The sequence below is a fragment of the Bufo bufo genome, chromosome 5 (genome assembly GCF_905171765.1).
Source record: "Bufo bufo chromosome 5, aBufBuf1.1, whole genome shotgun sequence".
NCBI classification, from domain to species: domain Eukaryota; kingdom Metazoa; phylum Chordata; class Amphibia; order Anura; family Bufonidae; genus Bufo; species Bufo bufo.
Window position 1 is genome coordinate 531,124,235 of NC_053393.1, and position 72,089 is coordinate 531,196,323.

Sequence of the window (72,089 nt, forward strand, 5' to 3'; positions counted from 1 at the left end):
CTGAATGCGGCGCATTGCGCTTTCCCCGGGACCGATGTAGCTCCTCCCGCTGTTCAGCCATTGGTTGTTCCTGTACCGAGCCTCCTGGCCAGATTGGCTGTCACGCGGGGGGCATGTCTAGCGGGTCGGGATTTCACCCTTTGAATCTCGGCGTTCTGTGAGCCGCTTCGCGGCCATTACAGCGCCGATTTGTTTTCACACCAGCATGCTGCCCCTCAATCTAGAGGTGGTCGGCTTAGGCAGGAGTGTAGGTCACAGTGACAAAACCGCACCTCCTACTAGAGGAACTCGGTGATCACTAGTGTTGAGCGGCATGTCCCATATTCGAATTCGCGATATTTCGCGAATATTCGAAATAATATTCGAAAAATATTCGCGAATATTCGAATTCGTTATTATTTCGCATATGCGATAATTCGATAATACATATTATGCGATACATTTAACTAATCCTACAGGCGTCACTTCACTGTGTTGTTAGAATATACCATCGGATCTAATTTTTCCATACGTTCGTGAAAACTCAGTTCCGATGGTATATTTTAACTAATGCGGCAAGGTTAATAGCATTTTTCAAAAATTCGCCTATTAGCTGGCTGGATAATTCGCTTATTCGCTATATTCTTTTATTCGCTACCTAACCACTTAAAATAATGTGATGCTATTGTTCGCGCGCACGTGCGCGCATTATAGGCGTGGTTTATCGTAAGTACGTCAGGGTCAATAGCATTTTTCAAATATTCTAATATTCGCCTAACCGCTGCCTGTTAGATAATTTGCCTATTCGATATAGTCGCTTATTCGCTACATACACCACCTGTTAGTGTGTTGTGATTGTGCTTGCGCACATGCGCACGTGCGTGCGCACATGCGCACGTGCGCGCGCGCGCTCATTATAGGCGTGGTTTATCGCAAGTACGTCAGCTCCATTTTAAGAGTGATTCTTCCTGAGAAGAGATAATGGTGGGCACAAAATTTCATGACGAAGAGGATGAACTCCTGCTAACCGTAAGTACAAAACTTCATGTCATAACATTTTGAACGCATGTTCGCACCATATTTGTATAGTATTGTAATTATTAAGTAATAAGCAATAGTATGTTTATTATATCCGTTTATTATATCCGCATAAATGCGCATGCGCGAATATAGTATTAAACATGCGGCTATATATGCGCACTAAATCTAACTTTATTTTTAATCATGTCTGATTAGATAATCATCATTGTTGTAATAAGTATTGTTTTGACATCACAGCACTTTGTAAGATGTATGTATGTATGTATGTATGTATGTATGGACAGCAAAAATGATGTTTTATTGTTTCCATGTTCTAAGAGCTATATATTTTTTTTTTTGAGAGAGATTTTCTTATGTAGGGGCTCATTTTTTGCGGGATGAGGTGACGGTTTTATTGGTACCATTTTTTGGGACATACGCGTTTTTGATCACTTGGTGTTGCACCTTTTGTGATGCAAATTATTTTTTTTTGACACATTTTTTTTTTTTTACGGTGTTCATCTGAGGGGTTAGCTCATGTGATATTTTTATAGAGCTGGTTTTTACGGACGCGGCAATACCTAATATGTATACTTTTTTTTTATTTGTTTCACTTTAACACAATAATAGCATTTTTGAAACCCTAAAAATTATGTTTTAGTGTCTCCATGTTCTAAGAGCTATAGTTTTTTTATTTTTTGAGAGATTTTCTTATGTAGGGGCTCATTTTTTGCGGTATAAGGTGACTGTTTTATTGGTACCATTTTGTGGGACATACGCGTTTTTGATCACTTGGTGTTGCACCTTTTGTGATGCAAGTTGACAAATATATTTATTTTTGACACAGTTTTTTTTTATTTTTTCACTGTGTTCACCCGAGGGGTTAGGTCATGTGATATTTTTATAGAGCTGGTTTTTACGGACGCGGCAATACCAAATATGTCTATTTTATTTTATTTTTTCTATTTTTAGAAAAAAAAATGTATTCCTTATTTGGGGCCTTTTTTTTTTTTTTTTTTTACATGTGAAACTTTTTTTTATTTTATTTTTTCAACCCTTTATTTATTTATTTTTAATTTTACACTTTTCGTCCCCCATAAGGTCATACAAGAGCTCTGGGGGACATTTACTTAACTTTTTTTTCACTGTTGATTTCTCCTGTAACTGGGGCTGACATAGTAGCCCCAGTTACAGTGGAAATGCACCCCTATAGAGGCTGTACAGCAGCAATCCTGCGCTGTACAGCCTCACAGCAGGGCTGACCTCACACAGCTCCTGCACTCTCCGGTCACGGCGGTCACATGACCGCTGGGCCGGAACAGGAAGCGCACAGCGCTTTCTTCTCTGCAGACACAGCGCTTAGTGATCGCTGTGTCTGCAGCGATCTGGAAGGCAAGGACACCTGGGCACTGTCCCTGCCTTATCTCTGGGTTGCCCTGCTGTCACTGACAGCGGGCAACCCGATCAGCAGCTGCACTTTCTGAACGGACGTTTTAAAACGTGGTTTCAGAAATAGAGGTCCACCTATAGGACGTTTATATCCTATGGGCGGACGGAAAGTGGTTAAAGACTCTCATAAGATAAGCATGGTCCTCACTGAAGTGAACTAGCGCATTTTTTTAGCAACTTTTTTAATAGTCCCAATAGTAAATCTGTCTAGAGATTTATCTACATAAGAAAACATGCCCACTGCGCAGTTTTAGCGTTTGCGCATTTTCTTGCAACTTTTTCACTCCATTATTCTGACTTGAGCTAATGATAAATCTGGCCCCATGTCTTATTGGTCTGGAGAAGAATTGAAAATTTCTTCCTGCCATTATTTGCTGGTTCATTTAGCGTTACCCAGGGTGCACCACGGGGAGGCGAACCAGCTGTACACCCCATATCGTACCGTCACTTATTAGACAGGTACATATCAGCTCAGCCGGCCAATATCCGATTGCTCAGACCCCACCCACATACAATCGCAATACAATCAGATCTTATAACGTTAACATTAAATATAATATTTCCACCTTCTAACAAATACTTTTTGCTGTGTTTTGGATGATATTTATTAATAATCCTTGTATTTCATAAATTTTGTAATACATGTTTGCATCTTTATCCTGCAGCGCATGTTGAAGAAGGGATATGACAGGACCCGGAAGCAGGCGGAGAAGAGGGCAATCGTCGAGGGGGTCGTCAAGGATTTGAAAAAAAAATTTGGACGGACCCACGACGAGTTGCAAATTGTTAAAAAGTGGTCGGATCTGAAGAGGAGGCACCCGGACTGGGTCAAAGAGCTCAGTGAGAGAGTCTGCCCTGGTACTTATTTTTTAATCACCCGTTACAAATTATTACTTCTTTTTACCTGTTGTGAAACATAGCAAATCATCCCTTTACCTCATACATCTCTCCCTCGCTGTGAGTGTATATATATATTTATCCACACAGCGCGGTAGTGATGTATGATGTAACCGGCTGATTTTGTACTTTGCACACACACATAATAATAAATATATGTGTGTGTGTATATCTAGATAAACAGCAATCATCAATCTGTATTAGGGCTGTTTCACACGAGCAGATTCCGTGCGTGACATCCGCTCCGTGAATGACAGCCAAGACCCGATGCAGACTGCAGAGGCACGGAGCATTAACATGACTGATAATGCTCCGTGCCTCTCTGTGATCTCTATACTACAAAATCACAGTGACAACTTTATCTCACTGTGATTTCGTAGTAAAGAGGTCACAGAGAGGCACGGAGCATTATCAGTCATGTTACTGCTCCGTGCTTCTGCTGTCCGCATCGGGTCTTGGCTGTCATTCACGCAGCGGATGTCACGCACGTCATCCGCTCGTGTGAAACAGCCCTTAGGCCCCTTTCACACGGACGGATTAGGTCCAGATACGTCCAGGGTGTGTTCAGTGAAACTCGCACTATTTTGCAATAAAGTTGACTCAGTTTAATCTGCGATTGCATTCAGTTTTTTTACACGCGGGTGCAATGTGTTTTGATGCGTTTTTCATGCGCGTGATAAAAAACTGCAGGTTTAGACACAACATCTCTTAGCAACCATCACTGAAAAACGGATCACACCCCCACTTGCTTGCGGATGCAATGCGTTTTTCACGCAGCCCCATTCACTTCTATGGGGCCAGGGCTGCTTGAAAAACGCAGAATATAGAAAATGCTGGGATTTTCATGCAACGCAGAACTGATACGTCAAAAACAACGCTCATGTACACAGATCCATTGAAATGAATGGGTCAGGATACAGTGTGGGTGCTATTCTTTCACGTAACGCATTGCACCCGCGCGGAAAACTTGCTCATGTGAAAGGAGCCTTACAATAAAAGTCCCCATCCATCATTACATTACATACATCCCCCACTTAGGTTAGTTTCACAATAGCGGCATGGACGTCGCCAGGCTGTTCCCTCATGTGAACAGCTTGTCGGATCCGTCCTGCCGCTAGTGTACGTGTGGCCCCATACTACAGCTCCATCACCATTGACTTTCAAGGGATTGTGGCGTTATTCCTGGGCATGAACATCTGCAAACCATGCCGACATGTTCTAGTTTTATTCTGTGCACCTCTCAGCATGGTTTATCGTTGTATCCTTGGTATGACGCCCCGTTCCCACTACAGTCAATGGGTCCGGAGCGGTATTCCTGAGCCACACGTAAACTAGCGGCAGGACGGATCCGAGGTTCCAGAGCTCTCTGCTGCTATTGTGAAAATAGCCTTACTTAGCATTTCTTATTAGTTCTGAGTTGTTTCTCTAAGGGCCCATTCACAAGTGCTCAATTTCATAATTTATTTTTCTGAACTGACTTGAGGACCCATTCATCTCTAAGGGTGCCGCACGATGTGCGTCCCGTCTCCAGAAAAGCGGACCCGCACTTCTGGGTCCACATTTCAGTTCTTTAAAAAAAATGAACGAATATATTTTTGCACTAAATATAACTTCATCTTTTATGATGTCTGATTAGATATTCATCATTGTTGTAATAAGTAATGTTTTGCCATCACAGCACTTTTTATTTAGCAAGTATGTATGTATGTATGGGCAGCAAAGAAATATCAAGCACATGCACATTGCATATACATTTTCCTACCACACACTGTATACCACATACAAACACATAGTCTATTTATTCGAGTTTATGTCTTATTGGTCTGGAGAAAAACTAAAAAGTTCTTCCTGCCATTATTTGCTGGTTCATTTAGCGTTACCCAGGGTGCACCACGGGGAGGCGAACCAGCTGTACACCCCATACCGTACCGTCACTTCACTAGACAGGTACATATCAGCTCAACTGGCCAATGTGCGATTGATCAGACCCACCCACAATCGCAATACAATCCGATCTTATAACGTGAACATTAAATATAATATTTACACCTTTTAACAAATACTTTTTCCTGTATTTTGGATGATATATATTAATAATCCTTGTATTATTGTCCTAAATTGAGGCCAAGAATAGTCATATTATATTATTGCCATTGACGTGCGGTCTTCAAAATGCGTCACGCACATTGCCGGTTTTCTTTTTTTTTTTTTTTGTGTGGGTGGATAAGAAAAACACATTACGGACGTTTAAATTGAGCCTAAATCCAAATGTTGTGTGATTACAGGTCTTCCAGTTCCAAAGGCCCGCCGCCGTGTAACCACGGCGGATTTACATCTGGTGGAGGTCTCCGCAGGGGAGGAGGAGGAGGAGGATGAGCAGGCTGGCCCCTCCCACAGTTTTAGAGGTGGTGCCACCAACCCACCTGATGTGGGGAATGTTGTGGAGGTGGCATCTGCCGAACCCACCCCAGCTCCTGAGGAAGACGACCAGGCGTTGGTCACCACCCCGCACCAGGAGGGTAAATATGTGCACACATCATTGTAATTATGTATACATCACATATTTAGAAACATTAACCCTCAGTACCCCATGCCCATTTTTACTTTAACGCTAATTAAAAAATTTTCTTAAATATTAAAAGGTATCTATTTTTGTGCTAATAACTTTAAAAAGAGTTTACTTTTCACGGGCATAGTTCTATCTTATCATTACACATTTTACTTCATGACAGTGGTAAAATTTAGTCCAAATTTTAATGGCATCTTTGTTCAAAAAGTAACTAATCTAAAAAAATATTAGAAATAAAATTATATAATCAAAATAAAAATATCACTTGATGCTACAATATAGATTAATAGAGATTAAATAAATGTATAAGTTTACAATCGCCATATGCATATATCATGTTTAGATAATTTATTAACTGAAATATAATTCAATAACAGTTTGGTTATGCAGTCACTTTTTGTCGCCTACATAGTGTCAGCGACAAATAAATAACCCCATTTCAGAAACCACACACCCTCTATTTAATCAAAATTTATTCTATAAAGTCTGTTAACGATTTAATGGTCCAACGCTAATCTATTAAAATGTTAAAAAAATCAAAATAATTTGAACAAATTATAAATTACAAACTATTTTATTTGAAAACATTGTAGTGTTTAAATCTTAAAAAAATCTTAAACCTATTACACAGAATATGTATATTTACAAACAGTTGTGCACAAAACCCTTAACTTTGGTCGCACAGCAGGCTGATATGCATGGGGTGATGTGACAGACTGATGGGCTTGGTTTTCATGCGCCATCTGTGCGCTTTCTGCAGAAGACTGGGTGGGAGATAATGTGAACGTGCTGGATCCACTGTCGGCCACCCAATTGACTAATGCCTGTACCTGCTCAGGCCTTACCATCCTTAGAACGGCATTGGGCCCCACCAAATATCCCTGTAAATTCTGCTGGCTACTGGGACCTGAGGTAGTTGGTACACTAGGACGTGTGGCTGTGGCAGAACGGCCACGTCCTCTCCCAGCACCAGAGGGTCCACTAACACCACCACGACCATGTCCACGTCCGCGTCCCTTACTAGATGTTTTCCTCATTGTTACCGTTCACCACAATAAGAAAAATATTATTCGGGCCAATGTATTGAATTCAAATTCAGGCCTTTTTTTACAGACACCTAACACTATCTGGCTATCTATTTAGGTACCGTATTACACTAATACAGGCACAGCAGTAATGACATATTTAGCAGAATATAGTTTTTAGGCGCTGTGTGACAGGTATACCCTTAAGTTTTTCAGAATGACCCTATCAGCACCTTGAATCTAATATACCCTTTTAGGGATATATTTAAAGTAGGCCTGATACAGCAGAAACCACTAATTTTGATAATTGCAAATTTGGGAATTGTTTTTCAACCCAGAACAAAAACTGTGCTTTTACGGTCAATAAAAATAACTTGACCAGCTAAAGTAGTACAGATTTTGATTAATATAAATGTGAGGCCTATTTTTTAAAGCGCTGGGTGACAGGCTCAACTTGCCCCTGATGTAGTATATGGCCAAAAAATAACCACACTATTGATGGTTAAATGCACTTGGTGACAGCTTTACCCTGATGTAGGATATAGCAAAAAATAACCACACTATTGATGGTTAAATGTACTTGGTGGCAGCTTGTGCTGGCTTACAAGCAAGCCACAAAATGGCCGCCAATCACCACAGAAAATCTACATAAACTAATATTATATAACACAACAAATTTAATTTAAAACATACTAAAATGTCACTAAATAATCTAATATATAACTACATTTATTATGGTATACTTTAAAAATGACACTCAAATTATGTGCACTTAAAGAGGACCTTTCACCGATTATTACAATATGAACTAACTATACAGACATGGAGAGCGGCGCCCGGGGATCTCACTGCACTTACTATTATCCCCGGGCGCCGCTCCGTTCTCCTGCTATGTCCTCCGGTATCTCTGCTCACTAAGTTATAGTAGGCGGAGATACCAGTCCCTAAGTTATGGTAGGCGGAGTCTGCCCTTGTTCTGCTCTAGCGCTGGCCAATCGCAGCGCAGAGCTCACAGCCTGGGAGGTTATTTTCTCCCAGGCTGTGAGCTCTGCAATACGATTGGCCAGCGCTACAGAAGAACAAGGGCAGACTCCGCCTACCATAACTTAGGGAACGGAGATACCGGAGGACATAGCAAGATAACGGAGCGGCGCCCGGGGATAATAGTAAGTGCAGTGAGATCCCCGGGTGCCGCTCTACATGTCTGTATAGTTAGTTCATAGGGTAAGAATCGGTGAAAGGTCCTCTTTAACTACATACTACACAAAATTCAATAAATGACTCTTATTGTTAATTGATATATTTATTTTTTGTGTTTCATAACAGTAATCAAAAAAATTGCAACAAAAATTGCAAAAATGAAAGAGAGGCATCAGAAAACGGTCATGGAATTCAGAGCCCACATCCGGAAATCCCAGAAAATGCTTCAGGAATTCCATGACCAATATGGAGAGGACCTGAAGGAACTTACAGGCCTGCAGGAAGAACTGCAAAACTTCCCTTAAACTTATTATAATTTTTTTTTTTTTTTATTAAAAAAGTTTTCTTCAGTTATATTGCAGCGTACTCAAGTTGTGTGTAATAGTGTTCCTGGGTGTAGTACTGCAATAAACACTAACCTGAGACGGCTGACTCTCTGCATAGGCAGGTGATGGTAGAAATTGTTCGTGACGCCAGTGCCAAGTAAACGGTGGCACGCCGTTTGCGGATAGCAGGAATAAATGAGGAACACCGTGAGGTTAAAACAGAACTCCAACTTTGGTAGGTTTCATGGAGACATTTACGGAATCGCAGTTCCTTAGCATACAGTCGATTTTTCAATACGGTTGATGAAGGCAATACAGATTAAGCAAGGTGATTACAGAGTGTTAAACACAGGACTTGCAGTACAGGAGCTTGCACTCTATCTCTGACTGATCCGGGAATATAGCAAATCTTCTCCAAGGCCCAATAACCTAGTTCTGGCTTTATATCCTTGGTTGTAGCTTTAGAGAGTACCTCCTCTGTTATTTTGAATACCTCTTACTTCTCTGCACTTTGCCTCTGTCCCTCTCAGCTTCCTTAGGTTCTAGAAACTTCTGCACAGTGGTCTTCCTGCTTCTGCATATCTATATATTCAGGAGGGGAACCTTCTCCTTGGATTTGGAACCCGGTTACAGGGACTGCAATACCCTCTCCTGGTCTGCAGGCTTCAGGCCTGGACTTGTCTCTGACATAGTCTAATCTCTGGTTAGACTAGACTACAGACTCCAACTCCAACTCTAGACTCTCTTTCCCTTCCCTGACTGGGCCTTATATAAACTAGGGCTCTCTAGCTCCCTCTAATGACTAGAAGCTGGAATGACACCCCTAGCAGGCCTGTACATGCAGTTTCACAGTAACAGGGAAATATATAGCATTACATTACATTTTATAAAACTGACATATACCAACTTCGCATAAATAAGGAGGGACGACAGCACACCAAGTGACACTTTTGTAGTGACGGGCATTACAGTCCCCGTACACTACATAATTGATTCCATACTTATTTTTCTATAAGGTTATGTTTTTGTATAATTTTAACTGCAGTCTTATCAGTAAAGGAGCCTTTAGTCCACGTTCAAAGTCAGCAGGGTTCGGACAGACAACAGCAGTAGGTACATCTTAACAGTGTAGTATAAGGCCTACACATAAATAATTATTTTCATGACAGCAGCAACAGGTAGTGTTGTATAATGAGGCATATACATAACAAATCAACTTGATCAAGACAGCAGCAGCAGGTAGAGCTAACGTATTCGGAGGGCTACAAGTCACCTTTAAATGTACAGCAGCAGCAGGTATTTATAGTGTTGTATCATGAGGTATATACATAACAAATCAACTTGATCAGGACAGCAGCAACAGGTAGAGCTAACGTTATATTCTGAGGCATACAAGTCAGCTTCATCTGGACAGCAGCAGTAGGTAAAGTTAACATTTTAGGTTAATTAGTAAATTGAAAAATCAACTTTATCAGGACAGCTGACGGTGTTGTATAAGGACTTCACATAGCTACCAAAGGACAAACAACTATCTTGACATAACTCTGTATGATCATGACAGACAGCATCTGCAGCTGGTAGATATTAAAAGTCGAGTATAAAACATAAACATATCTCATCCTAACTCAGGAGGACAGGCAGCAGCAGGTAATGTGGATTTTCAAAAGGCTGAATGCTAACTCGCCGTGATCAGAACAGACAGCATCAGAATCCGCAGTAGGCAAATATTAACAGTGGATTATACAGCCTACACATAACTCTCAATGATCAGGACAATAGAAGCAGTCATTGCTAACGGTGGAGTATAATGACTACATAGTACTCTGAAGTATCAGGCCAAGATCAGCATGCAGTTGGTAAGTTAAAGTAGCATTCTAATTACTACACAAAGTTTGGCATAACTAAGCAGTAATAGAGAGTGTCAGGTTATAATATTGCAGCAGACAAAGTTTTGTAACAGATGGGGCTGTGGAAGACCGATTATAAAAGTATTAAAAAAAAAGATTGAACACCCAACTATAGCATGTGTATTCATCGCTTATATATACACTGTTGTCCAACAAAAATAAAATATTTAAAACAAAAAAATTATAACAGTTCATTATTATTAAATGTTCTTGAAAAGGCCAATATAACATTGTACAATAAATCATTTATCTAAAAAAACAACGTAATTTATAATAGAAAATTATTGTTTAACGCACATTAATTAACCTTTGTGTGAACACACTATTACCTTTCAAATGTATTATTGAACAAAGCTTTAGATTACAAAATACAAATCTACATTCAAAATGTATTATATATAGAGTATCAACCAAATTTTAACAGAAAATAAATTGATACTTTTAAAAAAGTATCTTATTATAAAATAAATTATCCAACTATCCATACTGTGATCCAAATATCAACCTCAATAATACAATATTGCATAGTAAAATTGTCTTAAGTTATATTAGTTCCATTATTTTTTATAATTGTAAAGATCAAATGTGTCTGAAAAAAAATAAAAATAAACAATTGACGAGTCAACAAAGAAATAACTATCATGAATCTGATATAGTGTCTGTTTGTTTAACTGGACATGTCGGAGCATAGCTTCGTCAATAAAGACATCAACATGTGATGCAATGAGTAGAATCACTCACAAAATGGTGACATGGCTTCAAGATTATTATACTGTCAGCAGTTAATTTTGAAAGTTTACATTCTGGAATTATATTACACTTGCATGTGAAAATAATCATTATATAATTGTCAAGAAGTAAGATTACATATAAATGTATATATCTCTATATACATGTGGCAATAACGCTCCATTAACAAAACCGGATTACCACACGGATGAGTATAACGCCAGTAACACCCAACCATGTAGAGAGGTCAACACGGAAGCCAGGCATCCTTTCCAGGACAACCGACAACACCATGTTAGAACCTAAGTCCGTATTAAAATAATAAATAAAACAAAAAACTTTTATTAGGTTTATCAATCAGTCTTGTACAATGTTAAGTGCACAAAACCTTTTGAAAATGGAAGCCCACATGCGGTTCCCACCTTGCTAAAGAAAGAACCACAACATGGACGCCAACAACCCAATTAAAGCAAAATTAAAATTTTTATAATAAAATAAAATAAATTATTTTGGTGAATGAAGCGTAAAACCACATGAATGTATTAAACAAAAACGTTTTTATTCTATCTATATTCCAATCAAATTCTTGACAATATACGATGAATAGTGCACATTCGCAAATATTAAACATGAACACCATTTTATGAAAATAATAATACTCAATACTTGTCATATTACAAGGGCTAATAAGTGCTCCATGCTGGTTCTCCTTTGCATGATCTTGAAAAAAAAAATTCCACAGTTCAATTTGAATAATTTACTATATTTCAGACACATTACTTGGCTGCATTAGGCTAAACAGTAGCAGTGAAATAGTAACGCAACAGTATAAGGCTTACAAATCAAAGGGCCAAACAATTAAGGATAACTACTGAAACTACCATTAAAATAGAAAAATCTGCCTGGAAGAAATCCAGTTAGCCATTCATGATATACCAACTGGGAAGGCACCGGGCCGGGATGGGATTCCGATTGAGGTTTATTCCAGGTACAGTGAAATTCTTAGTCCCCAACTCCTTAGGCTGTACTCTGCGTCATATCGGGGCTATCAGCTACCTGAGACCTTGTATGATGCAACTATTGTTGTTATATTAAAGCCGGATAAGGATCCAACGGCGTGTGGCTCTTACAGGCCGATTTCATTGCTTAATTTAGACTACAAAATTCTGACTAGGCTGTTAGCTTCCCGTTTAAATAAAGTAATTACGTCCATAGTTCATCAGGATCAGGCAGGGTTCATGCCGGGGAGGACCACCTCTGACAATATCAGGAGAGCCCAGGTCATTGCTCAGGTAGGAGTAGCGGAGGGTCGTGAATGGGCTTTGGCGTCACTTGACACGGCCAAGGCCTTTGACTCTGTGGAGTGGCCTTTCCTGTTGCGGATCCTGAGGGAATTTGGGTTTGGGCCGGGGTTCATACGGTGGGTAGAGATTCTGTAACATAGACCTAAGGCAAATATACTAGTGAATGGTACCCTATTGGATTCATTTACTTTGCATAGAGGCACCAGACAGGGCTGCCCCCTTTCCCCCCTCTTGTTTGCGGTGGTAATTGAGCATTTAGCGTTGCGGATCAGACAGGATGGGTCCTTCAAGGGGATTTCTAAGGGAGATAGAGAGGAGAAAATAGGTCTGTACGCAGATGATCTCCTTCTGTTTATGGACGAGCCTGAGCAGACCCTCCCCAGTGCAATTGAGGTAATAGAGAAATTTGGCACATACTCGGGCTTGCTCATAAACTGGACGAAATCAGATATTATGCCTCTTTGGGATCATGGATGGCCGAAGTGTATACATAATTTAGCGGTAGTAGACTAGTTTAAATATCTTGGTATTGTGATCATAAAGGACCCTTGCGTCTCTGTGGCGAGAAATATAGAACCGATGGAATCCGTATTCATTGATAAATTTAAAACATGGAAGGCATTGCCGATTTCAGTGATGGGAGACTGAATTTAGTAAAAATGATTTTGCTTCCCAAGGGTCTGTATCTCCGGTTGCACGCATGCGCCCCGGTACCAAAGGCCTTTTTTGATAGGCTGCATTCCCTGGTTACGGCTTTTGTGTGGGGCAAAGCTAGGAGTAAGCTTTCACAGAAAGTACTACAGAGGTTTAAGACAAGGGGGGGGAATGGCTTTACCTGATTTTTTTGTATATTATCTGGCAGGTCTGTTGAAGTATGTGGCTGCATGGGTTAGACAGGGAGAACTACCAGGATCGGAATATTGGTTCAGGGAATATCTTAATCTTTCTACTCTATGGCCTGTGCTGGAGTCTCCGAGTTTAGTCCCCAGGAGGTTACTTCCTGCTCATAGATTGGCTAACCAAGTATGGAAAGCAGCCAAATTCAATTCGTATGTAGACTTACCAGATGCAACTCCGCTTTGGGATAATCTCATGTTGCCGCATCTGATGGCCTTGGAGGGTGCCGAATCATGGGAAAGATACGGGGTGCTGACACTGGCTGAGTTATATGATGAGGGTGTATTGCGGACTTTGCAGCAACTACAGGAGAAATTCCAGATTCCCCATTCTTTCTTTTTTTTTTTTTTATTCTTTATTTCTTATTTTGCAAAAATAACAGCATTATTGCATGTTGAATCACATACTTTAGAAAATAATAGTCGGTTCCATGCCGACTGATATCATGAAGCATAATCCAACAATTCACATACAATTACAACACATAAGTCTGTGTTTGATATTCAGCCTATGGTGACAATAAGGCACCTCGATTCATCAACAAAAACCATGCAAAAGTAAAAAAAAAAGACCATGGAAGATGTAGCCATGGCATGAAAATAAAAGAAAATTCGACAGACAATGACATGTATGAGGAGGGGGGCCACAAGAAAATGATACAAAAGGAGGAATTGAGGGGGAAAGGATTTAAGGGAGCAGGGGGGGGGGGGGAGAAATGAAGTGTACAATAGTGTCCGGTCTAGACTCTCAAGACAGCAAATTCCGATACTCCGCGGAGTCCTGAAAGGTGAACCAAGGAGACCACATAGCAACAAAAGCTCTGTTACCACCTTTCAGAGATGCTGTGAGTTCCTCCATTCTCCGAATCTCTTTAACCTTCTGAATCCACATTCCCACGGAGGGAGGCGAACTAGACTTCCACCTCGCAGGGACACAAGCTCTAGCTGCTATAACCAGATATCGTAGACAAGATCGTTGAAGTAATATCAACGGCAAGTCCGAAAGAAAGAGTAAGAAAAACTCTGGTGTGTTAGGGATTGAAAAGGGAAAAATGGAGGCCAGGGCCTTCTGGACAGCCTCCCAGAAGGGTTTAACTTTGTCACATTGCCAGAAAATATGCAGGAGGGAACCTTGGTAGGCGACGCCGGCGTCACATCTCCAACATAGAGGAGAAGCCAACGGAGACGGGTAGGAACATAATACCACCTCGATAGTAATTTGTAACTGTCCTCCTGATATTTACTTGCAATGGATGATTTATGAGTAAACTGGAAAATTCTAAGCCACTGGTCGGAGGAAATATCCCTGTGCAAGTCCTGAGCCCATGTTGCTGAGTAAGGTGGGAGATAGTCCGAACCCGGCGTTACCAATGCCTTGTATAATTCTGAGAGAGAGTCCCGATATAGGCCGGAACCTATACATATTTTTTCAAAAGAAGTGAGTGCCCTATCATATCCATGAGTGGATGGAATAGAAGAAAGGAAATGATGTAGCTGCCTTGATCTCCATGGACCTAGAGGACAGGGGTCTGTCAGACCTAATAGTTCAGAGTAAGTGAGCCATCTGCCAGAAGTTCTGAAGAATGGTGCCCTACACCTACCACTCAACCTCCACTGTGCGAACGGACCCCTGAGCAACCCGCTGGGAAGTCCGGATGTCCTAGGATAGGGAACATTGGAGATGGTGCAGGGGAGATTGTAGATATCTGTTGGTACTTACGTAATTGAGCTAAGGTAGGACCTATGAGAGGGTGAGAGGAAAGGTCACTAGGGACCTTCCTATCCGTCCATGGAAGGAGGGCCAAAGGAGTTCGTAATGTGAATTGCTCAATTGAGATCCATTGCTTGAACTGAGTGTGTCGGGACCAATCTACCACACGTTGAAACAGAGGCTGCATAATACTTTCTTAGATCAGGGATCCCCAGGCCCCCCCTTTCCTTCGGCACATGTAATAAGGATCTAGATAGTCTCGAATTTTTCCCTGCCCACAGAAATCTAAAGAGATCCCGATGTACAACAGAGATGAAACTGGCCGGAATGTGGATAGGAAGGGTCTGAAACAGATACATTAAGCGTGGGAGGACGTTCATTTTGAAAATGGCGCACCTGCCAAACCACGTATATAGGCCTTTGGACCATCTCTTGAGGTCATCTCTGATCCTATTCAAGAGTGGAGTAAAATTCCTGGAGAAAAGCTCACGCAAATCCCTGGGAATCATTGTGCCTGAATATTTAATGGCACCTGTCGCCCAACGGAAAGGCAAGGAACCCGCCAGTTCGGCTTCTAGAGCCGGTGGAATGGAGACATTAAGCACTTCCGATTTCTGGAAGTTAATTTTAAGATTGGACAAGTTATGGAATACTTTGAATTCCTCAATTAGGTTAGGGAGGGCAACTTGAGGATTGGTTATCATGAACAACAAGTCGTCTGCATAGGCTGCTATCTTAAACTCCTTTTCCTTTACCATGAGACCAGAAATGTCCGGGTTATTCCTTATAGTCCTCAGGAGTGGTTCTAGGGTAAGGATAAAAATTAAAGGAGATAAAGGGCAAGCCTGGCGTGTACCATTCCTGATCTCAAAGGGAGGCGAGAGGACACCATTAACCTTTGCGGCTGCCGAGGGAGAGGAGTATAAGGAGCGGATCCACGTCAATAAGGAACCCTCCACACCCACATGGTTTAATACTGCAAATAGCCAAGGCCAACCTACCCTGTCAAAAGCCTTTTCGGCATCTGTGGACAGGAGACATAGATTGGACCGTTGAATTTTGGCTAGATGTACCAGGTTCAAGACCTTTGTGGTGTTGTCTCTCGCCTCCCTTGAGGGAATGAAAGCCACCTGATCTAGGTGAATAAGGTCCGTCAGGTATGGGGTCAGGCGGGTGGCTAAAACTTTTGAGAAGAGCTTAATGTCCACATTAAGTAGAGAAATAGGCCGGTAACTGGCGCAAGCAGTCGGGTCCTTGCCCTCCTTATGGATAACAGTAATGTGTGCATGAGACATGTCTTTAGGGAGAGGCACTCCTGAGCTTAATTTATTAAAGGCATTGGTAAGGGGAGAATGCAGGAGGTGAAGGAATCTCTTATAATATGAGGCTGGTAGGCCATCTGGGCCTGGGGCCTTACTAGGTTGCATTGATTTCAGGGCCTCCCCAATCTCATCAGCTGTAAACGGACTGTTCAAACTCTCAATGGCCTCACTCGGTTATTTCGGTAAACCTGACTTATCCAAATAGGAGCTCATGGCAGAATTCAAGATCTGACTACATTGACTGGGTTGAGGAAGATTGTATAGGTTCTGATAAAATTGATAAAAAGCTTCCCCATTCTTTCTTTTATAGATACCTTCAATTACGGCACGCCCTGAATGCTCAATTCAGGTGGACGAATCGAAGTATTTCTAAATATCCTTTGATAGGGGTGCTGAGATGACAGGGACCTAAGGGCATTATTTCAATACTGTATACACATTTACTGGGCGATCGCATGATTCTTCAACCATTGGAGGTAGAAGCGAAATTGAAGGCTAATATTCCAAATCTTGAGGCTGAAGACTGGGAGGAGGCTATGTTGGTACCTACTAAGGTCTCCCCATCGGTAAATAATAAACTGACACAATTGTTCATATTGCATAGGAGCTATTAGTCACCTCTTAGATTGTATAAAATGGGGATAATGCACAGCAGCAGGTGTCATAGATGTCAAGAGGAGAGTGCTGATTTCTGGTATTTGATTTTTGGCATGCAGATACCTACAAGCTTTTTGGGGTAAAATTGTAGAAATTCTCTCCACAATGTTGCCTGTTTCGATAGAATTCAGCCCTAAAATATGTATCCTGGGGATATTAGAGGAGGAACAGTGGACACATCATCAGAGAATATTCTTGGGGGAGGCTCTTTTCTTAGCTAGGAAGGCGGTGGCGCTGAGGTGGATGGCGGAAAGACTTCCCACGGTAGGCCAATGGAAGACCTTGATGAATCATGCAATGAGTATGGAGGAAGTGGTATATATTCATAGAAAGTGCCCAAGTAAATTTCAGAAAGTGTGGGGAGAGTGGAGCTCTTCACTTCATTCCTTACAATCTAGGCATTTGCATTCTGTGTCGGAGGACCCCACTGCGTTGGGTGTTTGAATAGTAGAACGTAAATATATAGTACCTCAGATGCCAAGTTGTGGTAATGTCCCCGATAATTACCTGACGCACTATGTATCATGACTGTACAGGGAGTGCAGAATTATTAGGCAAGTTGTATTTTGGAGGATTAATTTTATTATTGAACAACAACCATGTTCTCAATGAACCCAAAAAACTCATTAATATCAAAAGCTGAATATTTTTGGAAGTAGTTTTTAGTTTGTTTTTAGTTTTAGCTATTTTAGGGGGATATCTGTGTGTGCAGGTGACTATTACTGTGCATAATTATTAGGCAACTTACCAAAAAACAAATATATACCCATTTCAATTATTTATTTTTACCAGTGAAACCAATATAACATCTCAACATTCACAAATATACATTTCTGACATTCAAAAACAAAACAAAAACAAATCAGTGACCAATATAGCCACCTTTCTTTGAAAGGACACTCAAAAGCCTGCCATCCATGGATTCTGTCAGTGTTTTGATCTGTTCACCATCAACATTGCGTGCAGCAGCAACCACAGCCTCCCAGGCACTGTTCAGAGAGGTGTACTGTTTTCCCTCCTTGTAAATCTCACATTTGATGATGGACCACAGGTTCTCAATAGGGTTCAGATCAGGGGAACAAGGAGGCCATGTCATTAGATTTTCTTCTTTTATACCCTTTCTTGCCAGCCACACTGTGGAGTACTTGGACGCGTGTGATGGAGCATTGTCCTGCATGAAAATCATGTTTTTCTTGAAGGATGCAGACTTCTTCCTGTACCACTGCTTGAAGAAGGTGTCTTCCAGAAACTGGCAGTAGGACTGGGAGTTGAGCTTGACTCCATCCTCAACCCGAAAAGGCCCCACAAGCTCATCTTTGATGATACCAGCCCAAACCAGTACTCTACCTCCACCTTGCTGGCGTCTGAGTCGGACTGGAGCTCTCTGCCCTTTACCAATCCAGCCACGGGCCCATCCATCTGGCCCATCAAGACTCACTCTCATTTCATCAGTCCATAAAACCTTCAAAAAATCAGTCTTGAGATATTTCTTGGCCCACTCTTGACGTTGCAGCTTGTGTGTCTTGTTCAGTGGTGGTCGTCTTTCAGCCTTTCTTACCTTGGCCATGTCTCTGAGTATTGCACACCTTGTGCTTTTGGGCACTCCAATGATGTTGCAGCTCTGAAATATGGCCAAACTGGTGGCAAGTGGCATCTTGGCAGCTGCACGCTTGACTTTTCTCAGTTCATGGGCAGTTATTTTTCGCCTTGGTTTTTCCACACGCTTCTTGCAACCCTGTTGACTATTTTGAATGAAACGCTTGATTGTTCGATGATCACGCTTCAGAAGCTTTGCAATTTTAAGAGTGCTGCATCCCTCTGCAAGATATCTCACAATTTTTGACTTTTCTGAGCCTGTCAAGTCCTTCTTTTGACCAATTTTGCCAAACGAAAGGATATTGCCTAATAATTATGCACACCTGATATAGGGTGTTGATGTCATTAGACCACACCCCTTCTCATTACAGAGATGCACATCACCTAATATGCTTAATTGGTAGTAGGCTAGTAAAAGGTCTACATTATTTTCGCCTAATCCTGCAGGATAGGCAGCATCATAATTTAATGATAAAATTGAAGAATAAAGAGTAATTATAACTACATGTTCAGGATAGACAGATGCAGCATCAACAAGATGGAAGTTTGAAATGGTTGAGCATAAGGTCTAAACATAACTTGGCACAACTCAGTAGGAAATGCATAATCAACATTTAAATATAATGATGTAGTGTAATGACTAAACCAAAATCAGCCTGATCAGCAAATTCAATAGCAGCATCAACAGGATGGAAGATGGAAAATGTCTAGTAAAAGGCCTAAACATAGCTCTGAATAACTTATCAGGACAGACAGCATCACGTTCAAAGTTGGCAGCAGCAATGTGTACTGAGGAATGGGAAATCAACAGGCCATGGTAAGCCCATAAATGAAATATGACATGTCAGTCAGCAGCAGGTTCAAAGTTGGCAGCAGCAATGTGTACTGCTTAATGGGAAATCAACAGGCCATGGTAAGACCATAAATGAAATATGACATGTCAGTCAGCATCACGTTCAAAGTTGGCAGCAGCAATGTGTACTGCGGAATGGGAAATGAACAGGCCATGGTAAGCCCATAAATGAAATATGACATGTCAGTCAGCAGCAGGTTCAAAGTTGGCAGCAGCAATGTGTACTGCGGAATGTGAAATCAACAGGCCATGTGGTAAGCCCATAAATGAAATATGACATGTCAGTCAGCATCACGTTCAAAGTTGGCAGCAGCAATGTGTACTGCGGAATGGGAAATGAACAGGCCATGGTAAGCCCATAAATGAAATATGACATGTCAGTCAGCAGCAGGTTCAAAGTTGGCAGCAGCAATGTGTACTGCGGAATGTGGAATCAACAGGCCATGTGGTAAGCCCATAAATGAAATATGACATGTCAGTCAGCATCACGTTCAAAGTTGGCAGCAGCAATGTGTACTGCGGAATGGGAAATGAACAGGCCATGGTAAGCCCATAAATGAAATATGACATGTCAGTCAGCAGCAGGTTCAAAGTTGGCAGCAGCAATGTGTACTGCGGAATGTGGAATCAACAGGCCATGGTAAGCCCATAAATGAAATAAGACATTTTAGACAGCATCACGTTCAAAGTTGGCAGCAGCAATGTGTACTGCGGAATAGGAAATCAACAGGCCATGGTAAGCCCATAAATGAAATATGACATGTCAGTCAGCAGCAGGTTCAAAGTTGGCAGCAGCAATGTGTACTGCTTAATGGGAAATCAACAGGCCATGGTAAGCCCATAAATGAAATAAGACATTTTAGACAGCATCACGTTCAAAGTTGGCAGCAGCAATGTGTACTGCGGAATGGGAAATGAACAGGCCATGGTAAGCCCATAAATGAAATATGACATGTCAGTCAGCAGCAGGTTCAAAGTTGGCAGCAGCAATGTGTACTGCGGAATGTGGAATCAACAGGCCATGGTAAGCCCATAAATGAAATAAGACATTTTAGACAGCATCACGTTCAAAGTTGGCAGCAGCAATGTGTACTGCGGAATGGGAAATGAACAGGCCATGGTAAGCCCATAAATGAAATATGACATGTCAGTCAGCAGCAGGTTCAAAGTTGGCAGCAGCAATGTGTACTGCTTAATGGGAAATCAACAGGCCATGGTAAGACCATAAATGAAATAAGACATTTTAGACAGCATCACGTTCAAAGTTGTCAGCAGCAATGTGTACTGCGGAATAGGAAATCAACAGGCCATGGTAAGCCCATAAATGAAATATGACATGTCAGTCAGCAGCAGGTTCAAAGTTGGCAGCAGCAATGTGTACTGCTTAATGGGAAATCAACAGGCCATGGTAAGCCCATAAATGAAATAAGACATTTTAGACAGCATCACGTTCAAAGTTGGCAGCAGCAATGTGTACTGCGGAATGGGAAATGAACAGGCCATGGTAAGCCCATAAATGAAATATGACATGTCAGTCAGCAGCAGGTTCAAAGTTGGCAGCAGCAATGTGTACTGCGGAATGTGAAATCAACAGGCCATGTGGTAAGCCCATAAATGAAATATGACATGTCAGTCAGCATCACGTTCAAAGTTGGCAGCAGCAATGTGTACTGCGGAATGGGAAATGAACAGGCCATGGTAAGCCCATAAATGAAATATGACATGTCAGTCAGCAGCAGGTTCAAAGTTGTCAGCAGCAATGTGTACTGCGGAATAGGAAATCAACAGGCCATGTGGTAAGCCCATAAATGAAATATGACATGTCAGTCAGCAGCAGGTTCAAAGTTGGCAGCAGCAATGTGTACTGCGGAATGTGGAATCAACAGGCCATGGTAAGCCCATAAATGAAATAAGACATTTTAGACAGCATCACGTTCAAAGTTGGCAGCAGCAATGTGTACTGCGGAATGGGAAATCAACAGGCCATGGTAAGCCCATAAATGAAATATGACATGTCAGTCAGCAGCAGGTTCAAAGTTGGCAGCAGCAATGTGTACTGCGGAATGTGAAATCAACAGGCCATGTGGTAAGCCCATAAATGAAATATGACATGTCAGTCAGCAGCAGGTTCAAAGTTGGCAGCAGCAATGTGTACTGCTTAATGGGAAATCAACAGGCCATGGTAAGCCCATAAATGAAATAAGACATCTGGCGTGTAGGAATCATCACACGGTTAGGCTGGCTGTGTAGCCGCAGTGTTCTGATACTGACTCAATATGCTTTAAAGAATAAATTGTTGACTACCGATGCATGCGGCGTGTCTATTTAATTTAGTTTTTGGATTGGTAACAATCAATTTAAGTCAAATTACATAATGAAAATTAATTAATCTAATAATATATCAATATATCATTTAAAAAAAACAAAGTTTTGGAGGGAGAGACAAGGAGAGGGATGGACAAGGGACCCTTCAACGGCCTGAACCGACAGCGGGGGACAAGAAGTCACTGCCGATCCAGGACTCGTTCATTTTAATGAATGTAAGTCTGTCCACTGACTCTGTGGACAGACGGGTCCGCTTGTCCGTGACCACCCCACCTGCCGCGCTAAATGTCCGCTCAGACAGTACGCTGGAGGGGGGGCAAGATAGTAACTCCAGCGCATACTGAGCGAGCTCGCGGCAGGTGTCCAGCCTGGCAACCCAGTACTCCATGGGGTCGTCGGTGCTCATGCTGTCGGAAGCACCAACGGACCCCATGTAGTCTGCCACCATGCGGGCCAGCCGCTGGTGGTGACTGCTGCTGCTGCTGCTGCTACTGGGTCGCGCAGACTGGTAGAACGACCGCATCTCACCCATAAGGTCACCTGCTCGGCTGGTGCTGCTGGGGCCAGCCACCTGCTGGGTGAGATGGGCGGGGAGAACTGGAGCGTGAGGCCGAGGGTTGGCCTGCTCCAGCCGCTTGATCAGACAGGCCCGCAGTTGATCCATCCGGGCCTGTCTACGGCAGGCTGGAATGAACTGCTCCAGTTTCCCCTTGCAGCGAGGGTCTAAAAGGGTGGCCAACCAATAATCTTCCCTCTCCTTGATTCTCTTGATCCGGGGGTCCCTCCGGAGGCATCGCAGCATGTGGGCAGCCATAGGGAAGAGGACAGCCCGCTGTGACTCTTCATGGATGCCCAGGACCATGACCTCTTGGTCCTCCTGCTGCTGTTGCTGATGCTCCCGGTCGGAGCTGCCCCACCCCCGGACTAACGGTGCCCCCAACACCGTCTCTCCCTCCTGACCAGGCCCAGACTCCTGGACTTCCACATCATCATTGTCCTCCTCCTCCTCCTCGTCCTGGTGAAGCATTGCCTCCTCTTGCTCCACCAAGGCACTCTCCCCAGCCTCGAGCAGGCGATCTAGTGTCCTGTCCAGCAGGAACACTATGGGGAGCACGTCATTGAGGCCGACATGCTCCCCGCTGACCATCTTGGTCGCCTGCTCAAATGGGGCCAACACGTGGCAGACCTGCTGTATCTGCCCCCACTCCGCATTGGTGATGTAGGGGAGTGGGTTGGTTGGCCCTGGAGTGCCTTGGTCCAGCAGGTATTCCCTCACCGCCCTTCGCTGCTCCCACAACCTCTCCAGCATGTGGAGGGTGGAGTTCCACCGCGTCACGCTGTCGACAATCAGCCTGTGAGGTGGCAGGCTGTTGTCCCGCTGCAGTCTGGACAGGGACGCGGCAGCAGTTGGGGAGCGTCTAAAGTGGCTGGCAATCCTCCGTACCCTTAGCACAATGTCACTCAACCCTTCGTATGTTCTGAGGAACTTCTGCACAACTAGGTTGAGGACATGTGCCATGCAGGGTACGTGGGTAAGACTGCCAGCATGGAGGGCGGCGAGGAGGTTGCTGCCGTTGTCACAGACAACCATACCTGCCTGGAGCCTTCGGGGTGTCAGCCACTTCTGGACCTGAGCCTGTAGTGCGGCCAGAACATCAGGTCCAGTGTGTCTCCGTTCCCCTAAGCTCACAAGCTGGAGCACGGCCTGGCAGCGGACGTGCACCACACTTGCGTAGCTTCGGGGACGCTTGCTGGGGGGCTCAGCAGCAGTGGAGACAGTGGCTTGTGAGGGGAGAGCAGCAGTTCTCCCCTGGACACCCCGGGGCGGCACCACAAAGTCTGATGCCGCCGTTCCCTCCCCGGCGCCTCGGAGGGAAACCCAATGGGCAGTAAAACTGATATAGCGTCCCTGCCCATGCCTGCTGGTCCAAGCATCCATTGTCAGATGCACCCTGTCACTGACAGCATGATCCAGCGACAGGGATACATTCTGCACAATGTGCTGGTGTAGGGCAGGGACGCCAGTCCTGGCAAAGAAATGGCGGCTGGGGACACGCCATCTGGGTTGTGCCTGCTCCAACATCTGCCGGAATGGATTGCTGTCCACAAGATTGAAGGGCAGCAGATGTTGGGCGATAACCCTTGCCAGGAGCCCATTGAGTGAACGCACGCGTCGGTCCCCGGGGGCATAGGGCGCGGTGCGTTCAAAAAGGTCAGCAACCGTGGGCTGGCGCTGGACGGCAGTGGAGGGCATAGAGGAGGGTGCGGTGGAGGCAGAGGTCTGGATGCCAGTACCTCTAGGAGAGGGAGCGGGGGAGTGGGAACGCCTTGTTGGAAGTGGTTGGGGTGGCTGCAGAACAGTGGCAGGAGCTGCTGTCCCCTGCGCACTGCTGGTGGCGCCACTGCTGTGACCACCCCGCATCTGTTCCCACTCCCGCCAGTGGTTGACTCTCAGGTGCTGGGTTAGGGCAGTGGTACCCAGCCGAGCCGCAGACCTCCCTCTCCTCACCCTGGCATGGCACAGATTACAAATGCCAATTGTGGCATCATCTGGTGCCAGGGTGAAATAAGCCCAAACAGGCGACTTACGCACCACCCTCCTGTCAGATGGGGCGGTGCTGACTTGCGCCTGCTCGGGCTCGGTGCGGACAGGTGGAGGTGGCTGCTGCTGCCTCCTCCTACTGCCATTACCAGTGGAGCCCCTGACTCTGGGCTCACTGGCAACCTGTCGCACCATTTGCCTCTGGTGCCTACCTTCCTCCTCATCATTGCTGCTGATGCCTGACAAGGGAGGTGGCACCCATTCTCGATCACCCTCCTCTTCGTCCCCCGATATGTCAGACACCGGGCCAACCAGTGGTGGACTGAGGCGAACAGCAGACGTGGGGCCCCTGATCTGGCTCCTCTGTCCCCTCGCTGACACCTGGGTCTGATTAGGTGTGGGGTTTTGCTGGCTGAAACCGCCCGCACCTGTTGGAAGGGATGTCACTGGGGTACATACAGGTGGTACCCCCTCCATCTCCTCCTCCATCCCTTCCATAAGGTCCTGACCCTCAGGACTGAACTGCAAATCAGCCTCCTGCATTACCTCCCCCAAGATGTCCCTTTCACTGTCGCTGTCAAACAGGAGCAGAGACGATTCTTGGGGGCTGGGGGTTGGTCCTGCAGGAGACGAAGTGCAGCTGCTGCTCGGAGCCGGGGCAGAGGACTCTGTGGCACTGCCTTGTGCCACGAGAGACATAACTTCCTCGGCATCCTGTGAGGTAATTCTCCTGCTGCCAGTCCCAAAATATTCACGAATAAGGCGGACGCCCCTGACACCTGCGTCCGCACCTCGGTGGGTAGAGGAGCGGCCCCGTGCTGGCAGCTGTCCAGCACTGGGACCAACTACTCTCCTACCCCTGCTGCTTGTTCGTGAAGACCTCATTATTTTTATTTTTTTAATTTATAGAAAAATTAAATAATATAATTTGATTTTGGGAATAAGTTTATTGGGATGGGGACTGTCGTACAATAAAGAAAACAACGCGGACAATACACCGAATAACAAGTAAAAGAAAAACACTAAAACGAATAAATTTTTTTTGGTCTTTTTTTTTTTTTAACTAACAAAGGACGTAGACACTGACACGACACAAACTAAACAGTAATAAAGGAAAACTAATAAACTACACTAAAGGACGTAGACACTGACACGACACAAACTAAACAGTAATAAAGGAAAACTAATAAACTACACTAAAGGACGTAGACACTGACACGACACAAACTAAACAGTAATAAAGGAAAACTAAAGCCTACACTATAACTAACCTACACCCTTCACTAGAAACTATCACCTAACTAATATATTCACTAACCTAAATTATTATATTTCTCCTAACTAGGCCCTACACTGCACTCTGCACTAGAAACTATCAGCTAACTATTCACTAACCTAAATTATTATATTTCTCCTAACTAGGCCCTACACTGCACCCTGCACTAGAAACTAACAGCTACACTAATCTATTCACTAACCTAAATAAATTATTATTTTTCTCCTAACTCTATACCCTAATCTTTAACCTATCAGCTACACTAACCTACCCTATCTAACACTATCAGATTAAACAATTCGATTTGTAATTTGCTTTTAAAAAAGCAAAGCACTGCACAGTTCCAAGCTCCTCTCTCAATCACCACCACATGAAACTGCACAAAATGGATGCCGTGACAAAATCTTATATAGTAATGGGGTGGGCAACTTTATGATTGGTTGCTAGGGATGTTGCTAACCTGTTGGACTCCTTCTCATTGGCCCACAATCTAAAATGAGGGAGGGATTAATGTCCTCACGAAGAGCCGATATTCGCATGTGCGCTAATAAAATTACGCATTACGAATATTCGCGCCTCAATCACTTTCTCGGCAATGTGACTAAGTTCTGAGCTTTTGGACCTTTGGGAAACAATCGAGATACACTGGGGGGTGATGAAAGTAGTTGACAGAGTACAGATGAATGTAATCTGTACTGTGGAAACTAAAATAAAAAATACGAATATTCGTAAGTCGAAATTTTCGAAGTTCGAAATATTCGCGAATATGGTGCTATACTATATGAATGCACAGGCCTTTGCCTTTCTGTTCTGGGGACAAGTGCAGATATTCGCCTATGCGCTAATATAATCGCCTTACGAAGATTCGCAACTTTATCACTTTCTCGGCAATGTGACTAAGTTCTGAGCTTTTGGACCTTTGGGAAACAATCAATTATATGTGTACTGTAATTTTGTTAAAAAAAAAAAACGAATATTCGTTTTTACGAATATATAGCACTATATTCGAAATATTCGCGAAATCTCGAAATTGCGATATTCGTTAAAAAAATTCGCTTTTCGAATATTCGCGCTCAACACTAGTGATCACCCTACCTCTGCCTTTTGTTCATAGCCTCAGTCAAACATCTATGTCAGAGGTTTTGGGCTTTATTATTTGTGGTGCACGTTGCTCCTGATGAAATGCATGTTTAGTGCATGGAAACGCGTAGAGCACTTACCACTGAGGACAGTGTCAGGGTAATCGGTGCTCCAGTCATATCAGACGGAGTCAAGGGTTTTACCCTGCCACAGTCCTGCACCTGTACTATGTTAATGCAGTGGATGTCTGCGCGCTGACATTCACTGTTAGGAGTGATACCTGGAGTCACACCTGGTACCAGATATCCAGCTATATAGTACCTCACCCAGGTCACACACCTAGGACCCTGTGGTGTCTTGGCCCCCCTAAGTGTTGGTGGGTTTTAGTTTGTGGGATCCACCCTTCATTTACCCCGATATGGTCCCACCTCCATCTATGTGGTTACTATGAAGGTGGTCCCATAAATCAGTGACGGTTCAAGTTGCTGCTTTGTGCAGTTTGGGTAGACACCCCTATATTTTATTGAGACAATATAATAAAGATTTTGTTATTTCGTTTTAGCGTCCTATCCCCACATATATTTGGTTGAAACCCATATGCCTTAAAAAATGCTGATTTACCAGTGGACTCCTGTTTACGATTGTTTATGGCAAACTCTGCTAAAGACAAAAACGAGGACCATTCCTTCTGATTCTCAGAGACAAGACATCTTGAGTAAGTCTCCAGACTATGATTAGTGCGCTTTGTCTGTCCATTCGACTGAGGATGAAAAGCAGAAGAAAAAGACAGTTGTAACCCCCAGCCGTGTACAGAACGCCTTCCAGAATCTGGACACAAACTGAGTCCCACGATCCGAGACCACGTCAGAGAGAATACCATCAAGTTTCACAATGTTGTCAACAAACACTTGCGCAAGTGTTTTAGTATTAGGTAGGCCAGGCAATGCTATAAAGTGCACCATTTTACTAAAACGATCAACTACAACCAGAATAACTGTCTTTCCAGACGAATTAGGCAGAGCAGTAATAAAATCCATAGACAAGTGAGTCCATGGTCTGGACGGTATAGACAACAAAAGTAGAGATCCAGAAGGTAGAGTATGTGTCACCTTAGCACGAGCACAGATACTACAGTCCGACACATAGTCCTCAACACACTTACGCAACCCCGGCCACCAGAATCTACGAGAGATGAGGTCGGCAGTGGATCTACTCCGAGGGTGTCCCATAAGAAACGTACAGTGATGTTCCTCAAACACCTTATGACTAGGAATGAGCAAACCTGTGGAAGTTCGAGTTTGGCCGAACTTCAGGTCACAGTTCGGATTCGGGTCCCGAACTTGACCCCGAACCCGGACCCCATTAAAGTCAATGGGTACCCGAACTTTACTTTATTATTTTCCGTTATAACGGAAAATAATAGCATTCTTAAGACAGAATGCTAAATAGAATGGCCATTGACAGGTTAAAAATAATAAAAAAAAACTCATCCACTTGATCGCGCAGCCGGTATCCTCTTGTTTCTTATTTCTGCAGGACCTGTAAAAGGATCTGCGATGCCATCACCATGTGGTCCTTCTATCTTCATTCAGCAGGACCTGCGATGACGTTACCGCGTGGTGAGCGTAGTGACGGCATCGCAAGTACTGCAGAAAGAAGAAAGAAGAGGATACCGCGATCAAGTGGATGAGGTGAGTTTTTTTAAATTAATTTTAACCCCTCAATGGCCATTTTATTTAGCATTCTGTCTTAAAAATGCTATTATTTTCCGTTATAACCATGTTATAGTGGAAAATAATAAAATCACCCGAACACCGAACCCAAACGGTTCGCTCAACCCTACTTATGACGCAATTCTGATGGAACAAACAATTTCCCAGAGGGGCAAGACTCCGGTGCGTCTCCCTGAGCCTCTAACACCTTCACCTCTAGGTCAGGGTATAGAGCGGATATCACCACCCCCTCTGACAGTATCGGACTCGGATGTTCAAAATCACTACCTCCAGGAAAACTACGTGACAATTACATCTGCCTTGACGGTCCCCAAATGCTGGGCCGTGGCCCAGGACCGGGCCCTGGAAGGTTGTTTGCCGAGAACCAGCAATACAGAGGAGCGGAGACACCAGGCACATGCGCGCCCGACGCGCACATCACACACAGCGCGCTGCCGTACAGAGGGAAGGAAGAAGAGCGTTCCTTCCTTCCAACTGTGATGCCGGCCAGCCACTGCCACCAATGAGGAGAGAGTGGACGGAGAAGGGGAGGGACTGTAGCCACTGTGCCACCAATGATAATTAACCAGAGGACCTTTCATGGGTCCGGACTAAGCAGCAGGACATGTAGAGCGGCGCCCAGGGATCTCCCTGCACTTACTACTATTCATGGACGCCGCTCCGGCGGGCGCTCGGGTGCAGGAGACGATAATGGGGGCCACAGCGGGCGAACGTAGAGGCGCCTAGATATAATAGTAAGTGCAGGGAGATCCCTGGGCGCCACTCTACATGTCCTGCTACCTAGTTAATAAAGTATGGACCCATGAAAGGTCCTCTTACAGATACAGGAGGCGGGTGTGGCACCTGAGGGGTTACCTGCCGCTGATTGCAGCTCCCTGTCAGAGGTCGGGTGCCGGCGATGTGATTCTGCCGCACCCGCCTCCTGTATCTGTATTAAAATCATTGGTGGCAGTGGCCACAGGGTCCCCTCTCCCCTCCTCCTCATTGGTGGCAGTGGCAGCTTCTGATCAGAGCCCCAGCAGTGTAATCCTGGGTCTCCGATCGGTTACCATGGCAGCCAGGATGCTACTGAAGCCCTGGCTGCCATGGCAATCACCCTGCTGCTGTGTGTATTATGCACAGCGCAGCAGGGACAGTAAAGTCCTATTCACCCTGATAGAGCTCTATCAGGGTGAATAGGACAAGGGATGAAAAGATCCTAGGTTATAGCCCCTAAGGGGGGAAATAGTTATTAAATAAAAAGTAAAAAAAATGAAAAAGGTAAAAAAAACCACCAAAATATTAAGTATAAATTACCCCCTTTCCCAATTTTACATATAAAATATATAAACAATAAATAAATAAACATATTACATATCGCCACGCCTGAAAAGTCCTAACTATTAAAATATCAAAAAAATGTCCTATGTGGTAAGTGCCACATCAAAAAACAAAACAAAAAAAAACTAAGCCCTGCCCAGCCCCTAAGCCCCGTCCCAGAACCAATGCCGCATCGCAATGCCGAATCAGACCACACTGAGACATCCATCCCTTTCTTAGGCCCCATTCACACGTCCGCAATTCTGTTCTGCATTTTGCGGAACGGAATTGCGGACCCATTAATTTCTATGGGGCCTCACGATGTGCGGCCCGGATCCGGAAATGCGGCCCCGCACTTCCGGGTCCGCATTTCCGTTCCTGAAAAAAATAGAACATATCCTGCTCTTGTCCGCAATTGCGGACAAGAATAGGCATATTCTATTAGTGTCGGCGATGTGCGGTCCGCAAAATGGGGACCACATTGATCTGTGGATCCGCAAAACACACACGGACGTGTGAATGGAGCCTTAGTCATGTCAGTTAAGGGTTTCACCACTGTCGAATAGTTCTGAATACATTTTTGGCAATAGTTGATGAACCCCAAAAACCGCATAAGAGCCTTCAGATTTTCGGGTCCATCCAGGTCCAATACAGCACGGACTTTCTCTGGATCCATTCGAAAACCTGAAGATGACAGCAGGTAGCCCAAGAACTGCACCTCATGTACAGCGAAAACACACTTTTCTAATTTTGCGTACAATTTATTATCTCTTAGGATCTGTAACACCTGTCTAACGTGATCCTGATGAGTCTCCACGTCTGGAGAATAAATTAGTATGTCATCCAAATACACGACAACACAAAATGCTGGAATACCGCAGGAGCATTGGTCAACCCAAAAGGCATAACCAAATTCTCAAAGTCACGCTTTCCCCTCCTCCTGCTGCTCGGCTGCCCCGCTGACCGCTGACTCCTGACTGTGGCGTCTCTGCTCTCCTCTCCGGCTTTCTGTTTGGAGCGAGCCTGGATCGATCCTCCCGGCTTGGCTGTCGGGTGTCTCTCCTCCCTCCATCTGCTCCCTCCACCTGCCTTCCTCGTGTCGTCCGGGACTGTGTCTACCTCCACGTTGGCCCCCTCCCCTCCTGCCTCCCCGCCTTGACCATAGACTAACCTCACTGGGGACCGCTGGAGTTTGGTTGCCTGGCGGCTCTGCTCTCCTCTTCTGCCCCCTTGCCTGGACCGGAACCGATCACTGGCTGGCTGTCACCTTGGCTTCCTCTTGTCATCTGTTTGGTTGGTGGGGACCGGAGCTGACGTGGATCATTGGGTCTGGGTCCTCTGTCACCTTGTCCTCCTGTGTCTGCTTCTTGCCGCCTCCTGGGTCCACTTGTGGCTGCTGATGCCTGCCGGTGGCTAGGGGGGCTGTTTCCTCCTCTCTGGATGGTTCCTGCTGCCGCCTCCTGAGTGCTGATAGCAGAGCCTGGGCGACTGCTCCTTTTTGCGACCCCCTGCAGCCCTCTGTCTGGTCCTTCGGCTCCTTGAATCCTGCTGGTCCTCTTGATCGCACTCCCCGTGCCTCCCAGCTGGGCTGATTGAAGGCCTGAAAAACGAAGTCTGGTGAGATTGTTGCAGCATACGGGTAGGTTACCCGACACTGCTAGGTTTTATGTGTATTCCCCTTTAAGCCAGTTAGGCCTGTTGCAGGCAATCCTTGGTACAGTCAGCAGAGGGAGCTCCCAGTTCTGTATAAATAGGCAGGGCCTAGCCTAGGAAGGGAGTTCAGAAGTTTCTAGAGTCTGAGGAAGCTGAGAGAGGGACAGAGGCAAATCCAGGAAAGCAAGAGGTACTCAAGATAACAGAGGAGGTACTTGATAAAGATAAAACCAAGGATATATACGCCAGAGCTAGGGCATCGGGCCTTGGAGAAGAGTTTATATGTTCCAGGATCAGTCAGGAATAGACTGCAAGTCCTGTGTTTAACACTCTGAAAGTCACCTTGCTATATCTATATATTGCCTGCATCAACTGTATTGAAAATCTACTGTCTGCAAAGGAACTGCGCTTCCGTTAATGTCCCTATTTGATGACTACTAAAGTTTGAGTTCTGCTTTAACATCACGTGGTTCCTCAGTTATTCCTGCTATCAGCAAACGGCGTGCCACCGTTTAATTGGCACTGGCGTCACGAACATTTCTCATCATCACCTGCCCTTGCAGAGAGAGTCAGCCGTCTCAGGTTAGTGTCATGATTGCACTACAACACCCAGGAACACTATTAACCCTAACTTGAGTACGCTGCACCTCTCTTTTGGCGTCACGAACAGGATACGCACGCTTTCTAGTGCAAGAAGCGTGAACCTTGTGCCTTATACAGTTGCCCTGTGACCAAAGTGACAAATTGCCTGTTTATTTAAAGTGGACTTTGTGGACTGAAAATCCTACCCAAAGTGTACCTAAAACCTCCAAAAAGCGCTGTGCAGTGTTGCGCTATCAAGAGGAAGGAAATCGCCACATCGGAGTGTGGTTTTGTGGACTTTTTACAATCCTGCTTGCTGTCAGTGAATGGACAGCGTTTTGCTAAAGATGGCCACCGGCCGCCTGGAGTAAAGTTTCCCGCGCCTCTGAGGACATTCGTGGGCGGATCCCTGCAAAGACACAGAGAGTCCCGCCCCTCTTCATCATCGCACCGCCGCGGCCCTGCTTCTCCTGCGTCACCGCGGTCTCAGGAGGTCCGGAACCTCGCGAGACTTGGCCTGCGCAAGACCAGCGATACCGGTAAGAACTTGTAACCGGAGGGAAGGGGATTGTTCCGGCCCCTTTAGTCACCAGCGGCCACATCGCAATAAGCTACCATGTCAGAACCGGGAGTGCCTGAGCAGCCGGCCCCGGGAGAGCTTGCGGCTCCTAATCATCCTACAGCCCCCAGCATGATGCCCTTTACCATGCCTTACTATTTCGGGGCCCCATGGTTCCCCCGCTACAGAGGAGAGACCCATACCCTAAGGGACTTTAAAGAAAAGTTGCTGGCATTATTCAAACTGTACCCCATAAATGCCGACCAGCAAATGGAAATCCTGCTAGCGCAGCTGGAGGGAGCTGCCCGCAGGGAGGTATTATCCTGGCCTGCTACTGAGCGGAGTACTCTAGAGCAGATATTCACCCGCCTCAGGGCCACTTTTGAAACTAGGACTGCCTCAGAGATAAAGATGCACTTCTTTGGCAAGAAACAGAAGTCCGGTGAGTCCCTCCGTGACTATGCCCTATCACTTCAGGAGGCTTTAGGGGCTGTAATTCAGATAGATCCCAAAGAGGCTGATAACCAGGACCAGACCCTGAGGGAACAATTTATCAACGGGGTGTCTAGTGAACAAATAAGGACCCAGTTAAAGATGCTGGCCGCCCAGCACCCTAACAGTGCCTTTCTGGACTTTAAAGAACTGGCTATAAAAATTCTGGGGTCCGCAGTATCTCCTGAGTTGAGCACCCCACCTGAGTCATCAGCCTGCAGGCCAAAACCGCTTATCACTAACCGAGCTGAGGCCGGCCAAGCTGTTCAAGTGTCAGCTACCGATACTATTGCCATGCTGACAGAGCAAGTAAATCACCTCACTAAAAGTCTAGAGAAAGTGTGCAGAAAAATAGAGGAATGGGAAAAACCCATAATGACAGAAGAAGAATTCCTGTCACCTCCTAGGCCGTTCCCACCTCCTTACCAAGAGACTCACCCCAGGGATCCTGGGAGGCGTAATAGAGATCGCAAGCGGCCCGTGTGTACATACTGCAAAAAGCTGGGACACACAGAATCCACGTGCTGGCAGTTAAACGGGCAACCCCTGAGGCTGAGGACCACCCCTCGGGAGGTAGAACACTAGGTCCAGAGGATCCAAATTGGATGCCACGTTATGTAGGATCCCGTCCTAAAATCAATATAGAGATCAACGGGGTCCCCTTTGAAGCCCTATTGGATACTGGGTCTCAGGTCACTACTATTCAGCTGCCCACCTTTGAAAGGTTCTGGGACACCAACCAATTGACCCAGCCGCCTGAATCCTGGGTGGAGATTATCGCCAGCAATGGCAAACCAGTAAAGGTTCATGGATACTGGGAACCCACCCTGCAGGTGGGAGAAGTCACCTTGCCTCAACAGGGGGTGATAGTAGTACAGGCCGGCGACAGAGGAGGACATCCTGTCATTCTAGGCACCAATGTCTTCAAAAACTGTTATTCAGAAATACTTGCCGTATTACATCAGACTTTGCCCACTGCTTCCTCTGCATCCAGGAGGGTGATTCAAAAGACTATTACTGTGTTAAGTGCCCAGCAGAGGTTTGCTAATGGGAAAGGAGAAATTTGTACTGCCAGGATTAGTGATATTAAGCCTGTGACTTTGCCTCCTAATTCTCAAACTCTTTTATGGTGTCGTGCTGTCCTGGGAGTCCAAGGCCGAGATTATCCAGCCCTGGTGGAACCAATCCAGATGGAGGATTACCCTTATGTGAGAGCTGCCAAGTGCCTGGTGAACGTCTCCCAAGGTAAAGTACCTGTCCGTCTGATTAACCTGAGTGATCATCCTGTTGCGCTTACTAAGCATTGCCGTGTTGCCCAGCTGTCTCAGGTGTCCGTCCAAGACATCATTCGTCTTCCAGTGACAGAAAAGCCGCCAGCTGCAGTCAGCGGATGTTCGCCGGTGACCCAGCCACAAGTGCCCTGGTGGGAAGAGCTCCATGTGGGGGACGAGACTACCCCCCAACATCAACAAGAAGGTATCCTACAGCTGGTCAAAGAGTACCACCCGGCCTTCAGTAAGCATGCTACGGATTATGGAGAGGTGAGTGCCATACAACACACCATACCTACTGGCTCTCATCCTCCTATCAAGGAGAGATACAGACCCTTACCACCTACTTCATATCAGACTGTAAAGGAAATGATCCAAGAGATGAAAGACTCTAATGTAATCCGGGACAGGCGTAGTCCGTGGGCTGCACCCCTGGTTCTTGTAAAGAAGAAGGACGGTGGTATCCGTTTCTGTGTGGATTATAGGAAAATTAATCAAATAACCCACAAAGATGCATACCCACTGCCCCGCATTGAGGAGTCATTAACTGCTCTGGGCTCTTCTGCCTATTTCTCCACATTGGACTTGACCAGCGGCTACTGGCAAGTACCCATGGCCCCTGCAGATAGGGAAAAGACTGCTTTCACTACTCCCATGGGCCTGTTTGAATTCAATTGTATGCCGTTCGGGCTATGTAATGCCCCAGGAACTTTCCAGAGACTAATGGAGCGGTGTTTGGGTCACAAAAACTTCGAAACAGTGCTGCTGTATCTAGATGACGTCATTGTGTACTCAAAAAAGTATGAAGACCATCTGAAACATTTGGCAGAAGTATTTGAAATCCTTATCAAATATGGCTTGAAGGTAAAGCCATCCAAGTGTCACCTGCTCAAACCTGCAGTAAGATACCTGGGGCATGTGGTAAGCGGAGAGGGAGTGCAACCTGACCCTGATAAGTTAGCAGCTGTCCGTAATTGGCTGGTTCCTACTACTGTCAAGGAAGTGAGGGGTTTCCTTGGTTTTGCCGGCTACTATAGACGTTTTATCCCCCATTTTGCTCAAATAGCTGATCCTATCCAGGAGCTCTTGAGGGGGCAACCCAAGAAAAGTCCTAGAACTCCTGTGCCCATTGAGTGGAATGAGGAAAGAGAGATAGCGTTCCAATTGCTAAAAAAGAAACTGACCGAGCCCCCTGTGTTAGGTTATCCAGATTATAGCAAGCCTTTCCATCTTTATACCGATGCTAGCAAGCGAGGCCTGGGAGCTGTGTTAGCCCAAATCCAAGAGGGAAAAGAGAGAGTGATAGCTTATGCAAGCCGCTCCCTGAAAGGAGCTGAGAAAAATGACCAGAATTATAGTTCCTTCAAACTAGAGTTCCTGGCATTAGTGTGGGCAGTGACAGAAAAATTCAAAGATTATCTAGCCGCCACCCCGTGCATTCACTGACAATAACCCTCTGGCACATCTAAATACAGCTAAATTAGGGGCCTTGGAGCAGAGATGGGCCTCTCGCCAACTATGATTTCTCTGTAAAATATCGTGCTGGACGTACTAATGATAATGCTGATGCTTTATCCAGGCTTCCCACAGAGACCGCTCCTGATGATGTGCGAGATGCTTGGGAAGATGTAGAGATGCCGGCTTTCTATAACAAATTTGCTCAACAGGATCAGGCTCGAGCTACCAATGACAGAGCTGCAGTTCCTTCACCCTCCAGTAGGCCTGATCCTAAAGAAGAAAGGTGGGTGAAACTACAGTCTGAAAGTAGAGTGCTGGGTGAGTTGTTGGACTTCATTACTAGTGGCAGAGCCCCTGAGAGGATTCGGCGTAAGAGTGCAGATCCTGAGCTCATCAAGCTGTGGAGACAGCGCCATCAACTCTTCATACAAAAGGGCCTATTGCTACGGAGAAGCCTAGACCCAGTGTCCAACGAAAGAGTACACCAGATTCTCATACCCCGACGAGATGCAGGTATGGTGTTGGAGATGTACCACAATCAATCCGGTCACTTTGGGGTCCAAAAGACTGAGGCTACTATCCGCCAGCGGTTTTACTGGGTGGGCATGAGAGAGGACATGGAGAAGTGGTGTCGGGAGTGTGTAGCCTGTGCCTTAAAACGAAGTGAGCACCATGATCAGAGGGCACCACTGAGACCCATTGTAAGTACCCGTCCTCTTGAACTTGTCGCCATCGACCATGTGAAGCTGGAGCCTAGTCGCTCAGGGTATGCTTATGCCATGACTATTATTGACCATTTCACTAAGTTTGTTGTAGCGGTGCCTGTGAGAGACCAGACAGCCAAGACTACAGCCGAACTGTTCTGGAAGCACTTCCTCCTGCCCTACGGATATCCAGAAAAGATCCTCACCGATCAAGGACCTGCCTTTGAGTCCCATCTGTTCCATGAACTGTGCCGCTTACACAACTGTAAGAAGATCCGGACAACGGCCTACCATCCTCAAGGTAATGGATTATGTGAAAAAATGAATCAGACTTTGATAGAGATGCTGAGGGCCGTGCCTCCTGAAACCAGAGGAGATTGGCCTAATCTGTTGCCACAGCTCATGTTCACATACAATCATACCATACATTGTTCCACCGGGTATACCCCCTTTTATTTGATGTTTGGGCGCCAAGGGACATTGCCTGCTGATCATTCATTGGACATACACGTACCTGATTGCATTAACCCATTACCTAACACCGACTGGGTTACTGAACATCAAAGGCGATTGAATACAGCCAAAGCCATTGTTCAGGAACGTATGGACTATGCTAGGGACCGACAGCAGAGAGACTATGATCAAGCAGCCCATGCAGAACCCTTGACAATAGGGGCTGTGGTATGGTTAAAAAATAACCGCCGTACCAGTAAATTGGACAGTAAATGGGAGCGAAGTCCCTATGTTGTCACTGCAATCCCAAATGTTGGAACTCACACTTATGAGATCACCCGGGAAGACAAGGGATCCCAAATTGTACACCGAAACCGGTTGAAGCTCTGCCTGACACCAGAACCTAGTGCCGAGAGTTCTGGATCTGAATATCCTGTGTCAGAGTCAGCAATACAGCCCGAGGATCCTATGCAGGCTGTTAGTAATCTGAGGTATGACGCTGATCCCATGCATTGGCTTCTGACACCTTGGTTGAACTTGCTGGTGCCTGCTCCGGCACCTACTGTAGCTTTACCTCCGGAAGAGCTGGTTCAAGATGCCCCGGATCCAGTTCCCCCTCTAGTGGATCTAATTGTTCCTGTTGTTCCAGTTGTTCCTGTTGTTCCTGACCAAGATCTCCCTGATGGAGACCCTCCTGTTGCTCCTCTCTCTTCTACCTCGTTGCTAAGGGAAGAGGAGACCCCTGTTTTGAGAAGGTCTGCCCGGATGACCAGGGGACGCCCGCCAGTCCGTTTAGGAGACTTTGACTATTCTGGTGGTGTCTCCTCCCAAACAGTTGCTACTGGTAATACCTTGCTGGACATTTGTGCGCAAGAATGGACTCCTCCACGTGAGCCCTTGCCTGTGATACACCCACAGGAAACCCCTGGGTAGTTCTGTTATTATACTGCCACCAAAGACAAATGGACTAACCTGGTTCACCCCAAGTCCGCTGTGCCAGGTCAGCGGCCGTGCCTAAGAAGCAAGAAGACGCCCCTTTCCCTTGCTTCACTTATTTATGAAGTTACCAATGTTATGTTTTTTATGTGTGAAACAATTATTTATCATATTATAATGTAATGTCAATGTTATGTACCATGTTATGCCGGTTCAGGAAGGTGTGTGAGTACGAGGCCTTACTCACGTTAAAGTCTGGGGGTGTGCAGCATACGGGTAGGTTACCCGACACTGCTAGGTTTTATGTGTATTCCCCTTTAAGCCAGTTAGGCCTGTTGCAGGCAATCCTTGGTACAGTCAGCAGAGGGAGCTCCCAGTTCTGTATAAATAGGCAGGGCCTAGCCTAGGAAGGGAGTTCAGAAGTTTCTAGAGTCTGAGGAAGCTGAGAGAGGGACAGAGGCAAATCCAGGAGAGCAAGAGGTACTCAAGATAACAGAGGAGGTACTTGATAAAGATAAAACCAAGGATATACGCCAGAGCTAGGGCATCGGGCCTTGGAGAAGAGTTTATATGTTCCAGGATCAGTCAGGAATAGACTGCAAGTCCTGTGTTTAACACTCTGAAAGTCACCTTGCTATATCTATATATTGCCTGCATCAACTGTATTGAAAATCTACTGTCTGCAAAGGAACTGCGCTTCCGTTAATGTCCCTATTTGATGACTACTAAAGTTTGAGTTCTGCTTTAACATCACGTGGTTCCTCAGTTATTCCTGCTATCAGCAAACGGCGTGCCACCGTTTAATTGGCACTGGCGTCACGAACATTTCTCATCATCACCTGCCCTTGCAGAGAGTCAGCCGTCTCAGGTTAGTGTCATGATTGCACTACAACACCCAGGAACACTATTAACCCTAACTTGAGTACGCTGCATTGTTCCTTTACTGTATTATTTTTTTTTGCTGACTAATGAACTAACCAACTAACTATTCATCTAACCATCTAAAGGACACTAGTAACATAGTAACATAGTACATAAGGCCGAAAAAAGACATTTGTCCATCCAGTTCGGCCTGTTATCCTGCAAGTTGATCCAGAGGAAGGCAAAAAAACCCTGTGAGGTAGAAGCCAATTTTCCTCACTTTAGGGGAATAAAAAATTCCTTCCCGACTCCAATCAGGCAATCAGAATATCTCCCTGGATCAACGACCCCTCTCTAGTAGCCATAGCCTGTAATATTAATGTACTTTTGTACTTTTTAAAATAAAAATAAAAAAGGGGAGAGAAAGAGAGGAAGGGGAAGTGAAAAAAAAAAATGAGAGAAAGGAGATAATTAAAAAGAAGAAGGAATGGCTCCAAAGGCCAGTAGGCGGTCTACGGACCTTTCTGGTCAGAAATCTGCCACTAAAACCTATGAAGGAGCAAAAATAGATCAATTCCTGAAGTCCCCAAGGGTTAATACGAGAGGCACGCAAAAGGATATAAGCATTACTAGTAAAAAACCCGACAATCCTGAAGTGTCCGAACTGGATTCATAAAAAGATTCCCGGTACCATCAAAGGGAGGAGGGTATAGAGAAAGAAGACGTGCTTGATACCAACCCCTCGCCATTAAAAGAGATATTAATAGCGGTTAAACACAATGGGGACCTAATACAGGCAATTACATTCCAACTTGGGGCAATTCAAGTCGATGTGAGTATGATTAGAGACGATCTGTCTAAAATCCGAGAAAGAGTTGATAAAGTGGAGAGCTCGATGGCTACTATACAGAATGATTCCCAAAAAAACCTAGAGATGTCCACTCTGAAGTCAGATTTTAATCTCCTTAAAAGAAAGGTGGTGGATCTGGAAGATAGATCACAGAGATATAATGTAAGAATCCTGGGGATTCCTGAGGGTGCGGAAGACATTAACCCTGCTCAACTTATACAGACGATGATTGCTGAACATTTTGGGAGGGAACACTTCTCGCCCCAATTTTTTGTAGAAAGAGCTCATCGGGTCCCAGGTGGTAAAATCATCCCTGGGAGACAACCACGGACACTTCTTGCTAAAATGCTGATCTCAAGAGATAGAGATATGGTACTAAGAGGGGCGAGGGAATGTCCCCTCGTGGTATATGACGGAAACAGACTGGCCTTTTTTCCAGACTTTTCAAAAGAAGTTCAAGAAAAGAGACGTTCGTTTATTACTGTGAAAAAGAACCTAAGAGAAAGGGTTCGGAACATTCACTTATTTTCCCGGCCAAATTACGGATTATCTTCAATGACTCAACTCTCTTCTTTGATACGCCGGACAGAGCCGCGGACTGGCTTGAACAAAATAATATGTGATCTAATTGTCTAGGGCTTTGAGGAGAATATGTGCCTGCAGATGACTTTTATTTTTATTTTCTCTCCTTCTGGTTAAACAACGGGGAGGTGCCGAGCGGGCGGGGCGGGGGGAGGGATGGTCATAGGTGAGAGATCTGCTGCATTTGCAGTGGACTATTCGGTTTGGGGGGGGGGGGCGGGATTGGGAGGGACTGGGGTGGGATTGGCTGCGATGCGTCTAGTGTGGGGAATGTTGGTACCTTTTGTATTCCTTTTTTTTTTTTTTTTCTCTTTAATCTTTATGTTTAATGTCTATCAGAATTATTAACTGGAACGTTAGGGGTCTGGGAGATAAAAGAAAGAGACAAGCGGTTTTTGACTGGATGCGTATACATCTTCCAGCAATTGTATGTTTGACTGAAACACACCTCACCGGGGAGACCTCCAGGTTGGCCACCAGAGGATGGGCTGCGCACACGTACCATTCTACCTTTTCCAGCTACTCCAGGGGAGTGACTGTTTTTGTTCATAGAACGATTGAATTTTTGTGCGAGGCATCATCTGTTGACCAACTGGCGGGGAAGATGTGTATTCTTGCCTTTGTCTATATTCCACCCCCTTTTTCCCTCTCAGAACTCCCTGTTAACATTTATGGACAAATGGCCAGAATGCCCTACACTGATTATTGGTGATTTCAACTGCGTAATTAATCCGGCGACAGATAGGGTTTCTATGGGTGTCGAAGGAGGGGCCTCTGTCCAGGGGTCTCCCTTGGCACGGTTTTGCTCTGAGGCTGGGTTTGAAGATGTATGGGGGAGCCTGGGTCAGGCGAAAAGGGTCTTCTCATGTATTAGTAAATTAGGGAAATCCATGTCCAGAATAGATCATGCTCTGATCAACAAAAAATATGTACGACATGTAAAACGAATGAAGTATGAAACCAGGTCATTCTTGGACCACCTACCATTACTCTTTGAATTTTGCTTGACCCATGATAAACAAATAGCAAGGCTTCCTTTTAGATTGAATCCCTACTGGTTGTCAATACTAAAGAATCATGAAACAATACAGGGGGAAATCGATCAATTCTGGGATTCCAATTATGGGTCAACTAAAATTCAGGTAGTATGGGATACTTTTAAGGCCTATATGAGGGGAATAATGGTTAGTAGTATCGCAAATCTGAGAAAGGAATACGGGGAAAATGAGGAAAATCTAAAAAAACAAGTCTCCTTAGCAACACAAACATTTTACATAAATCGGTCAGAGGAAAATAGGGAAATAATGCAGAAGACCACACAAGCATATTCCAACTTTTTGTTAGAAAAGGCTCAACAGAGTCTATTTTTCAAGGGCCAAAAATATTTTACTGAGTCGAGGCGACCAGGGAAACTCCAACGGAAGGACCGTAGAGGAGGCTTACCTCGACTACTTTTCAGACATTTATAGAGCCGATGGTAGGATTACGGAGGAAAGGATGGACTCTTATTTGGATGATATTGTCTTTCCTACTATTACTGAGGCCCAAAAGAAGGAACTCAAGGTTGATCTCTCTATTTACGAGCTTGAAGGGGCAATTAAATTATGTTCGGCTAACTCTACCCCCGGTTCAGACGGACTTCCATACAAATTTTATAGTAAATATAGGGAGGTTATTTTCCCTAAACTTCTGGAGGTCTTTGCTGAATCGGTGGCAGAAGGGAATTTGCCGGGCTCAATGATGGAAGGTGTAATAATTATAATTCCGAAAAAAGGTAAGGACCCAACAGATATGGGATCTTATAGACCGATCTCATTGCTGAACACAGATGTAAAACTCCTTGCAAGGATTTTGGTGTCAAGACTTTCTGGGGTCATCTCCTCCATCGTCCATCCAGATCAGAACGGCTTTATTCCAAATAAGGGTACGCACCATAACCTTCATCGCCTCTTTGCTAATATACAGGCTCCTGGGGGAACTGCTCGCTCCATCCTGTCTTTAGATGCCTCTAAGGCCTTCGACAGGGTGGAGTGGCGATTCCTCTGGAAGGTGCTGGCCAGGATGGGCTTCGGGGAGAGATTTATAAATATTATTAAATCTCTCTACAGACACCCTACAGCTAAGTTGAGTCTTAATGGAAGCCTCACTACCAGTTTCGACCTAAAGAGAGGTACCCGCTAGGGTTGCCCATTATCTCCCCTCCTATTTGATATTTCTATTGAGCATCTGGCGTTGGCCATTAGGCAAGATGCTCAAATCAAAGGGTTCGGAACATTAAGAGAGGAAGACCGTATTTCCTTATATGCGGACGATGCCCTTTTTTTTAATAGATGATACAGAAATAAATGTTCCAAGAATTATTCGCTTGGTTAAACTATTCGGGAAGGTATCAGGCCTAGATATAAATTGGTTAAAGACAACTCTGATGCCAATAGATCCTCTGCCGCAAAAAGAGCCCCTTCTAACTCAGCTAGACGTCATCGACACCTTTCAATATCTGGGCATGACGATATCTCCCAAGGTTGAAAACCTTGTAGAACTCAATCTGATTCCACTGATAACGAAAACCAGGGCAAAAGTAGGGATCTGGTTGAGACTCCCTTTATCTAGAGCTGATCGAGTCTCGCTGGTTAAGATGGTAATTCTACCTCAATTTCTCTATGTTCTTAGAAATATACCCATTTGGATAGAGGACAAATATTTTAAACTTCTGGAAAGAATAATTAATGACCTAGTTTGGGGAAGAAAACGAGTGAGACTCGCGGGGGGGGGGGGGGGGGGGGCGTGGCCTGAGCATGCAGCAGTGAACACGCACATTACAGAGCTCCCGGACCCTTGGCCCTTATAACAGAGTTATTTAGCAACGATTTTGATGCTACTGACCCAAAAACCATGGTCAGACGTTCGGGTTCGAGCAGGCCCAAATATCGTAGGATCTACATACCCGCCTATCTAATGTGGAAAAGATGGTCTCATCACAACAGGCTTTAAACAGACACCTATTGCTACAGATGGATGACCAAGAAAACAGAGGCAGGCGTAACAATATCAAAATCCGTGGGATCCCGGAGGAGGTCCCGTCTGCCGATTTGAGGAAGGTGGTGTCTGCGGTATTTAACTCGCTTCTTGACAGACCGGAGGAATCTGTTATTGAACTTGACAGGGTTCATAGGGTCCTAGGCCCTAGACGTTCAGAAAACTCCTCGCATCGTGACGTCCTATGCAGAGTTCACTTTTTTAGGGAAAAAGAGGACCTTTTGCAAAGAGCCTGGAGACAGGGTCCTATCCCTTTCAGAGGATGCCAGATCCAACTTCTACCTGATGTGTCAAGTAGAACTCTGTTCATGAGGCGCACGCTCAAACCTCTTCTACAGATTGTCATAAATGCCGGGGCCACGTACCGCTGGGGCCACCCTTTTCACCTAATCATCCGCAAGAATGGTGTCTCGTTTGCTCTACACTCTCCAGACCAGGCGGGTGAGCTTAGTCGGTTCCTGGACTGCCCTCTCATCTCCCTACCGGATTGGCAAGATGTTCCAATTTTCTCAACCCCAATGGGGGGGGGGGCCTCCCCCACGTCTGTCCGATGGTCTCCGTCAAGCTCGTCCATCAGCCCCACACTCACCTGGATAGAGGACTTCTTGGTTCAAATGGCTCTAGTTTATAAGGGTTGAGTATAACCCATGCTCTTTGACCACAATACCTGATGTTGTGCCAGAGTGGGGGGTGGTGCGGGGAGCAGGATGCTACCTAGACGTTTCTGGCATTTATACCCTGTGATTCTGGGTCGGCGGCCTGCTCCTTGTACCCCCTCCTTTACTCGGTATTGTTGTTGCTTTAATTACTGGGCCGGGGATAAGGGCAGCTTTACTGAGTGCTCTTCTTCACCCCCCACTAGGTCCGTGAATCTTGGTTGGCTCTTTTTCTGGGCTACCTGAGAGTCGCATAGTGGATTGCTTTCTCCACTGGTTAATTTTAGTTTGGAATCTCATCTGAACCGGATTAGCTGGTTCTCATACTTCGCCTTACAGGCGTGTTTGTATTTGTTTGTCTACCCTATAGTAGTGTTTACCCATCCTTGTGTTTGTCCCCTCCTCTCATATATCCCCCCACCCCTGCTTTCTGTTTTTTACAGGTCCGGACCATGTCGGAGATCACCTTCTCATCCATTAACGCCAACGGGCTGAATACCCCTGAGAAGCGTTCCTCCATTCTCCGGCTCCTATGGAGTAAAAAGGTACAGATCACCTTCATTCAGGAGACTCAATTCCGTAGGGATACTATGCCGAAATTTAGCTCCCCCTGCTATCCTGACGCTTATCATAGCTGCTATAGTGATTCTAAATCGAGAGGTGTGAGTATCCTCATTGCTAGATCCGCCCCCTGGGAGTTCCTAGACTCTAGCACTGACGATAATGGCAGATATTTGTTCGTTAAGGGAAGAATAGGGGGCCAGTTGTATACCCTGGCCAATGTGTATTTTCCCAACACGAAGCAGTTGAGAGCCCTTACGGTAATCCTGTCTAAATTGGATAGCTTTGCCGAGGGCACGCTTCTGGTCGGGGGGGATCTTAATGTAGCCCTGGACCCATTGGTGGATGTCTCCAAGGGCTCCTCTCACCTGCCTTACTCTTACATTCGCCGTTTCAGGAGCCTCCTTCATTCTCATCAGTTGGTGGATGTGTGGCGAGTGATTAACCCTGAGGTTAAGGACTTCACATTCTATTCCACTCCTAGGGATGTATACTCCAGATTGGACTATTTTTTGCTTAGACACTCGGCAGTACCTCTCATTGCCTCTTCCACTATTGACCCAATTACTTTTTCGGATCACGCCATGCTGCATGTCTCTTTGAAATCCCCTCTGCCCTCGCCCCTGTCCTGGAGATGGCGTCTTAATGAGTCCTTACTTCAGGATATAGAAGTGGCGCAGGGTATTGACTCGGCCCTTTCACACTACTTTGAGGAAAACCTAGTAGACGATGCCTCCCCCCTCATGGTGTGGGCTGCGCATAAGTGCGTGATTAGAGGGGAGTTCATCAAACATGGAGCACGGCGTAAACGGGAGAGGGCTTTGGAAATTTCCTAGATTTTGAAGGACATTTCCGATCTGGAACAGATCCATAAACGCTCCTATGCACAATCTGTTCGAGCTGAGCTCACACAGGCAAGGTGCAAGCTTAAAGATAAACTAGATACCCGTACAAAATTTCTCCTTTCGCAGGGCAGGAGACACTTTTTTGAATATGGCAATAAGTGTGGTAGACTCTTGGCCAGATCCTTACGTGAACAAAGGGCAAGGAACTATATCCCACGCATTACTCCATCACGGGGACCGGTATTACACAATCCTGACTCGATCACAGAAGCTTTTTCCCAATTTTATCAGAACCTGTACAATCTTCCTCAGTCCAGTCAAACTAGTCAGGCCTTGGATTCGGCCATGAGCTCCTATTTGGTTAAGTCGGGTTTACCGAAATTACCGAGTGAGGCCCTTGAGAGTTTGAACAGTCCGTTTACCGCTGATGAGATTGGGGAGACTCTGAAATCAATGCAACCTAGTAAGGCTCCAGGCCCAGATGGCCTACCGGCCTCCTATTATAAGAGATTCCTCCCCCTCCTGCGTACTCCCTTTACCAATGCCTTGAATAAATTAAGCTCCGGAGTTCCTCTCCCTAAAGACATGTCTCATGCACACATTACTGTTGTCCATAAGGAAGGTAAGGACCCGACCGCTTGTGCCAGTTACCGGCCTATATCTCTACTTAATGTAGACATTAAGCTTTTCGCAAAAGTCTTGGCCACCCGCCTGACTCCATTCCTGGCGGACCTTATACACTTAGATCAGGTGGGCTTCATTCCCTCAAGGGAGGCGAGAGATAACACTACAAAAGTCTTGAACTTGGTCCATCTTGCCAAGATTCAACGTTCCAACCTGTGTCTCCTATCCACTGATGCCGAAAAGGCTTTTGACAGGGTTGGAGGGCCATGGTTATTTGCAGTATTAAACCATGTGGGTGTGGAGGGTTCCTTATTGACATGGATCCGTTCCCTATATTCTTCTCCCTCGCAGCCACAAAGGTTAATGGTGTCCTTTCGCCTCCCTTTGAGATTAGGAATGGTACGCGTCAGGGTTGCCCTTTATCTCCTTTAATTTTTATCCTCACTCTAGAACCACTCTTGAGGACTATAAGGAAAAACCCTGACATCTCTGGTCTTATGGTGAGAGAAAAGGAGTTTAAGATAGCAGCCTATGCAGATGACCTGATGTTTATGATTACCAAACCTCGAGTTACCTTCCCTAACCTAATTGAGGAATTCAAAGTATTCCATAACTTGTCCAATCTGAAAATTAACTTACAGAAATCTGAGGCGCTTAATGTCTCCATTCCATCGGCTCTAGAAGCCGAACTGGCGGGTTCCTTGCCTTTCCGTTGGATGACAGGTGCCATTAAATATTTGGGCACAATGATTCCTAGCGATCTGCGAGAGCTATTCTCAAGGAATTTTACCCCTCTTCTGAGTCGGATCAGAGAAGACCTCAAGAGGTGGTCCAAAGGCCTATATACGTGGTTCGGCAGGTGTGCCATTTTTAAGATGAACGTCCTCCCACGCTTATTGTATTTGTTCCAGACCCTCCCTATCCACATTCCGGCCAGTTTCTTCTCTGTTGTACATCGGGACCTCTTTAAATTTCTGTGGGCAGGGAAGAGTTCAAGACTGTCTAGATCCTTATTGCATGTGCCAAAGGAAAGGGGGGGGGGGGAGGGGGGCCTAGGGATTCCTGACCTAAGGAAGTATTATGCAGCCTCTATGTTTCAACGTGTGGTAGATTGGTCTCGGCATACCCAGTTCAAACAATGAATCTCAATTGAGCAATTCACATCCCGGACTCCTTTGGCCCTTCTGCCATGGACGGATAGGAAGGTTCCTAGTGACCTTTCCTCTCATCCTCTCATAGGCCCTACCCTGGCTCAATTCCGTAAGTACCAACAGATCTCTACAATCTCCCCAACGCCCTCCCCGATGTTCCCTGTCTTGGGACATTCGGACTTCCCGGCGGGTAGCTCGGGGGGTCCGTTTGCACAGTGGAGATCGAGTGGTAGGTGTAGGGCACCATTCTTTAGAACTTCTGGTAGGTGGCTTACTTACTCTGAACTATTAGGTCTGACAGACCCCTGCCCTCTGGGTCCTTGGAGATCAAGACAGCTTCACCACTTCCTTTCTTCTATCCCTTCCTCTCAGGGGTCTGATAGGGCGCTCACTCCTTTTGAAAAGACATGTATTGGCTCCGGCCTATATCGGCACTCTCTCTCAGAATTATACAAGGCATTGGTAACGCCGGGTTCGGACTATCTCCCCTCTTACTCAGCTAAATGGGCTCAGGACTTGCAGAAGGATATCTCCTCCGACCAGTGGCTTAGAATTCTCCAGTTTACCCAAAAAATCCATTGCAAGTAAATATCAGGAGGCCAGTTACAAATTACTGTCGAGATGGTATTATGTCCCTACCCGTCTCCAGAAAATGTTCCCGTCGGCATCTCCTCTATGCTGGCGATGCGACTCCCACCAAGGTTCCCTCCTACATATTTTCTGGCAATGTGACAAAATCAAACCTTTCTGGGAATCTGTTCATGAGACCCTGGCTTCCATTTTTCCCTTTTCGATTCCTAACACACCAGAGTTTTTCTTACTCTTTCTTTCGGACTTACCGTTGATCTTATTTCGACGATCCTGTCTACGTCACCTGGTTATAGCAGCTAGAGCTTGTGTCCCTGCGAGGTGGAAGTCTGGTTCTCTTCCCTCCGTGGGAATGTGGATTCAGAAGGTTAAAGAGATACGGAGAATGGAGGAACTCACAGCATCTTTGAAAGGTGGTAACAGAGCATTTGTTGCTATGTGGTCCCCCTGGTTTACCTTTCAAGATACCCCGGAGTATCGGAATTTACTGGCTTGAGAGTCTCGTCTGGACACTCATGTGCACTTCATTTCCCCCCCCCCCCCCTATTTCCTTGAACCCTTTGCCCCTCAACTCTTCCTTTCGTATCCTTGTCTTGTGTTCCCCCCCCCCATTCTTGTTATTGTTTGTCGAATTTTATTTTCTTTTCTTGATGTGGCCACATCTTCATTGGCCCTTTGATTTGTGTATGGTTCTCGTTAAAAGAATCAAGGTGCTTCATTGTCACCATAGGCTGAATATCAAACACAGACTTACATGTTGTAATTGTTTGTGCATTGTTGGATTATACTTCAGGATGTCAGTCGGCATGGATCCGACTATTATTTTCTAATGTATGTGTTTCAACATGCAATAATTTTGTTACTTTTGCAAAATAAGAAATAAAGAATTTCAAAAAAAAAAAAAGAAAACGAGTGAGACCCAAACTAGAGTATCTATATAAGCCTCTGTAGTGTGGGGGCCTAAATGTCACGAGGGTTTCAAGAACCACGCCTGACTCCGTTATACCCGGGGTCAGGAAGTCGCAGCGGTTGGCTGCGCGCTCAATGTAAGATAGGGCTGTTTCCTTATGGTAGCTTTCTGAGTTTGCTTTGCAACCCTTTTTGGCTCACTCAGGGATCCGTAGCTCCTTCTCCTCAGCTGTTCCTTGTCCAGCACTCCCAACCTCCTTATATTCCCCTCTCACACTTCTCTGGTTGCCAGATATAGAGCTTCCTGCCTGGACTTCTATTCTGACCCTTGGAGCTGTGTTGCTGCGTTCTCTGGTAGTTGGTCCAGAACGTTACCCTCCGGATCCCCGTTGGACCTTTGTGGTCTGCTGTGGTCGCCCACCTGGGTGTATGTGTTTGTCTGTATTGTCTGTCCTCTCCCTGGTGTTTCCCTCTTAGTGTCAGTGGTGCGGACTAGCGATCTCACCAGCTCGTTCACTATCTAGGGCTCATTCTAGGGAAAGCCAGGGTTTAGGCACGTGATTGCCGCACGGGTGAGGAATAGTGATAAGCGGCAGGTGCCATATTCGATTTCGACGAAATTCGCGAATATTCGATAGAATATTCGTTTTGTATTCGTCGAACTCGAATATTCGTCATTATTCTTGTTATCGCGATTAATATGCGATTTAAATAATCGCGGATTGCGATTTTAACTTAAAGGCTACTCTCCTATTGAAATAGCAATGCGATTAATTCAAGTTATAATAATCGAATTTCGATTTTAACTTAGCACTGCTATATTTAATTCTAGCCTAATATGGAATATAGCAGTGCTAAGTTAAAATCGAAATTCGATTATTATAACTTGAATTAATCAAATTGCGATTTCAACTTGGACCTGGTTTACTATGGTTGGCTTGGTAGAATTAGCGAATATGACCAATGTATTCGTCTTATTCCACAAAACGAATATAACGAATGTATTCGTCATATTCCACAAAAAGAAGATAACGAAGTATTCTGCATCTTCGTTTTAGCTACCTATTCATCAACTTCGCTAATTATAGCAATCATATAGGAAAGTTTACTATAGAGACAGCTAAGTTTAATTCGCTATGCGATTATATTACTTTGCTTTTTTTTTATAAATAGAATAATTATAATAATTATCAGGTATTATAATTATTCTATTTATTTTTCGCTATGCGATTATATGACTGCTTTTTAAAAGAAAATAAATAGAATAATTATAATACCTGATAATTATTATAATTATTCTATTTATAAAAAAAAAGCAAAGTAATATAATCGCATAGCGAATTAAACTTAGCTGTCTCTATAGTAAACTTTCCTATGATTGCTAGAATTAGCGAAGTTGATGAATAGGTAGCTAAAACGAAGATGCAGAATACTTCGTTATCTTCGTTTTGTGGAATATGAGAGCAGCCGGTAGAGGAAGGAGAGCAGCCGGTAGAGGAATATTGCTCTGACTTCCGTAGGTGGGCTACGGATACCCAATGGAACGCCCCGGCTCTCAGGAGTCGTCAGTTCCCTCTCTGGGTTAACCGAAAGGGTTAAGGATGCGCTTGCCTTATATGAGACCCCCTTTTCCCTTGATGCGGTTATGTCCCTTTCTATCCGTATAGATAGACGCCTTAGGGACAGGTTGAAAAAACCGGAGCAATTGGTAACCCCTCCCAAGCAGCAGTTAGTCTGTACGGACTTAGACGAGCCTATGCAGCTAGGAGGAACTACTCGTCAGGTCCGTCCTCCTGAGGCTCGCCGTAGGCGTGGTTTTTTTTTTTTTTGTGGGGAGAGGGGTCATTTCATTAATGTCTGAAAGACCGTCGGAAAACTACTAACCCCAGGCTGTGTGGAGGATGTCAGCCGGGGGGTATATGTTTCCTCCATACGTACATCGCAATTTGTGTTGCCAGCGGTTATTGTTTTTGGTATTAAGACGGAGACTATTTGTTTCTTTCTAGACAGTGGAGCAGGGGTAAATTTGATAGATGCCCATTTTGCCCGCACTATGGGTTTGTCTCTCTGTACGCTACAGAGACCTATTCCCATATTCGCTATTGATTCTGCTCCTCTGTCTCAGAGAAACCTCACCCACATTGTTCATAACTTACACCTTCGGGTAGGGGACCACCATAACGAGATGCTTTCATGTTATGTTCTGGAGGGGCTTCCCACTCCGGTAGTGCTGGGCCTTCCCTGGTTGGTAACGCACAATCCAGTGGTGGATTGGCAGGCCAGGGAGATATCGGAGTGGAGTGAGCATTGCAGGGAAAATTGCTTAAATAGCAATTGCTTAGTCGCCTCCATAACTACCCTACCTACATTTATTTCGGATTTTGAGGACGTTTTTTCTGAAAAGGGTTGTCAGAAGTTACCACCTCACCGTCCTTATGATTGCCCGGTTAACCTTATTCCCGGCGCAAAATTACCCAAGACCAGGTTATATAATCTTTCGGGTCCAGAGAGACAAGCCATGAAAGATTATATCTCTGAGAGCTTGGCTAAGGGACACATCAGACCCTCTTCTTCACCCGTGGCTGTAGGGTTTTTCTTCGTTAAAAAGAAAGATGGGGGCCTGCGTCCTTGGCTAGATTTTCGCGAATTAAATCGGATAACCATCCGAGACCCATACCCTCTTCCTCTCATTCCTGACCTGTTTATCCAGATTGCGGGTGCTAGGTGGTTCTCCAAACTTGATCTTAGGGGGGCCTACAATCTGATTCGTATCAAGGAGGGGGATGAGTGGAAGACAGCTTTTAACACCCCTGAGGGGCATTATGAAAATCTAGTTAGGCCTTTCGGTCTGACCAATGCTCCTGCCGTCTTTCAACATTTCGTTAATGACATTTTAGTCATCTAATCGGCAGGTTTGTGGTAATATACCTAGATGATATTTTAATTTATTCGTCTGATCTGAAAACACATGAGGTGCATGTCAGACAGGTACTGCAGGTCCTACGAACAAATAAATTATATGCTAAAATTGAAAAATGTGTCTTTGCCGTTCAGGAGATACAATTCCTAGGTTATTTTTTATCTGCTTCAGGTTTCCAAATGGATCCTATGAAGGTCCAGGCAATTTTAGATTGGGATCTTCCTGAGAACCTCAAAGCACTGCAATGGTTCTTGGGCTTCGCAAATTTATATAGGAAATTCATTAAAAATTATTCAGTTATTGTAAAACCCCTTACTGACATGACTAGGAAGGGGACTGATTTTTCTAAATGGTCTGACGCCGCTAAAGTTGCTTTTTCCTCTCTAAAAGAGAGGTTTACCTCGGCACCTGTACTAGTCCAACCTGATGTCTCTCAGCCTTTTATTGTTGAAGTCGATGCGTCAGAGGTGGGAGTGGGGGCGGTGCTGTCTCAGGGTCCGTCTCCTGGCAAATGGCGTCCTTGTGCTTTCTTTTCTAAAAAACTATCTGCAGCAGAAAAGAACTACGATATTGGCAATAGGGAACTATTAGCTATTAAACTAGCGTTTGAAGAATGGCGTCACTTTTTAGAGGGGGCAGTCCACCCCGTCACTGTGATTACGGACCATAAAAATCTTCTGTACCTCGAATCAGCTAAGCGTCTCACCCCTAGACAAGCTAGGTGGTCGCTATTTTTTACCAGGTTCAACTTTGTTATTACCTATCGTCCTGGGGCAAAGAATACCAAGGCTGATGCACTATCTCGTTGTTTCCCTGGAGGGGGTAATGTGAGTGATCCGGTACCCATTCTTCAAAGAGGAGTGGTTGTTTCTGCGGTACACTCTGCTCTGGAGGGGAAGGTGTTAGAGGCCCAGGGGGACGCCCCGGTCTCTTGCCCCTCAGAGAAATTGTTTGTACCGTTTAACCTGCGTTTCAAATTATTAAAGGAACATCATAATTCGGCACTTGCTGGGCACCCGGGTAGTAAAGCAACCTTGGAGCTATTGTCTCGTCATTTTTGGTGGCCAAGGTTGCGTCAGGATGTATTGGATTTTGTGTCTTCTTGTTCTACCTGTGCGCGCGCAAAAGTTTCACATACACGTCCTGCAGGGTCTCTATTACCACTCGTCATTCCCAATAGACAATGGACACATCTGTCAATGGATTTTATCACTGACTTGCCTTTGTCTGCGGGTAAAACAGTTATTTTGGTAGTAGTGGACAGGTTTAGCAAAATGGTACACTTCATTGCGTTACCCGCACTACCTAATGCTAAGACTCTTGCTCAGGTATTCATCAGTGAAATCGTGAAGCTTCACGGGGTCCCTTCCGATGTTGTTTCAGATCGGGGTACCCAGTTTATTTCTAAATTTTGGAAAGCTTTTTGTTCCCGTTTGGGGGTACACTTGTCCTTTTCCTCAGCTTTCCATCCTCAGTCGAATGGACAGACTAAGCGCACCAACCAAAACCTGGAGACATATCTAAGATGTTTTGTGTCTGAAAACCAAGAGTTGTGGTCATCATATTTACCGTTAGCTGAGTTTGCCATAAATAATCGTCGTCAGGAATCCACTGGCAAGTCACCATTTCTTGGTGCATATGGTTTTCATCCCCAATTCTGTACTTTCAATAAGGGGGGGTCTTCTGGGGTTCCCGAAGAGGAATGGTTTTCGTCATCTCTTTTATCGGTATGGCAGAAGGTGCAAGCTAACTTGAAAAATATGGGAGGTAAATACAAATGCATGGCTGATAAGAGACGGTCGCCAGGTCCGGACCTAGGAGTGAATGACTATGTGTGGTTGTCTACTAGGAATATTAAATTAAAGGTTCCCTCTTGGAAACTGGGTCCTAGGTTCATTGGCCCTTACAAAATTGTAGCCATCATCAACCCCGTGGCTTTTTGACTGGAGCTACCTCAGACTTTTAAGATCCATAACGTCTTTCATAAGTCGTTACTCAAAAAATATGTTCCACCTCTAGAACCGTCGCCGCTGCCACCCCCTCCTGTTGTTGTGGATGGTAATCTAGAGTTTCAGATATCCAAAATTGTTAATTCTCGTCGGGTCCGCCGCTCTCTTCAATATCTGGTGCATTGGAGAGGTTACGGTCCCAAGGAAAGAATGTGGGTTCCTGCGTCTGAGGTAAACGCCGACAGGCTAGTTCGGGCTTTCTGTAACAGTACGCTGGGTTGCGCTCCAGCGTGGAACGCAGCGGCTCCCTGTGACGATACGCTCGCTTGCGCTCCAGCGTGGAACGCAGCGGCCGTCTGTGATGATACGCTGGCTTGCGCTCCAGCGTGGAACGCAGCGGCCGCCTGTGTTGTTACGCTGGCTTGCGCTCCAGCGTGGAACGCAGTAGCCGCCGGGCCGTCCTGTGGCTCCGCCCACTTACCGTCCGGCTCTTAAATAGGAGACAGGAGCTAAGCCGGGTATTCCACTAATGGAGTGCGCACCCTGCTAGCTCCATTGTAGCTGAGGACTCCGTCCCCATATCCAGACCAGGAACCCTAACAACGCCGTGAAGGACTGCCTACCTTCTTGCCACTGGCTCCCCCACTGCTGGCTCCCAAGCCTGGAACAACTAACCGCAAGTATACACCTGTTACCTGGTTTGATTACCATCCTGGAACTCAGAGTGGGGAGGTCCCCTGCTGGTGAGAGTCGGTATTTCCAAACTAACCTGAACTGAGGACATGCTATGTACTAACTCTGAACTGAGGGCATACTATATACTTACTCCGAACTGAGGACATGCTATATATTTACTCTGAACTGAGGGCATACTACATGCTAACTCTGAACTGAGGACATGCTATATACTTTCTCTGAACTGAGGGCATACTATATACTAACTCTGAACTGAGGACATGCTATATACTTACTCTGAACTGAGGGCATACTATATACTAACTCTGAACTGAGGACATGCTATATACTAACTCTGAACTGGGGGCATACTATATATTAACTCTGAACTGAGGAGAAGCTATATACTAACTTGTAACTCCTGCAATACTGGGAGTTCTTCCTTCCCATCAGTAAAACTAATTAGATAGATAGCGGTAAATGATTTTGCTACCCCAAACTCTCCGCTCAAGACTGAGAGAGCCGCCTGGGGTACATACTGAGTAACCGCGAATCTCACAGCCAAACAAGGGCGGTGGGATAATAGTGGATGTCCATTGCCTCCGCAGTTGAGATCCTAACTGATCAACTTGGTGCGTTACATATTAGTGGAACCCACATGGATGCAGCGGAGGTTGCAGGTCACCTCGTCACCCTCACCAAGAGGGTGGAGACCCTTAATGTGACCGTACAACATCTCCAGCTAGAAAATCAGACACTACGGCAACTTGTCACTCACGGGCCAGGACACCTCCGGGATGGACCAGAACCCAAGGTCAGCCCACCTGAGTTATTCTCGGGAGACCGAAGGCAGTTCAGGGATTTCCTGAACGCGGGCAAATTAATGTTTGAGCTGCAGCCCCGGACTTACCCAACTGACAGAACAAAAGTACTTACCTCAGGGGGGAGCCCAGAGCATGGGCCAATACTTATTTAGAAAAAGAAGACCCGGTCCTGGAATCTTTTCCTCTGTTCCTTGAAAAGATGGCCCTTCTCTACGAGGATCATAGTAAACAGCTGACCGCTGAGACCGCTATACGCAGCCTAAAACAGGGGAGACGACCTGTAGAGGACTTTATTGCGGAATACACCCGCTGGGCTCGGGAGACTGAATGGAATGATCTCACCCTTAGGAATCAGTTCCGTCTAGGTCTTTCTGAGGCCCTGAAGGACGAATTAGCCCGAGGAGAACTACCACTTACACTTAATGCCTTGATGCAGAAGGCCACCACCATTGACAGACGGTTGAGGGAACGCAGAGCCGAGAGAGTCTCAGGCTTCACCCCCAACCCAAGACCGTCCAGCCCGGGTCCTGCAGTAGAGATGATCGAGATTGGGGCGATTCGAGGACCTCTGACCGAGAGGGAGAAAGCCAGGAGACGTAACCTCAACCTCTGTTTATACTGTGCGTCTGCTGACCATACAGTTGACGGATGTCCCGCGATACGTAAGAAGTGCGAAGGTAAGAGCAGGACGTCTTGTACCTTAGGCAACACAAATAATAGCACTGGTGGTTACATATACACGTCTCTCACCTTACAGTGGGACCAAAACCGGATTATCGTTGAAGCCATGGTGGACACGGGAGCTTCGGGGAATTTTATCGACATGCATCTGATTGAGCGAAATAAAATTCCCCACATGAGAAAAAACGTTCCGATATCCGTGAGTTTCATTGATGGTACCACTTCTAGTCCTATCCACAGTCAGACTCAACCCCTCATGGTGACATACGAAAACAACCACACAGAATTCTTATCCCTTGATATAATACACTCTCCATTGTTTCCCGTGATTCTTGGGTTACCATGGCTGCAATTACATCAGCCAACCCTCCTATGGGAACAGGGGAGAGTTCAGTTTACGTCACCTTATTGCATGGAGACCTGCTTCCCTCTCAAAACTCTCATGCACGTGGGAGTGAACCAGGTCCCCAGCCAATATGCAGACTTCGCTGAGGTATTCAGCGCAAAGAAGGCGGAATCTCTTCCGCCTCATAGATCTTACGATTGCCCCATAGACTTGCTGCCGGGTAGTGAGATACCCACGGGTAGAATATATCCATTGGCACAACCAGAACTCGTTCACCTCAAACAGTACCTGGAAGAGAACTTACGAAAAGGTTTTATTCAGCCTTCAACCTCCCCGGCAGCAGCAGGGATGTTTTTTGTGAGAAACAAAGACTCAAGCCTAAGATTACAGAGCCTTGAACAAAGTAACAATCAAAAATCGGTACCCCCTGCCGCTAATATCCGAACTCATAGAAAGATTACAAACAGCGACAATCTACACCAAGCTGGACTTGAGAGCCGCATACAACTTAATTAGGATCAGAAAGGGTGATGAATGGAAGACAGCTTTCCGCACTCGGTACGGACTCTTCGAGTATACAGTGATGCCCTTCCGGTTGTGCAACGCCCCTGCCACATTCCAGAACTTTATTAACGACATCTTTAGGGATCTTCTGGACGTTTGTGTAATCATCTATCTTGATGATATACTGGTATATTCTGATAACTTACACGATCACAGGAAACATGTCCGTTGGGTTCCTGCACGGTTAAGTGTCCACCGGTTATACGTCAAACAGGAAAAATGTGTATTTGAGACTACTTCTCTTCCCTTCCTCGGATACATAATCTCACCCAAAGGTATCCAGATGGATCACTCAAAAATCACTTGCATCCAAAATTGGCCGATTCCGGATGCCAGGAAAGCTCTTCAACGGTTCCTAGGGTTCTCAAACTTCTATAGGAAATTTATTAAGGATTTCTCCGCTACCACTAAACCACTAACCCGCTTAACTAGTGTCAACACGAAGTTCGTTTGGTCCAAGGACGCCCAATCAGCGTTTGAGTTATTAAAGGTTCACTTCGGCACCGATACTGACCCTCCCGAATCCGAACCATCACTACGTGCTGGAAGCAGCCATAGGAGCTGTCCTGTCCCAGCGAAGCTCCTTTTCAACCCCGTTACATCCTATCGGGTTCTACTCCCGGACGCTAAATACAGCCGAATTCAATTACCCCATAGGGGAAAAGGAACTCCTCGCCATAAAATGTTCCTTGGAAAATTGGAGGCATTTACTTGAAGGCTCAATACACCCCATCACAATATATACGGATCACCGTAATCTACAGTACCTGAAAACCAATAAAACACTATCAGGCCGTCAAGTACGGTGAAGTTTTTTTTTTGACAGGTTTAACTTCCAAATTACATACCGACCAGGCTCAAAAAATGGGAAGGCCGACGCCTTATCACGACTGGCTGAATTTCGCACCACAGACACGGCCCCCACATGGATCATTCCACCGAAGAAACTCGTCCTCGCCACCATAGTGTTGGAAACCCAGCTCAAGGATGCTCTAAGTAATGATCATGCTAACACCCCCCTGGTCTTTTGCAGAACCAACAGGGTTTCCTTTACAAGGACAGCCAACTATATATACCACCCTCCCTCACCAATCAGGTGATCAAGCTCTGCCATGATTTACCCCTCGCGGGACATCCCGGCATTGCTAAAACCACAAACCTGATACGCAGGGACTTCTGGTGGCCAAAGATGACCAAACAAATTGAGGAATACGTTTCCACGTGCGAGACCTGTGCCTCTTGTAAAAGTGACAGGAACCGACCTTATGGTCTCCTAATGAGTCTTCCCATCGCCAACAGACCCTGGGAACGGGTCTCGATGGATTTCTTAATTGAACTTCCTCTTTCCAGAGGAAACAACACCATCATGGTAGTTGTGGATTTGCTGACTAAGATGGCACACTTCGTGCCCCTCAAAAAGTTACCCTCCTCCAAGGAAACGGCCGAGGTATTCCTGTCTAATATTATTAAGCTACATGGAATTCCTAGCCAGGTCATATCAGACAGGGGTTCGCAATTCGTATCCAAATTCTGGAGAGCGCTTTGTTCCAGACTTCAAATCGACCACAGAATGTCTAGCGCCTATCACCCCCAAACTAATGGGCAGACTGAAAGGGTGAATCAGTGTCTGGAACAGTTCCTCAGATGTCACTGCTCATTTCTCCAGGATGACTGGGATGGCCTGCTTCCTCTCGCTGAGTTCGCCTATAATAATTCCACGAATTCCTCCACATTACATAGTCCATTCTTTGCTAATTACGGATTTCACCCTAGGTCTCTTCCTCAAACCAGCCTTCCCACAAACGTTCCAGCCACAGACGATTATCTGACTACTTTACAAACTACCCTCAAGACGCTAAAAGACAACCTTCATCGGGCAAAGGAAAGACAAAAGTTTTATTACGACCGTCGTAGGAGAGAAAATCCTCCCTACCAGGCCGGGGACTCGGTTTGGTTATCGACAAGAAACCTTCGGTTGGGGGTACCTTCCAAGAAATTGGGAAGACAATTCTTGGGTCCTTTTCCGATAGAAAGGGTTATTAACCCCAACACGGTGAGACTCACCCTTCCTCCTCGTTTACAGGTACATCCCACATTCCACGTGTCACTACTGAAGCCATTTAGACCTTGGCAGTTCCCATCAAATGATCCTCGACCCTTGCCCCCGATAGATGTCCAAGGACATGCTATATACTTTCTCTGAACTGAGGGCATACTATATACTAACTCTGAACTGAGGACATGCTATATACTTACTCTGAACTGAGGGCATACTATATACTAACTCTGAACTGAGGACATGCTATATACTAACTCTGAACTGGGGGCATACTATATATTAACTCTGAACTGAGGAGAAGCTATATACTAACTTGTAACTCCTGCAATACTGGGAGTTCTTCCTTCCCATCAGTAAAACTAATTAGATAGATAGCGGTAAATGATTTTGCTACCCCAAACTCTCCGCTCAAGACTGAGAGAGCCGCCTGGGGTACATACTGAGTAACCGCGAATCTCACAGCCAAACAAGGGCGGTGTGATAATAGTGGATGTCCATTGCCTCCGCAGTTGAGATCCTAACTGATCAACTTGGTGCGTTACATTTTCATGCCTCTCATCCTGAGAGACCTGGTCGTGAGTGTCCGGAGGCCCCTCGTAGAGAGGGGGGTACTGTCACGAGGGTGTCAAGAACCACGCCTGACTCCGTTATACCCGGGGTCTGGAAGTCGCAGCGGTTGGCTGCGCGCTCTATGTAAGATTGGGCTGTTTCCTTATGGTAGCTTTCTGAGTTTGCTTTGCAACCCTTTTTGGCTCACTCAGGGATCCGTAGCTCCTTCTCCTCAGCTGTTTCTTGTCCAGCACTCCCAACCTCCTTATATTCCCCTCTCACACTTCTCTGGTTGCCAGATATAGAGCTTCCTGCCTGGACTTCTATTCTGACCCTCTGGAGCTGTGTTGCTGCGTTCTCTGGTAGTTGGTCCAGAACGTTACCCTCCGGATTCCTGTTGGACCTTTGTGGTCTGCTGTGGTCGCCCACCTGGGTGTATGTGTTTGTCTGTATTGTCTGTCCTCTCCCTGGTGTTTCCCTCTTAGTGTCAGTGGTGCGGACTAGCGATCCCACCGGCCCGTTCATTATCTAGGGCTCATTCTAGGGAAAGCCAGGGTTTAGGCACGTGATTGCCGCTCGAGTGAGGAACCCGTCTAGGGACGTCAGGGCAGTCAGGTGCCAGCCGCAAGGTGAGTCAGCGGTCACCACCTTTCCCTCTCCCTTGGGCAGGGCTTTCCCTTTTCCCTCCCTGTGTGTGACGCCGGTCATTACATTATATCTGGCCCTTATTTGGTGTAGGTAAAAAAAAATATATATATATTTTTTTACCTACTTAGAATCCAGTATGGATCAAATTGCTGCTCTGGCCAAACAATTTCATGGCCTGTCTTTGGAGGTGGCAGGATTGAAGGCGTCGGTCCTCCAGCAACAGCAGCAATTACAACTGACCGCAAGCCCAGCGGTTGCTACTGGTAACCAGGTTGTTGAAGAACCCAAGGTCCCTCTCCCTGACAGATTTTCTGGGGGAAGTTTTTGACATTCCGTGAGGCCTGTAAATTATATTTTAAACTGCGCCCTTACTCCTCTGGTAATGAAGAACAGCGGGTGGGGGTTGTTATTTCCCTGCTGCAGGGAGACCCGCAGTCCTGGGCGTTCTCTTTACCCACTGATTCCCAGGCTCTTCGGTCAGTGGATGAGTTTTTCGGGGCCTTGGGTCTCATATATGACGACCCTGACCGAGTCGCACTGGCTGAATCAAGATTACGGAGACTCCTACAAGGAGAGCAGCCGGTAGAGGAATATTGCTCTGACTTCCGTAGGTGGGCTACGGATACCCAATGGAACGCCCCGGCTCTCAGGAGTCAGTTCTGCTCTGGGTTATCCGAAAGGGTTAAGGATGCGCTTGCCTTATATGAGACCCCCTTTTCCCTTGATGCGGTTATGTCCCTTTCTATCCGTATAGATAGACGCCTTAGGGACAGGTTGAAAAAACCGGAGCAATTGGTAACCCCTCCCAAGCAGCAGTTAGTCTGTACGGACTTAGACGAGCCTATGCAGCTAGGAGGAACTACTCGTCAGGCCCGTCCTCCTGAGGCTCGCCGTAGGCGTGGGGTTTGTTTTTTTTGTGGGGAGAGGGGTCATTTCATTAATGTCTGAAAGACCGTCGGAAAACTACTAACCCCAGGTTGTGTGGAGGATGTCAGTCGGGGGGTATATGTTTCCTCCATATGTACATCGCAATTTGTGTTGCCAGCGGTTATTGTTTTTGGTATTAAGACGGAGACTATTTGTTTTTTTCTAGACAGTGGAGCAGGGGTAAATTTGATAGATGCCCATTTTGCCCGCACTATGGGTTTGTCTCTCTGTACGCTACAGAGACCTATTCCCATATTCGCTATTGATTCTGCTCCTCTGTCTCAGAGAAACCTCACCCACATTGTTCATAACTTACACCTTCGGGTAGGGGACCACCATAACGAGATGCTTTCATGTTATGTTCTGGAGGGGCTTCACACTCCGGTAGTGCTGGGCCTTCCCTGGTTGGTAACGCACAATCCAGTGGTGGATTGGCAGGCCAGGGAGATATCGGAGTGGAGTGAGCATTGCAGGGAAAATTGCTTAAATAGCAATTGCTTAGTCGCCTCCATAACTACCCTACCTACATTTATTTCGGATTTTGAGGACGTTTTTTCTGAAAAGGGTTGTCAGAAGTTACCACCTCACCGTCCTTATGATTGCCCGGTTAACCTTATTCCCGGCGCAAAATTACCCAAGACCAGGTTATATAATCTTTCGGGTCCAGAGAGACAAGCCATGAAAGATTATATCTCCGAGAGCTTGGCTAAGGGACACATCAGACCCTCTTCTTCACCCGTGGCTGCAGGGTTTTTCTTCGTTAAAAAGAAAGATGGGGGCCTGCGTCCTTGCCTAGATTTTCGCGAATTAAATCGGATAACCATCCGAGACCCATACCCTCTTCCTCTCATTCCTGACCTGTTTAACCAGATTGCGGGTGCTAGGTGTTTCCAAACTTGATCTTAGGGGGGCCTACAATCTGATTCGTATCAAGGAGGGGGATGAGTGGAAGACAACTTTTAACACCCCTGAGGGGCATTATGAAAATCTAGTTATGCCTTTCGGTCTGACCAATGCTCCTGCCGTCTTTCAACATTTCGTTAATGACATTTTTAGTCATCTAATCGGCAGGTTTGTGGTAATATACCTAGATGATATTTTAATTTATTCGTCTGATCTGAAAACACATGAGGTGCATGTCAGACAGGTACTGCAGGTCCTACGAACGAATAAATTATATGCTAAAATTGAAAAATGTGTCTTCGCCGTTCAGGAGATACAGTTCCTAGGTTATTTATTATCTGCTTCAGGTTTCCGAATGGATCCTAGGAAGGTCCAGGCAATTTTATATTGGGATCTTCCTGAGAACCTCAAAGCACTGCAATAGTTCGTAGGGCTACGCAAATTTCTATAGGAAATTCATAAAAAATTATTCAGTTATTGTAAAACCCCTTACTGACATGACTAGGAAGGGGACTGATTTTTCTAAATGGTCTGACGCCGCTAAAGTTGCTTTTTCCTCTCTAAAAGAGAGGTTTACCTCGGCACCTGTACTAGTCCAACCTGATGTCTCTCAGCCTTTTATTGTTGAAGTCGATGCGTCAGAGGTGGGAGTGGGGGCGGTGCTGTCTCAGGGTCCGTCTCCTGGCAAATGGCGTCCTTGTGCTTTCTTTTCTAAAAAACTATATGCAGCAGAAAAGAACTACGATATTGGCAATAGGGAACTATTAGCTATTAAACTAGCGTTTGAAGAATGGCGTCACTTTTTAGAGGGGGCAGTCCACCCCGTCACTGTGATTACGGACCACAAAAATCTTCTGTACCTCGAATCAGCTAAGCGTCTCACCCCTAGACAAGCTAGGTGGTCGCTATTTTTTACCAGGTTCAACTTTGTTATTACCAATCGTCCTGGGGCAAAGAATACCAAGGCTGATGCACTATCTCGTTGTTTCCCTGGAGGGGGTAATGTGAGTGATCCGGTACCCATTCTTCAAAGAGGAGTGGTTGTTTCTGCGGTACACTCTGCTCTGGAGGGGAAGGTGTTAGAGGCCCAGGGGGACGCCCCGGTCTCTTGCCCCTCAGAGAAATTGTTTGTACCGTTGAACCTGCGTTTCGAATTACTAAAGGAACATCATAATTCGGCACTTGCTGGGCACCCGGGTAGTAAAGCAACCTTGGAGCTATTGTCTCGTCGTTTTTGGTGGCCAAGGTTGCGTCAGGATGTATTGGATTTTGTGTCTTCTTGTTCTACCTGTGCGCGCGCAAAAGTTTCACATACACGTCCTGCAGGGTCTCTATTACCACTCGTCATTCCCAATAGACCATGGACACATCTGTCAATGGATTTTATCACTGACTTGCCTTTGTCTGCGGGTAAAACAGTTATTTTGGTAGTAGTGGACAGGTTTAGCAAAATGGTACACTTCATTGCGTTACCCGCACTACCTAATGCTAAGACTCTTGCTCAGGTATTCATCAGTGAAATCGTGAAGCTTCACGGGGTCCCTTCCGATGTTGTTTCGGATCGGGGTACCCAGTTTATTTCTAAATTTTGGAAAGCTTTTTGTTCCCGTTTGGGGGTACACTTGTCCTTTTCCTCAGCTTTCCATCCTCAGTCGAATGGACAGACTGAGCGCACCAACCAAAACCTGGAGACATATCTAAGATGTTTTGTGTCTGAAAACCAAGAGTTGTGGTCATCATATTTACCGTTAGCTGAGTTTGCCATAAATAATCGTCGTCAGGAATCCACTGGCAAGTCACCATTTCTTGGTGCATATGGTTTTCATCCCCAATTCTGTACTTTCAATAAGGGGGGGTCTTCTGGGGTTCCCGAAGAGGAATGGTTTTCGTCATCTCTTTTATCGGTATGGCAGAAGGTGCAAGCTAACTTGAAAAATATGGGAGGTAAATACAAATGCATGGCTGATAAGAGACGGTCGCCAGGTCCGGACCTAGGAGTGAATGACTATGTGTGGTTGTCTACTAGGAATATTAAATTAAAGGTTCCCTCTTGGAAACTGGGTCCTAGGTTCATTGGCCCTTACAAAATTGTAGCCATCATCAACCCCGTGGCTTTTCGACTGGAGCTACCTCAGACTTTTAAGATCCATAACGTCTTTCATAAGTCGTTACTCAAAAAATATGTTCCACCTCTAGAACCGTCGCCGCTGCCACCCCCTCCTGTTGTTGTGGATGGTAATCTAGAGTTTCAGATATCCAAAATTATTAATTCTCGTCGGGTCCGCCGCTCTCTTCAATATCTGGTGCATTGGAGAGGTTACGGTCCCGAGGAAAGAATGTGGGTTCCTGCGTCTGAGGTAAACGCCGACAGGCTAGTTCGGGCTTTTCATGCCTCTCATCTGGAGAGACCTGGTCGTGAGTGTCCGGAGGCCCCTCGTAGAGAGGGGGGTACTGTCACGAGGGTGTCAAGAACCACGCCTGACTCCGTTATACTCGGGGTCAGGAAGTCGCAGCGGTTGGCTGCGCGCTCTATGTAAGATAGGGCTGTTTCCTTATGGTAGCTTTCTGAGTTTGCTTTGCAACCCTTATTGGCTCACTCAGGGATCCGTAGCTCCTTCTCCTCAGCTGTTTCTTGTCCAGCACTCCCAACCTCCTTATATTCCCCTCTCACACTTCTCTGGTTGCCAGATATAGAGCTTCCTGCCTGGACTTCTATTCTGACCCTCTGGAGCTGTGTTGCTGCGTTCTCTGGTAGTTGGTCCAGAACGTTACCCTCCGGATCCCTGTTGGACCTTTGTGGTCTGCTGTGGTCGCCCACCTGGGTTTATGTGTTTGTCTGTATTGTCTGTCCTCTCCCTGGTGTTTCCCTCTTAGTGTCAGTGGTGCGGACTAGCGATCCCACCGGCCCGTTCACTATCTAGGGCTCATTCTAGGGAAAGCCAGGGTTTAGGCACGTGATTGCCGCACGGGTGAGGAACCCGTCTAGGGACGTCAGGGCAGTCAGGTGCCAGCCGCAAGGTGAGTCAGGGGTCACCACCTTTCCCTCTCCCTTGGGCAGGGCTTTCCCTTTTCCCTCCCTGTGTGTGACGCCGGTCATTACACTAAACCTCCCATACTTCAAAGGCTACTTTATGGCAGCTCAGTTATGGACGTGCAATAAATGGCCAAATAGTACATCTCTAAGTGGCCTAGTAAGAGCCTCCACGCATAACAATATATTTACGCTGTTAGAATCCGGGCTAATGATTAATAAAGAGTGGGGCTATAAAGAGACTATAAAATCACTAGAGGATGGTTGGGGGTAAAGGGATCACTTATATTCACGCCTCTTTGGCACAATAAGCACTTACAGACTTTAGATGGTATAGCAACTGATCAATTCTGGCAAAAGAATGGGATTTTATATGTGGCACAGGTTGTTAAGAATAAAGAAATTAAGACGTTTGCGGAACTATCACATAGTGTACAGAACCTCTCATGGTTTAGGTACTTTCAGCTGCGGTCGGCACTTTCTAGTTTGGAGGATAAATCATTTTTGGAAATAGATACTCTGTCTCCATTAATTGAATGGTTAGGGAAGATATCACTAGGAAGGAAGATTTCAAATATATACAAACTACTAATTAAGGCCTCTTTCACACTTGCGTTGTCCGGATCCGGCGTGTACTCCACTTGCCGGAATTACACTCCGGATCCGGAAAAACGCAAGTGTACTGAAAGCATTTGAAGACGGAACCGTCTTCCAAATGCGTTCAGTGTTACTATGGCACCCAGGACGCTATTAAAGTCCTGGTTGCCATAGTAGGAGCGGGGGAGCGGTATACTTACAGTCCGTGCGGCTCCCTGGGCGCTCCAGAATGACGTCAGAGCGCCCCATGCGCATGGATGACGTGATCCATGTGATCACATGATCCATGCGCTTGGGGCGCCCTGACGTCACTCTGGAGCGCCCGGGGAGCCGCACGGAAGGTAAGTACGCTGCTCCCCCGCTCCCCGCTACACTTTACCATGGCTGCCAGGACTTTAGCGTCCCGGCAGCCATGGTAACCACTCTGAAAAAGCTAAATGTCGGCTCCGGCAATGCGCCGAAACGACGTTTAGCTTAAGGCCGGATCCGGATCAATGCCTTTCAATGGGCATTAATTCCGGATCCGGCCTTGCGGCAAGTGTTCCGGATTTTTGGCCGGAGCAAAAAGCGCAGCATGCTGCGGTATTTTCTCCGGCCAAAAAACGTTCCGTTCCGGAACTGAAGACATCCTGATGCATCCTGAACGGATTTCTCTCCATTCAGAATGCATTAGGATAATCCTGATCAGGATTCTTCCGGCATAGAGCCCCGACGACGGAACTCTATGCCGGAAGACAAGAACGCAAGTGTGAAAGAGCCCTAAGTCACGTTTTTCCGAGACACAATCACCAGGACAAAGGGCCTGGGAGATGGACTGTCCAAATATAAAGCTGGTGGGGTGGGGGAATATCTTCACTAATCCAAATGTACTTTCTCACAATTTTAATCATGCTCTAACACAGTTTAATATTTACCATAGACTTTATGTTACTCCCACTTGGTTAAACAAGTGTGGATTAAGAGATACCTCCAAGTGCCATCGTTGTGATAATGTAGGAGCGGACTATTTGCACATGATGTGGCTCTGCCCAGGTCTTGTAGCATACTGGAATGGTATTAAAAAATCTCCTTTCCCATAGATTAAAAATACGTACTGTATATCTCTTGACCCACAACTGTTTTTACTGAATGATCTGTCCACATTAACTATCCATAAATACCAAAAGATCCTACTGGGTAGAATACTACTACTGGCCAGATTACTGATCAGTCGAAGTTGGTTTGCACGCCATACTCCAGAAGTAAATAACTGGATAAATCTGGTTAATAAGATCAAAAACTATGAACGGATCCTGTATAAACACAGAGGCGGATTAGAAAAATGGAATAAGATATGAGAAGGTTGGAAGTTCTGATAGGCTCTTATGCTGAATTTAACAATGTGATACTCCCCCCCCCTTTTTTTTTTCTTTCTCTTTCCGTTCCTCCTACTCTTCTCTCTTCCCTTCCCCCTACTCTGCTCGAGGGGGGAGGGGGAGGGAGGACAGTGGACGCATCGCAGGTGGGGGGGGGGGGGTAAAAATGGGTTTGGGGGAGAAAATGGAGTAAGTAAGCTAAATGTTAATTCTGATTTGTGTACTTTTACTCCTTTGTATACTAATAAAGCTGTAAAATAAAAAAATAAAAAAAGGTATCAGTCAGGAGAAGGGTACAAAATAATTTTCAAGGCATTAGATCTACCATGGAACACAGTGAAGACAGTCATCATCAAGTGGAGAAAATATGGCACAACAGTGACATTACCAAGAACTGGACGTCCCTCCAAAATTTATGAAAAGACGAGAAGAAAACTGGTCTGGGAGGCGACCAAGAGGTCTACAGCAACATTAAAGGAGCGGCAGGAATATCTGGCAAGTACTGGCTGTGTGGTACATGTGACAACAATCTCCTATATTCTTCTTATGTCTGGGCTATGGGGTAGAGTGGCAAGACGAAAGCCTTTTTTTACGAAGAAAAACATCCAAGCCAGGCTACATTTTGCAAAAACACATCTGAAGTCTCCCAAAAGCATGTGGGAAAAGGTGTTATGGTCTGATGAAACCAAGGTTAAACCTTTTGGCCATAATTCCAAAAGATATATGTTTTGCGCAAAAACAACACTGCACATCACCAAAAGAACACCATCCCCACAGTGAAGCATGGTGGTGGCAGCATCATGCCAAGGGGCTGTTTTTCTTCAGCTGGAACTGGGGCCTTAGGGCTCTTTCACACTTGCGTTCTTGTCTTCCGGCATAGAGTTCCGTCGTCGGGGCTCTATGCCGGAAGAATCCTGATCAGGATTATCCTAATGCATTCTGAATGGAGAGAAATCCGTTCAGGATGCATCAGGATGTCTTCAGTTCCGGAACGGAACGTTTTTTGGCCGGAGAAAATAGCGCAGCATGCTGCGCTTTTTGCTCCGGCCAAAAATCCGGAACACTTGCCGCAAGGCCGGATCCGGAATTAATGCCTATTGAAAGGCATTGATCCGGATCCGGCCTTAAGCTAAACGTCGTTTCGGCGCATTGCCGGAGCCGACATTTAGCTTTTTCAGAGTGGTTACCATGGCTGCCAAGACGCTAAAGTCCTGGCAGCCATGGTAAAGTGTAGCGGGGAGCGGGGGAGCAGCATACTTACCGTCCGTGCGGCTCCCCGGGCGCTCCAGAGTTACGTCAGGGCGCCCCAAGCGCATGGATCATGTGATCACATGGATCACGTCATCCATGCGCATGGGGCGCTCTGACGTCATTCTGGAGCGCCCCGGGAGCCGCACGGACTGTAAGTATACCGCTCCCCCGCTCCCCGCTCCTACTATGGCAACCAGGACTTTAATAGCGTCCTGGGTGCCATAGTAACACTGAAAGCATTTGGAAGACGGTTCCGTCTTCAAATGCTTTCAGTACACTTGCGTTTTTCCGGATCCGGAGTGTAATTCCGGCAAGTGGAGTACACGCCGGATCCGGACAACGCAAGTGTGAAAGAGGCCTTAGTTAAGCTAGAGGGAATTATGAACAGTTCCAAATACCAGTCAATATTGGCACAAAACCTTCAGGCTTCTGCTAGAAAGCTGAACATGAAGAGGAACTTCATCTTTCAGCATGACAACGACCCAAAGCTTACATCCAAATCAAGAAAGGAATGGCTTCACCAGAAGAAGATTAAAGTTTTGGAATGGGCCAGACCTGAATCCGATTGAAAATCTGTGGGGTGATCTGAAGAGGGCTGTGCCCAGGAGATGCCCTCGCAATCTGACAGATTTGTAGTGTTTTTGCAAAGAAGAGCGGGCAAATCTTGCCAAGTAAAAATGTGCCATGCTGATAGACTCATACCCAAAAAGACTGAGGGCTGTAATACAATCAAAAGGTGCTTCAACAAAGTATATCTTTAAGGGTGTGCACACTTATGCAACCATATTATTTTATTTTTATATTTTTTCTTCCCTCTACCTAAAAGATTTCAGTTTGTTTTTCAATTGAGTTGTACAGTTTATAGGTCACATTAAAGGTGAAATGATTTATCTTTGTCTAATTTTTTTACATCAGAGAAACCTGCCATTTTAACAGGGGTGTGTAGACTTTTTATATCCACTGTATATGTAAGTCCTCATGAGTTTTATACGTTTTTTTTTTTTTCCATTACTCGGATAGGCAGAAAAAGATGTATTCAGACAGGTGTCAGAGCAATAATCACCCCAATCCAGAATCTGTCTAGCTTGCCAATCGATGGTTGGATTATGCTTGCTTAACCACGGTAAACCCAGAACCAACGGAGCAGGGAGACCCTCCAACACAAAAGACAAGATGAATTACTGATGAAAGTCACTCACTCTTAATCGGATGTCATGCACCTTCTGAGATAAACACTTCTGAGTTAGAGGGGCAGAATCAATAGCAAAAATGGAAATGTTTTTCTCTAATGCACTTGGAGACAATCATAAATCGGGTTCACCCCTGCCCCACTGTCAATAAGCACCTCAATCCCCACAGTCTTGGACTCTAGCACCACCTCGGCAGTCAGGAGAAATCGGGTACTACCAGTCAAAGACAAATGCACGTTCTCTGACTCGCCTCTCACCCCTCCAAGAGTCACATGGGAATTAGACGTCCCTTTTCTTTTTGACGCTGAATGCATGGACATACATCTATAAAATGTCCCTTTTGTCCGAAGAAAAAACACTCTCTCTTCCTACGACTAATACGCTTAAAAGCAGATCCAGGAGTAGCTCCTCCTAATTGCATGGGTTCATCCCCAGACATAAACCCAATAGTATCTTCACCCAAAGTGTCAGAGGAAGACGATACGTTATGTGATAGTACGTCCTGAGAGTGGGGGCTCCTAGATCTCTCTCTCAGGCGTCTATCAATGCGTACTGCAAGAGACATAGCGGCTTCCAGAGACTCAGGATTCTCATGAAAGGCCAAAGCGTCCTTCAGCCTCTCTGATAATCCCTGACAAAACTGACTACGGAGAGCCGGATTGTTCCACTCAGTATCCGTAGCCCACCTCCTAAACTCAGAGCAATAGATCTCAGCAGAGCGCTCTCCCTGACGTAGCTTGGTCTCGGCCAAGGAGTCCGATCCGGGTCATCATAGATGAGATCCAGAGCTTTGAAAAATTCATCCACCGACCGGAGAGACTGCGATCCGGTCAGCAGAGAAAAAGCCCATGACTGAGCGTCCCCTTTAAGCAACAAAATAATCACACCAACTCTCTGAATCTCATCCCCAGATAAGTGTGGACGTAGCCTAAAATACAATTTGCACAACTCCCTAAACAAAATGAAATTATCACTTTCCCCAGAGAATCTGTCCGGGAGGGCTACTTTAGGCTTGAGACGGGCCTGGTAACCACCACCACCACTAGGACCAGCAGCCTGTGGTCTCTGGATCTGCGAGACGGTCGTGCAGAGGCCAGCTACCTCCAAAGACAGTCCCTGCAGCCAGGGCCGTCTTTAATATTGATAGGACCCTGGGCAAGAATTTACTTGCCCCCTGGATACCGCCTTCCCATACCCTACCATGTAACGCGCTGAGACGCGAAACGGCCGTCGCCACGATCCTTGGTGCCTGCGCTATGCCAAGTCCGCTTCATGTCTGCAACAATAATGTTTGATGTCTGCAATAATGATGTCTGAATAAAGAAGCTACTTTGCCGACCCACATTTGTTTTCTCCTTTGTGACATAAGTTGTTGTGATTTGGAGGCAGAGCACCATCTGTAGTGAGGAAAACCCGGCATTGGAGGTTTTTTATGTCTTGGGAGAAAGTTTTGGGCAGTGCCACCCTGTTGTGCTCTCTAGAAAATTTGACTTTCTGAATTCAGACATTAGTGCCGGCCGCACCACAGATCAACCAACGCCATCTTGCTTGAGCTGTTGTTAACAGCATTTAGAGATATGCTTTACAGGAGTCACTGAGGACCACAGACACAATAGACAGGAGGAGATCTCTTTGACTTTTATCGAAGAGAGAGTTTTCTAGGAATGCTCTGTTACCTGTGCGGAGACCATTGTGCAGGGAGGGGGAGTTGGTAAGCTCTGATAACATCTATTGTGAAAGATGGATCCTGTGTTCTCTATATATAGGAGATATCTGTCAGTGTAGTCCTGCTTGTGATGATAATGAGATGACTGCTGAAAAGTAAACTGTATCGACCAAGAAGTGGCGCCTTTTATTTTATTTTTTTATTATAGACTGCGAAATGAAAAATTAACCACCAAAAATTCTCCAAAAATATGTTTATTATAAAAACATGAAATTCACTGAATCCCAAGATATCCCTAGGAAGAATTGCTAGTCTAACATAGACATCACTGAGGGCAATTTCCTAAGACGTAACTTTTAATCTACATACAATAAAAATAGAAAATTATTCAACCAACCACAGGTTGAGTGTGATACCTATAGTACAAAAAAAAAAGGCTGTCAAACCAAAGGACGGTTAGCAAGAGTCAGTGGTAGGATACATCTGGGACAATTTGAAGAAATATCCTGTAGCTGTCCCTAGCTTTCCCCTTAACCACACTGCTCAGCCCAGAGATACACCTTGAAGGTAGATGTACTCTGTCCACGTACCTAGGCTAACCTGTCCTTATACAACCCTATCAGTTTCGGACACACCATGCCTTGTCCCAACGCTTTTCCCCTTAAAAGTAATCCAAGGTTTATCAGGGGACTATTAGTATCAGTATGGTAATAGAATGGTGGGGTCCCGGACACTAAGGAGGGACCCCCTTGGATTTAAGGTCATCCCTATGTTGTCCCCTTGTTAGTTTTTTTGGCGGGAAAATATTCCCGCCAAAACTGTGCTGCCATCTCCGGGCAGATTGCCTGGGATTGCAAAAGGAATTTGATTGGGGTTGCCACCGCTTGGCCAATTCTGCCCTGGTGTGGCAACATTTTTTTTATTGGTCATGGTTTGACCAATGGCAGTGTTGTTTTGTTATTTGTTTCTTTCTTCCTGGTGACAGGGATGTCATTGGTTAGGGCATTTGGACTGGAGGGTATAAATTAGGGATCGACCGATATTGATTTTTTAGGGCCGATACCGATACCGATAATTTGTGAACTTTCAGGCCGATAGCCGATAATTTATACCGATATTCTGGGAATTTTCATTTTTGAGAAAAAAAATAAATTCCTACACAAATCTGCTGAAAATTAATATGTTTATTGTTAATGTGTATTTTTTTTGTTTATTGTTAATGTGTATTTTTTTTTTATAAATCTTTTTCATTTATACTTAATATTTTTGTGTGTTTTTTTTTTACTAACTTTTAACCCCCTTAGGGACTAGAACCCTTGTCCTATTCCCCCTGATAGAGCTCTATCAGGGTGAATAGGATCTCACACTGTCCCTGCTGCTCTGTGCATAGTGCACACAGCAGCATGGAGCTGAACATGGCAGCCAGGGCTTCAATAGCGTCCTGGCTGCCATGGCAACCGATCGGAGCCCCAGGCTTACACAGCTGGG